Below are 68,127 nucleotides of genomic sequence, written 5' to 3'. Positions count from 1 at the left end.
TCAGGCCGGCAAGAACTGGATGTTCAGCAACGCCAAGTCTCCGCACCACTGCGAGCTGATGGCCGGGCACCTGCGCAACCGCATCACCGCCGAGGGGGCGCATTTCGAGTTGCGCCTCCACTTGATCTACCTGATCAACGACGTCCTCCACCACTGGTGAGGTCCTGCCTCGCCCCGCCGCAGGGTGGATTGGATTCAAATCAAATCCAATTTAAATCACGATTTAAATCAAGGGTGGGCAAACTGAAGCCCGGGGGCCGGGGGCCGCCCAATCGCCTTCTCAATCCGGCCCGCGGATGGTCCGGGAATCAATCGTGTTTTTACATGAGTAGAATGTGTGCTTTTATTTAAAATGCATCTCTGGATGCTTCCTCTCTCCTTCTCTCCCTTCCCAGCCAGCGCAAGCAGCAGCGGGACCTCCTGGCCGCCTTGCAGAAAGTGGTGGTCCCCATCTACTGCACCAGCTTCCTGGCCGTGGAGGAGGACAAGCAGCAGAAGATTGCCCGGGTGAGCCGCCCTGGCGTGGCCTCGGGGGTGCCCAGGGCCCTGCCTGGAGACCCAGAGCCCAATAACAGCCCCTCTCTCCCTCTTGGTTTCCCACAGCTCCTTCAGCTGTGGGAGAAGAACGGCTACTTCGACGAGGCCATCATCCAGCAGCTCCAGAGCCCGGCCCTCGGATTGGGCCAATACCAGGTGAGGGGGGGGGTTGCGATAAGAGCAAACGGCTAGGTCTTCCCCCAAAATGACTCCTTTCCTCGGGAAGAGATTTTGGAGAATACTTATTATTATTATTATTATTATTATTATTATTTTATTGAAAAGGAAGAAAAGCCTCCTTCTGGAGGACTAGAAACTTGAGACCTACAAAACATTGGGATGCTGGGTTTTTTTTTGGGGGGGGGGTTGGTAAGCCCAGCCCCACATAATCAATCACATGACTTGGCACGTTAAGGTGTCCTCTTTTTCGCTCTTCAGAATACGGCAGCCCTATTACTGCTGCTACTACTACTGGTGTTGTTGTTCAGTTAATTCTTGTTGTTATTTATACGCCGCGCATCTGACCGGTTTGCGCCAGCCGCCCTGGGCGGCTTCTGGCAAACCGAAACATCAAAACGCTGAAAACCGCCCAGTGGCCAAGTTGCTCTTTTCCATTTCCTTCCACTTCCGGTTTGCGTTCCGCCTCCCCTGCGTCGCTGCCGGCAGAACGGTGCGAATTGCAGTCCGACAACAGCCGAGTTTGAGAGAAACGCAGCGTTGACGTACCCCTGTTTCTCCTAAAATAAGACATAGCCATAAAATAAGCCATAGCAGGATTTCTATGCATTTGTGAAATATAAGCCGTTCCCCAAAAATAAACCATACCCCGAAAATAAGCCATAGTGACGTGGTACCTCCCATTAAAACAGCCTGGGGAGGCGTGGCTATGCAGCGTACCGATGCGACACAGTTAAAATAAGACATCCCCTGAAAATAAGCCATACTGTGTTTTGTTGAGCAAAAAAATATATAGTATGCCCACTAGGGGAAATAGGAAGCCCTGAACACTCGTTCTTCAGATGCCCTCTATATGAAGAAGCTCGAAGGGAGATCATGGACCCCATACTGGTGAGGTTTGCAAGCCTCCCAGAAAAGCAGTTATACAACCTGCTCTTGTTAGGTAAAGACCCAATGATTACCAGGGCGGTTGCCAGATTTTGTGTCCAAATTTGCAGATATAGACCTTCTTCTCAGCCCATCTAAGTTTCTCCTCAATGGAATCTCGAGCGAGCCGGGCTCAGCTTTCTGCAGCCACTATTTTAAATCTTTAACATTGTAATGCAATTAATAATTTTCTTTTAAATCTTGTTCAAAGAGTTTTATATATGTAACATCCCTGGAAAATGTTTCGTCCAAGGGATCCGCTGTATTTATTTTTTATTTTTACTTTACCTCCTTTTTAAGAGCTGGTCTTTGACCGTAATAAAGAATGAATTTGAATTTGAAAAAATATATAAGACGGTGTCTTATTTTAGGAGAAACACGGTATTATTGCAAACTGCTTAGTAAAACTCTGCAGCTTTCCTTCATGCTGCAAGATTTGCTTTGGAGGGCAGCACACAAATAAACTTGGGGTGTCTACTCTTGAGCAGAACTGTTCTCTGAGGGGGCCCCTCCTCTTTCCCCTGATGTTTGTGGCACCTTAAAAAGAGCCCCTCGCTTGGTTTTTTCTGAATGAATGAGACGAGGTTCCTTTGTAAGATTCCTCTCCTCTGTCCACCTCTCTCTCTCTCTCTCTCTCTCTCTCTCTGCAAATGCCACCCCCTTCCCCGTGGTCCCGGCAGGCCACCCTGATCATGGAGTTCAGCAGCGTCGTCCAGCCGGTCCAAGTGGCCTTCCAGCAACAGATCCAGACCCTCAAAACTCAGCACGAGGAGTTTGTCAGCAGCCTCAGCCAACAGCAGCAGCAGCAGCAACAACAGCAGCAGCCGCAGCAGCCGCCGCCACTGCAAATCCCACCTCCGGAAAGCGAAGTGAAGGCCGCCGCCGCCGCCCCCCCTCCTCCGGCCGCCCCCATCACCCCCACAGGTACCGTTGGGGTCCCTGTCCGTGGTGGTTGTGTACCCTGCCCTCTGAGCCACAACCCCCCCAGGAGATTAATAATAATAATAATAATTTATTATTTGTACCCCACCCATCTGGCTGGGTCTCCCCAGCCACTCTGGGCGGCTTCCACCAAATATTAAAATACATTTAAAATATCACAGTTTAAAAACTTCCCTAAACAGGGCTGCCTTCAGGTATTTTCTGAATGTCAGGTAGTTGTTTATTCCCTTGACCCCTGCTGGGAGGGCGTTCCACAGGGCGGGCACCACCACCGAGAAGGCCCTCTGCCTGGTTCCCTGTAGTTTTGCTTCTCGCAGTGAGGGAACCGACAGAAGTCCCTTGGCGCTGGATCTCAGTGCTGAACGATGGGGTGGAGACGCTCCTTCAGGTATACAGGACTCTTCAGGTTGACTCTCATTTCCACATTTGTTTCAGACGAAGGGAAGCCACAACTGCCGCTGCCGGGCTCTGCCGAGTACGAGGCCACGGGGGCCGGGGCCGCTGACCCGGCCACGGCTGCACCGCGGGGGCCCGGCCCCCACGACCACATCCCCCCCAACAAGCCGCCCTGGTTCGAGCAGCCACACCCCGTCACTCCCTGGGCACAGCAGCAGGTACTTTGGTCGTGCAGCTGGAGGGGAGGGCTTGGGTGGGGACCTTAGTAATAAAAAAATAATAATAATTTTATTATTTATACCCCGCCCATCTGGCTGGGTTTCCCCAGCCACTCTGGGTGGCTCCCAACAGAACATTAAAAAGTTCGGCAGCGATAAACACAATAAAACTTCAAACATTCCAAACTTCCCTAAACAGAGCTGCCTTCAGATGTCTTCTAAAAGTCAGGTAGTTGTTTATTTCCTTGACATCTGATGGGAGGGCGCCACCACCGAGAAGGCCCTCTGCCTGGTTCCCTGCAACCTCGCTTCTCGCAGGGAGGGAAGCGCCAGAAGGCCCTCGGGAGATGGATCCCGGTGTCCGGGGGTGGAGACGCTCCTTCAGGTCTACTGGGCCGTTTAGGGCTTTCAAGGTCAGCCCCAACCCTTTGAATTGTGCTCGGAAATGTCCTGGGAGCCAGTGTAGGTCTTTCAGGACCGGTGTTACATGGTCTCCACTCCCAGTCCTCCGTCTAGCTGCCGCAGTTTCTGGGTCACCTTCAAATGGAGCCCCGCGTAGAGCACATTGCAGTAGTCCAAGCGGGAGAGAACCAGTGCATCCACCACTCTGGCCAGACAGGGTTTTATTCCTCCCGCCCGCCCACCCACTAACCAAGTCCTTTTGTCTCCTGTAGCCGCCTGAGCAGCCCCCCTTCCCCCACCACCAGGGCCCCCCGCACTGCCCCCCCTGGAACAGCAACCACGAGGGGATGTGGAACGAGCAGAGGGAGAGTGGCTGGAGCAACCAGCGCGACGCCCCCTGGAACAGCCAGCCGGACCCCGCCTGGAACAGCCAGTTCGAGGCCCCCTGGAACAACCAGCACGAGCAGCCGCCCTGGGGAGGGGGCCAGAGGGAGCCGCCCTTCCGCATGCAGAGGCCCCCCCACTTCCGGGGGCCCTTCCCGCCCCACCAGCAGCACCCCCAGTTCAACCAGCCGCCCCACCCGCACAACTTCAACCGCTTCCCCCCGCGCTTCATGCAGGACGACTTCCCGCCGCGCCACCCTTTTGAGCGGCCCCCTTACCCGCACCGCTTCGACTACCCCCAAGGCGACTTCCCCCAGGGTGAGTGGAGGGGGCAGAAGGGTGGCTGGGAGGGGCTAAGGCGGGGGGGGGCCTCCGGGAGCAAGGGGGTCTTTTGCTAGGCCTGGGAGATAATCTGGTTCGATGATATATCAGCCGCTAAACATCACGATACAGTGGTACCTTGGTTTTCGAAGGTAAACTGTTCTGGAAGACCGAGTTCAGAAACAGAAGCGTTTGCTTCGGGAAAACTTAGTACGGAAGACTTCTGAAAAGCGTTCTATAGCCAAACCGTTCACTTCCGGGTTTACGGCGTTCGAGTTCCGGACCGTTCATCAACAGAGACGTTCGGAAACCGAGGTACCGCTGTATACCAATCTATCGCAGCGTTCGAGCTACGGACGACGTGATTCGCAATATATGAACTTCAAACCAGTTTTCAGCGATAATATTGGCCCTTGCCCAGTTGGAAGAAACTTTTTTTTCTCGGGGGACGTTAATTCCTGTGGGACTTTCTGATCCAAAACCTCCGCTGCCTTATGGGGTATGCCTTCGGGAGGAGGAAAGGCTAAGGCATGGGTAGGCAAACTAGGTGCTGCCCAATCGCCTTCTCAATCTGGCACACAGACGGTCCGGGAATCTGTGTTTTCACATGAGTAGAATGTGTCCTTTTATTTAAAATGCATCTCTGGGTTATTTGTGGGGCATTGGAATTCCTTCATATTTTCCCCCCAAAATATAGTCTGGCTCCCCACAAGGTCTGAGGGACAGTGGACCGGCCCCCTGCTGAAAAAGTTTGCTGGATGGTGCCTTGTCCACCTTCCGGCAACTCCTGCCGCCAAGCTGGTGCCAAATGCCTTGTTCTGCCTTCTTTTCGACCCCCGTCAGCGAGGCCTAGAGGGGGGGGTGTCTTGTCATCTTGGGCAGCCCAGGACCCCCACAAACACTGCCCAGGCTTGCACCCCAAGGAGGTCACTTCAACGGATCATGCAGTTACTCAGGCCCTTCTGAAGCTTCCTTCCTTCCTTCCTTTGCAGAGATCGGTCCCCCGCACCACCACCCGGGCCACCGCATGCCGCACCCGGGGATCAGCGAGCACCCTCCCTGGGGGGGCCCGCAGCACCCTGACTTCGGGCCCCCGCCCCACGGGTTCAATGGGCAGCCCCCCCACATGCGCAGGCAGGGGCCCCCCCACGTCAACCACGACGACCCCAGCCTCGTGCCCAACGTCCCCTACTTCGACCTCCCCGCCGGACTGATGGCCCCCCTGGTCAAAGTAAGTGGCCTGGGAGGGGGAGCCCCCGTCCCCACCTCCAGAAGGGCAGGAGAAGGCCTCGGCCGACCCCCGTGGCCTCTCCTTCATGGTCCCAGGGGGGGCGGGGAATTCTTTTCCAGCTGGACTGTGTGCCATGACGGCTCCTTTCCCCTCCTCTCCTAGCTGGAGGATCATGACTACAAGCCTTTGGACCCCAAAGACATCCGCCTGCCGCCCCCCATGCCCCCCAGCGAGAGGCTCCTGGCAGCCGTGGAGGCTTTCTACAGCCCCCCTTCGCACGACCGGCCAAGAAACAGGTGAGATGCGAGGCCCAGAAAGGGCTCCTTTGGCTGGCTTGTTTTTTTAAAAAATGGCCCCCGAGTTCGAGATAGCGGAAATGATGATAAAATTGTTCATGTGTGCAACAACGGCGGCAAGAATTTTTATTAACAGGTAGGTAGCAGTGTTGGTCTGCCATAGTCGCAACAAAAAAATTCCTTCCAGTAGCACCTTAGAGACCAGCTAAGTTTGTTCTTGGTAGGAGCTTTCGTGTGCAGGCACACTTCTTCAGATACCAATATATTTTATACATGAGCAGAGGTGGAAGGAAGCAGCAATTGCCACAAAAGAACACAGTAACAAACTAATGGATCGTGCCGAAATGGCAAAATTAACCGCTAGAGTTAAGATACTCGGAAGATGACTTTCTGACTTTTGGAAGACCTGTTTAGGGAAGTTTTTAATGTTTGATGTTTTATAGTGTTTTTAATGGGTGGGGTATAAGTAATGAATTATTATTTATTCTGTTTTGTTTTTAATTGTTCGATATAAAATGGGAAATTCTTTCTAGTAGCACCTTAGAGACCAACTGAGTTTGTTCCTGGTATGAGCTTTCGTGTGCATGCACACTTCTTCAGATACACTGAAACAGAAGTCACCAGATCCTTAAATATAGTGGGGGAGTGGGGAGGGGTATTACTCAGAAGGGTGGTGGGAATGGGTGATAGGCTGATAAGTGTGGAAAACCTGTTGACGACTCTAAACGGCTGCAATTAGTCTTGCAGGGAAAGGCAAGGGGTGAGATGGCTAAAGATGGCTTTGTTATGTATAACGAGATAAGAATCCAATGTCTTTGTTCAAACCAGGTTTCTCCATGGTTTTAAGTTTGGTGATTAGTTGCAATTCAGCCACTTCTCTTTCCAGTCTATTTCTGAAATTTCTTTGTATTAAGACAGCTACTTTGAGATCTTTTATAGAATGTCCTGGGAGATTGAAGTGTTCTCCTACTGGTTTCTCTGTCTTGTGATTCCTGATATCAGATTTATGTCCATTTATCCTTTGGCGTAGGGTTTGGCCTGTTTGTCCAATATAGAGAGCTGAAGGGCACTGTTGGCATTTGATTGCATACACAATGTTGGAAGATGAGCAATTAAATAGTCCTGAGATGGTGTGTTTGATGTTGTTGGGACCAGTAATGGTGTTATCCGGGTTTATGTGGCAGCAAAGTTGGCATCTGGGTTTATTGCAGGCTCTGGTACCAGTGTCCATGTTGAGTCCTGTTTTTGTATTATTGTGGGTGAGGAGCTGTGTGAGATTGGGTGGCTGTTTGTATGCGATGAAGGGTCTTCCTCCCAGAGCTTCATCGCATACAAACAGCCACCCAATCCTACAGAGGATGAGATGGTTGGACAGTGTTCTCGAAGCCGCCAACATGAGGGAGGCAGTGGAAGACAGGAGGGCCTGGTGTGCTCTGGTCCATGGGGTCACCAAGAGTTGGACACAACTAAACAACAACAACACATTATGGCAAAACCTCAGGATATTTTTCTTAAAATGCCCCCCTCTTCTTTTGCCTACAGCGAGGGCTGGGAGCAGAACGGTCTGTACGAGTTCTTCCGGGCGAAGATGAGGGCCCGGCGGCGCAAGGGGCAGGAGAAGAGGAACAGGTGGGCACGGGGCTCCGGGGAGCGTGCAGAGTGCCGCCAGCAGGGGGAGTGGGGAGGTGCAGAGGGAACCCCTCCCTGTATCGAAACCGAGGGGAAGGAGATCCTGTCCCCTGGGATGGGGCGGCTTCCTGGCTTGGCTGATATCCGGGGGCCACAGGGCCAGCTGAGGTTCCCGGGAGCTTTGGGGTGATGCCCCCGCGGCACAGCACCACTCAGGACCCTCACCCCCTTTTGTCCCCTGCCCAGCGGCCCCTCGCCATCCCGGAGCAGCAGGTCCAAGAGCCGAGGGCGCTCCTCTTCGCGCTCCAACTCGAGGTCGTCCAAGTCCTCCGGCTCCTACTCCCGCTCCCGGTCGCGATCCTGCTCCCGATCACGGTCCTACTCCCGGTCCCAGTCCAGGTGAGGAGGAAGGGCAGGGCAGGAGGTCCTGGGTCTCGCTTGCTGGCACGGCAGGGGGGTGGGTGGGATGCGGACTTTGCCTTTCTGGCCGGCCGGACGGCTTCTTTTCCAGCCCACTTGCCTTTGAAGCTTTTGCCTCTCTGGCCACTGCATCCCTTCGGCACATGCAGAAGGTTGCAGGTTCTCTACCTGGCAGCCTCTCCAGATAAGAGCTAAAAGCCTTGCCACCTTTGCTGTCCCCTGCTCATCTTGATGTGCCAAGGGAAAGGACACTGGGGCAGGGGCTGGGCGACCCGGAACGGACAATAAAAGAGGGGGGATAATCTCACTCCCCAAGTCTTTGTAAAGAGGGCAAGCCAGAAGGGCATGGGACACCGATTCGGGGCTGCCATCTCCGCAGGGACGTTATTCGTGTGGAATCTGTTGGAATCGCCCCTCAAGGGCAAGACATTCAATATTGGAAGAGTCAAGTCCAGCCGAGGGCAAGACATTCAATCTCGCGAGAGTAAAAGCGCTTCTGTATTTTGGAATTGCTAGATAGGGTGCCAGAGAGTCGAAATGGGAAGATGGAAAATAGTCACGCCATGGGCAAAATTTCCGGATTGTGGCAAAGTTGTTCCGACGCTCGAGATCTCTCTTGGGATGGGGGCGGTCTCTTCCTGAGAGAGAGGAGGGGGCTGACTTTGCTTCTTCCTCCGTTCGTCTTCCCAGGAGCAGAAGCGGCTCTCGCTCCTCTCAGAGCCGCTCTCGGTCCAGGTCCCGGTCAAAATCCTACTCCCCCGGAAGGCGGCACCGGTCCCGATCCCGCAGCCAGACGCCTCCGTAAGATTTGACTCGGCGCCGCGAAGGGGCTTGGGATGGGGGGGGAAGGATTGGGGTTGGGGGTTGAGGGATCGACACGATAATCCTCACTTCTCCTTGGTTTCTCCCGCCCCTTCTGTAGCTCCTCGGCCGGATTGGGATCCAGTTCAGGGCCCCCCATCCCCGAATCGAGACTCGGAGAGGAGAACAAGGGGCACCAGATGCTGGTGAAGATGGGTAAGGCAACCTGGTGCCCGATGGCTCTGTCCGCCAGGGGTGGGGTCAGTCTCAGGGGCCTGTTCCACTCCTCCGGCTAGGAGGACTTGGGTTCAAATTCCCACTCGGCCAGGAGTTGGGCGGCTCCCAGCCTGGTCATTGACTCCTTGCCCTCATGCCTACCTTGCAGGCTCGTTGTGAGGATCATAGGGGGAAAGGGAGAACTGTGTAGGCCACCCCAAGCTCCTGGGAGGAAGGGGGGGGAAGAGATACAAAGGTCCCAGTAATGTGAAATTAAAAGCCTTCCAGAGGAATCGCCTTCTCTCTCTGGGGCAGCTCAGTCGGTAGAGCACAGGGCTCTTAATCTCAGGGTTGGGGGTTCGAGCCCCACGTTGAGTGGAACATTCCTGCATTGCCGGGGGTTGGCCTGGATGACCCTCTGGGTCCCTCTACAATTCTGCGGGTCTGCCTGCCAACGTAGAGCGTTTGAGGGCTTGGCAGAGCACTGCAACCCACCAGCCCCAGCTCCCTCCCTCCCTCCTGCCAACCGCCTGCTTTCCCCTTTCCCCAGGGTGGAGCGGCTCCGGGGGGCTGGGGGCCAAGGAGCAGGGGATCCAAGACCCCATCAAAGGTGGCGACATCCGAGACAAGTGGGACCAGTACAAGGGCGTGGGGGTGGCCCTGGACGACCCCTACGAGAATTACCGGAGGAACAAGAGCTATTCCTTCATTGCCCGCATGAAGGCCAGAGACGAAAGTAAGTGGGTCTGCCACATGGCTGCGGGGAGGAGGAAGCCCCCCGTTCCATTTCCAGTTCGCTTTCAACCTGCATGACGCCGTTACTGCCCCCTTGCTGACGGGCTGCCAGTGCTTGGCAAACGACAGGACGGCGAGACGCTGGCTGTGCCCGTCTCCCCGAGAGGCGGGGCAAATGTGTGGGGAGCCGGCAGGCTGCTCAGCCCCAGGGCTTTCAGCCAAACCCTTCCCTTTGGCACCGGGAGCAGCGAAAGGAGGGTCTCTTGAGGTTGCCAGGCCAGTGCGAGGGAGGGCAGGAACTGGGGCAACCTCTCCCATTCAGCTGGGCGTCTTTGTGGGGGCAGCCCTGCCCAGTGGTTACTCGCCTCCCCGCTGGCTACAGGAAGGGCCTGCTCCCCCCCATCCCGCCTGACCCTTCTTTTTTCCTCCCGAAGCTTAACGCCGCTCAGAGCCAAGGGAGCCCAGCCGGTCGTCCATCAGCATCCGAGCTCCAGCCTGGCCACGTGAATTGAGGCTTTCTACTGTACCTCTTGACCGACAACCCCCCCCCCCCCCGTCCCAGACAACCCCCCCCTTCTGCCCATCGGGATGCAGAGAGCTAACCTGCTCCCAAGAGTGTCTTTCCAGGAGGTTTTGCGAGAAGAGAAATCATTTGGGCCTTTTCTATTTTTGTACATAACCTTTCGGGCAAGACTCAGGAGGAGTCGGGTAGGCCGACTCTTCCGTAGTGTTGCCCCCACCCGCCTGTTTCAAAACACGAATCGTTCCCAGAACAGTACAGTAGACCCCTTTCACAACCACCCGCCCCCTAACATGGTGATGTAGCGACTGTTGAAGATCGACTTCCGTAGCTGTGAGACTTCTCGGGTTGCTCCGAGTCAGCTACCCGCCTCGTTCTTACTGTTGCCTTCCAATAAACAAAAGTTTTTTCCCCCCTCGATACCGTTTATGAGATTTATTTCATGCCATCCATAAGTGGTTTCATCCCAGGCACAACTGAATTTTGCACGCTCAAAACACAGCAGGGTGTCCTCTTGTCTTCCTCCCTGATTCGATCTCCGCTGAGGTTTCTGTTCAGTGCTCTGGTTGACGCCGTATGGTCCTGCGGGGCTGTGCAGGAGTCTGCAAGGCTGGAGTTGGTGGGGCAATGGCCTCCCCCCCCTTTCTCTGCTGTAATTTTTAGGGCCTCTGCTTGCCTTGTTCCAGAAGAGCCCCAGCTCTTCATTCCGGTAAAATTGCTGGCCGGTTGTCGGGACCCGAGCGGTTTCTTTCTCGTTCCGGAGAGCCAGCTCCGACGCTCCTCCCGTGCGCTTTTCAAAAGGCGGCTTGCCCTCGCCGCTCCAGTTCTCGCAAAGCTTGCTCCACTGTCAGAGGCGGGGGCTTGTGGCGCTCGATGTACTGCAGAGGGAAGAAGCAGGTTGAGACCCACAGGGATGCTGCTGCAAGGCCCTTAAAAGACACACACACACTCATACTCCGGACAATGAGACTTGCTGGAAATTGCAGGGATGGTCCTCCGTATTAGGGGCCGCCGTTCATCCCAAAGTTACTTTCTGCATCATTGTACAGTGGTACCTCAGGTTACAGACGCTTCAGGTTACATACAGGTGAAACTCGAAAAATTAGAATATCGTGGAAAGGTTCGTTTCTTTCAGTAATTCAACTTAAAAGGTGAAACTAATATATGAGATAGACTCATGACATGCAAAGCGAGATGTGTGTCAAGCCTTTATTGGTTATAATTGTGATGATTATGGCGTACAGCTGATGAGAACCCCAAATTAACAATGTCAACTTTGGGGTTTTCATCAGCTGTGCGCCAAAATCTTCACATTTATAGCAAGCAAAGGCTTGACGTATCTCGCTTTGCATGTCATGAGTCTATCTCATATATTAAACTCCAGTAGCGAATGAAAACAATTGCTTACATAAATGGACTTTTCCACGATATTCTAATTTTTCAAGTTTCACCTGTATGCTTCAGGTTACAGACTCCGCTAACCGAGAAATAACGCTTCAGGTTAAAAACTTTCCTTCAGGGTGACAGAAATCGTGCTCTGGCGGCCCAGCGGCAGCGGGAGGATCCCATTAGCTAAAGTGGTGCTTCAGGTTAAGAACATTTTCAGGTTAAGAACGGACCTCCGGAACCAGAGGTACCACTGTATTTATCTATATGCTGCCTTTCTCCCCTGGCAGGAACTCAAGGTGGCTTACAGGTGAAATGGAAACAACTAAAAAAACATCGGGAGGGGCACCAAACCTTAGAATGAAACCAGACATATCTATTAAATCACAGCACCGGTACCTTTCCTTAAAAACAAGACAGTTCCCCAAAGCCTGTTGGCTTAAGGACTAGGCAGTTTTGCGAGGGGAATAAAACCCAGCTCCTGCCTGCCCACCCGGCGAGTGTTTCGGACTGCATCTCCCACCCCCCACCCCCAGACGGCACGGCCTCTGCGGTCCCAAACGCCTGCCGGGAGCATTACCTCCTTGGCTTCTTCCAGGGTGTGGTAGTGGAAGCCCCCCTCTTCCTCCAGGGACGCCACCCAGGAGGCGTGGAGCCGGCGGGCGGCGTCTGCAAACTGCCGGATGAGCAGCATGTTCTGCTTCAGCAGCTCGTTGAGGGCGAAGACGGCCGGGCTGTAGGTGGTCAGTGCTGCGGGCGGAAGAAGGGGAGGTGGGTGCGGGGAGGGAGGGAGTCAGCGCTGGGGCCTGGCAGGGAAAGAGCTTCCCCGGGCTCGGCTCTAGGGCAACCTTTGCTCAGGCCCCATAGGGAAGGGACCTCTCTTCCGGACCCCCAGCTCTGCTTCAGTTCTTTCTCTCAAGGGGGACAGAGGCAACTAAGTCAACCAGCAGCAATGGCTGTCTGGGGTTTCGGAGCCACCCCTTCCTGCGCCCTTCTGCATGCCACGCAGCTGAATGACGGGCAAAGTCTAGGGTGAGCTGTCCTGTGCCAAGCGGGCGCTTGGGGGTCCAAGGATAGCGGGAGGGGAGAGGGTACCTTCCAGCGTCTCCAAGCTCACGACGTGGCTGGCGATGGGCGGCGTCTCCAGAGGGATTCCTGCTCCCATCGCTGGGCCGAGAGCTGCAGGAGCGTCGCCTGGAGGAGGGGAAGGAGGAGACGCTCTTGGGAGACCGGCAGGCGAACCGAGGGCACCTGGGCCAGGCTTAACGGGACTTTGGAGCTTTGCACAGATTTCGCCCAGCCTCAGCCGGGAGTGGCTTACCTTGCAGCCAGCAATAGGCCAGAGAGGAGCGGCCTGTCTGCACGGCGGCATCCTTCACAACGACCCTCGCTGGCAGGTGGGTGGTCCTGGCACCCTGTGGAGGGCAGGTGAGGGAGGACGAGGCGGGATGCTCAGAAGGCGCCCAGGCACCCGAGGGGTCCCTGGAGGAGGGTCGCTCCCCGGATGCTACCGAGGACTCAAAGTCCTCCGAATACTCTGCGCTGGTGGGGCTCCCTTCCTCCTCCTCCTCCTCGTCTTCCTCCTCCTCCTCGGGATGGGAGCTCCCAGCAGAAGTGCTGTTTAGCCGCTCGGAAATCTCAGTCTCTCCTGGATCATCTTTCTCCTCCGTCTCCTCCTCCTCCTCCTCCAGGGGAGCAGCTTCTCTCCTGGGGGGACTCTGGGCTTTGAAGGGGCTTTGGGTGACGGCAGCAAAAGGGGAGGCTCCCAGCTCCTCCTTTGACCCCGTCGGCATCGCAGGTCCCTAGAAAGGACGTCTTTCTGTTGAGTATAATGTGAGACGCGGAGGGGACGAGGCTCTCTGAAGCACAGCCCCCCTCCCACCGCCAACCTTGGAATCACAACCCACCCCTCACCCCCAGTCCGGCTGCTCCACGCTCATCTCTAAGCTAGTCTCTTGCAGCTGCAACACATGAGGAGTATTGCAGGGCCAGCAAGACTTTCTCCCTGCCTGCCCTCAACTGGCCTGGCACCCTGAAAAGGAAGAGGAGCTCAGTTCCATCAGGGCTGAATTCTGCTCCCTCAGGCAAGTTTGGGGGGGGGTGAGGTGGCCCTCCCTTTGCCTTTGCATAGGATGAAAATGGGCACATTTGGCTCTTTTAGTCTTTACATTTTTCTAAGTTGCATTTTTTTTTCTTTTGTAATTTGTATGTTGTTTCTTTGAGCCCCCTTGCAGTGGATCTCTTTTGGCCAGAAGCTGGCACAGACAAAAACCCTGGCAATAATAATAATAATAATAATAATAAATAAAGACTCTTGGTTGTGGTTTCCTTGCAATGCTCACGCCACCAGAAAGGAACAGACGTGGCAAATGTCTGGCTCCTGGTGAGGATGGGGCAAAATAATAACAATATTACTTGTACTCTGCCCATCCGGCCAGGCCTCTCCAGCCACTCTGGAAGGCTCCCAAAAGAATCAAAAAACACCAGACATTGAAAAGTTCACTAAACGGGGGGTATCTTACCTCTCCCGACACTTCGCTCTGGCTGGCTGCAGCGGGGGCCAAGTCGTCCAGGCTCAACACGTTCACTCTGAAATCTGCAGCAAGGAACGAGACGGACATTCAGCAGCGGGGCACCCTGAAATCTTCGAGAGGGTCCCTCTCCACCTCCCAGGGGCTGCTCCCCTTTTTCCTGCAATCCCCACAGGAAGTGTATGACCTCGGAGGTTGCTCTTCTCACCTCCGCAGCCTCCACAGCCCAGCTGAAGGTTCATTTGCCAGCCAAGGAATGCCCAGGGCAGGTCAAGGACCAGGGTCACCCCATTCTCACCCTCGGCCAGCCCCCCTTGAGTGGATTCTGCCCACAGAGCTCCCTCCACTTGCTTCCTGCTCCCTTTCAACTTGGATCTCCCTCTGCCAGAGATACACATTCCTCTGCTGGCGCATCTCTTGCACGGGCTTCGCAGATGACTCACCGCTGCTGCTGGCGGAGTCGTCGTCGCTGGTCCCGCCATCCGCCGCTAAGAAGAGCTCGTCGAGGGACCGCACCACGCTTCGCTCGGAGAGAGACGCCTCCCTCGGGGGCACGGAGCTCGCGTCGGGGGAAGGGGAGCCCGCCGGGGTCGAGGAACGAAATGCTCCCCTGCTCAGCCGTGCCGGGGGGTGCTTGCCTGGTGGGGAAGGACTCCTGGGCGTGGGCCTCTTCAGGAAAGTTTTGCCGGGCAAAGGAGACCTCGGGTGGGAAGAAGGTGGGGTTGGCGGGGACCGGATCCATTTCTTAAGAAAGCATGGGGGAGGGAAAGGGTCATGTCACTGCGGCTCTGAGCACCCCCAAAACAATCACCACCACCACCACCTCCTCCTCCTGCAGTTGATGCTGTCCTTTGCAGAGGCCAAGCTGACCTCTGGTCTTCTTGCCGCCAGCCCCAATCTGAGCAGGAGCAGGATCTGCTCCTCAGGCAGGCTTCATCTGAGTTGGGATCTGGAGACGCCAACAGCTGAGGGGCCACTGCCTCGCGGGCCGGAGCAGAGGGCCAAGCGGCAAGTTGCTGAGCTCCCCCCACCCTGCCTTTTCTATGAACGCTATTTCAGGCAGAAGCGCAGTTGGGGAAATGTTGGGGTTCAAAGCCCAACACGCTGTGGGCTAAGCCTGGCCGGCCAATAAAACCCAGACTGTCATTGTCAGTAAAACAGGACCTTATTTTCCCCAGCAGCGCTTCCCCCAAATTACCTTCCTGCCCAGCAGGTCATCCTGCTCCCCCAATTCCTTGGGAGGGGCCGGCCTGCCTATCTCTGTGCCACCCTCGCTGCTGCTTCGGATGGGGGCCGTGGTCTCCTTCAGCCCCGTGGCTTTTCCCAGGCTCCCTCGTCCTCCCGGCTTGGGGCTGCGGCTGAAGTCGCTCAGGGAAATCTCCTCGTCCGTCGTGGGCTCCCGGCCGACGTCCTGCCTGGCCTTCCGGCTGCGGATCTTGCTCTCGATCTGCGCCAGCTTCCTAAGGACGGCGCTTGACCTCTCCCCTCTGGAAGCAGCGGCAAACCCTGTCCTTGCGGCAGGACTGGGCCTTGCCTGCTGGGTGTCTGGGGCCACCTCCTGGGGTTTCTGCTTGACAAACCGGCGGTGGGGTCCAGTCTGCGGCGGTGTTGGGGTCTCTGCCAAGCTTGCCCCCTCCAGCTCCCTCCTTCCCAGGTCAGAGAGGTCGCTCAGGTCACTGGCCATGTAGACGGCAGACAGGCCAGGGCTTCTGCTGGGCTCCAAGGCTGCCAATCTGTTTCTGGGAGCCCCGTCCAGCTCCTCCTGAGGGAGAAGGACAGAGGGTTAAGAGGTGTCATATTAGGAAGATGGTTGGGGGGACGACAAGAGGAGAGCCAGGTGGACATACTGGTTAGTGTCAAACTAGGACCTGTGGGAATAGAGTTTCAAATTCCCACTTGGCCATGATGCTCACTGGGCGACCATTGGGGCCAGACACCAACTCTCAGCCTAATCAAGCTCTTTTTTTCCTGTTTAGGCTGGGTTATAAATGCAATAAATAAAGTGAGTAACAGGGTGCACCTGGGTAGGGTTGCCACCTGTCCTGTATAATACAAGACTGCCCCATATTTCATCCTGTTTTGATATAGTTTGGCCCTGTATTTCAGGTCTTCTCTCTCTCTCTCTGCCAAGTTAGGGATCCTCTGTAAATGCATGTGTTTGAATGGGTGTATGAAACGTCATGTATTTAAGCTCTAGGTATCCAAGCACAGGCAGATTTACAAATTCATGTGTGTATGTTTACATGTGCTACAAATTCCAGAGGGGCCACCCTGCTGGGCTGCAAGAGATTGGAATGGATTGCTTTGAAGTCGCTTGAACACCAGATGAGGGGAAAAATCGCCCCGCCCCACCCTGTCCTGTATTTTGCCAGAACAAAGGTGACAACCCTAGCTGGATGTGCTTTTATCATCACTACTGATTTCTACTTCCTGAAACGACTTGCAATAAAAAACACACGCAAAAGAATTACGCATATAGAGTTTTTGAAACAACTGCATGTGCAATTCCGTGCTTTAACTACAGCCGCGCTTTCAAAGCCAAAGCAGCACCAAGCATGGCAGCGCATCTTCTCCAGGCGCCTTGGGAGAGGACAGTCTCCTGCACGTCCTTAAAAGCTGCATTTGCAAAAAAAAAAACAAAAAACGAGGTTTATGATTTAAAATGTTTGATTATGTTTTTATGTATGTTGGAAGCCGCCCAGAGTGGCTGGAGGAACCCAGTCACATGGGCGGGCTACTAATAATAATTGTTGCTGTATATTATATATTATTGTTGCTATATGTATGTATGTATATAATGTATTATTATACATGTGTGTGTGTGTGTACACACACACACACACACACACATATATATATATATTTCAAATTCAAACTTTATTTGCATAGCCGACTGGCCATAGAATCTAAAAGACAAACACCAACAAAAATACAACAAATATGGTTACCAATAAAACCTTATAACCTATTAAAACTCAAGGTAATAGCTCCTTGGAATTTAACATAAATAGTAAAATGATAATAATAATGATAATAATAAAATCCTATGCTGGGAATCCGGATGACTACACTGTTGTCGTTCAGATAGCAGCTGCTCTCCGTGCGGGGCGCAGAGTAGCGACGCCTACCGGGGGGGGGCGCTCTTCACATGCTCAGGGACACCCTCCACCCTCGGAAATCCCTTGGGATGGCGCGCGTGACGTCACGCAGCCGGCCCCTTTAAGGTCGCAGTAGCGACGTATGACGTCACCGGGCCGGCATCTTCATTTAAAAAAAAACCAAAAACCCTTTCTCCCCCCCGCTTTACCCTCCCCGTGACGCGCCTCCCCGTCAGCTGGGCCTGAGCCCGGGCGAGAGCCGCGCTCCTGCCCTCCGCTCTTCTCATCGCCATGGCCGCCGCCGCCACTGCCGCCGGATGACCCTTTCCCCGTCTCCCGCAGCCCGTCGCCTAGCAACCGCCCCGACATGGCAATATCCTACAACCGGATTGGCCGGAGTCGCCGCTCGGAGCCTCTCTCTCTCTCATTGGCGAGATGCGGCAGCCAATCAGTGAGCTCGAGAGCGGTGAGGGAAAGCACCAATCGGAGCGTAGAGGGAGTGGACGCGGACCAATGGGGCGCGAGGCGGGAAAACAGGCAGCCAATAGGGAGCGTCCGCCGGCTGGCCGGCCGTCGGCTACGGCAGCGGCTCCCTTCAGTGACAGTTGCGCCTCCGCCTCGCCATGGGCCGCTTCGCCCGGCTGCTGCTGGCTGCCCTGGCCGCGGCCCTGGCCCTGCCCGCCCGAGGCACCATCTACTTCCAGGAGCAGTTCCTGGACGGAGGTGGAGGAGGCAGGGGCGGGGCTTCCTCACTTGACACGCGTCTGGGGGTCCCATTCACACGTGCACCTGCGAGTCCAACCCCTTCCGCCCTTTTCCCCAGGCTCTGCTTGGAGGAAGGAGGGAGGGAGGAAGCCTGGCGCGGCGAGGGCGTTGTTCTCCCCCTTGACACGCCTCTGCGGCCCCGTTCACACGTGCACTCGCGAGTCCAGCCTCTTCCCCGCCTTTTCCCCAGGGACCCCCTACGGTCATCTACTCCGACCCCCCGCAATGGAAGAATCCTTTTGCCCAACGTGGGTCTCGAACCCGCAACCCTGAGCTTAAGAGTCCCACGCTCCGCCAGCTGAGCTACCAAGAAGCGTTATTACTTGTGGAAAGAGCTTTCGAAAGGGGCCTTAAAATATTGGAGATTAGAAAAGATGGGGAAGGCAATAAAAAATTGTGCTTCTTTAAAATCTACCAAAATTAGAAAAACAACAGCCACACCATTTATTTAATTAACTTGTCACTTTTATACCCCGCTCCTTTCCTCCAAGGGAGCAGAGGCTGGCCTGCCTGGTTCTCCTTGCATCCCCCCCCCCATTTTATCCTCACAACACCCCTTTGAGGTAGGCTGAGAGTCAGAGACTGGCCCCGAACATCGCCCAGTATGCTTCATGGCCGACTGGGGATTTGAGCCCTGGTTCTCCAGGTCCTTGTTGAAACCCAGAGGTTCCCACACTTTTCATGTTGGCGACACACTTCTTAGACGCGCATCGTTTCGCGACACGCGGATTCAGTAATCCGCTCTCCAAAAAGTAGTAAAAACGCAATACGGCATCACTTGAGAAACTTCCCTGAACGGTGCTGCCTTCAGATGTCTTAAAATCACATTGCTGTTCATCTGTTTGACATCCGACAGGGCGGATGCGACAACCAGAAAGGCGATCTGCCTGGCTCCCCTCATTATTATTATTATTATTATTAATTACTTATACCCTGACCATCTGGCTGGGTTTCCCCAGCCACTCTGGGCAGCTCCCAGCATAATATAAATAATAATAATAACACCAGAGTGTTGTGCGATCGATACACAAATACAGACACACAGCTACGCCATTCGTTCGAGTGCATTGTATGAGCGCCTGGGTGTGTTTCTCTTGCCGGCTTCCTGACGTGTGTCGCTGAACAATTCGCCTTTCGGGGTGGGGGGGGGGCTGCGTTTTTCCCAAGGGTTTTAAGGCTTTGCTTGCGTTTCCACCTGTCGTGACAAAGTGTCCCCCCCTCTCTGTCAACAGCAAAATGGAAAGAGAGGTGGGTGCTCTCTCAGCACAAATCCAACTACGGGAAGTTCCGGGTGACGGCCGGGAGCTTTTACGGAGATCGCGAAACGGACAAAGGTTCGGGGACGTCCTCCAGCGACGCATTAGCAACACGACATCGGCTTTGACTGTCCCTGCTGTTAAGCTTTCTTACGCCGAGGGCCACGTTAGCTTCTATGCCATTTTTCAGGGGCCACATTCCCGTGTGGGGCTGGACCAGAGGCAAACATGGGGTGGGGCTGTTACTGTTAGTTTTATTGTTTTTAAGTAGGTTTCTACATACGCCAGGCCTAGGCAAACTTGGCCCTCCAGATATTTTGGGACTACAACTCCCATGATCCCTAGCTAACAGGGCCAGTGGTCAGGGATGATGGGAATTGTAGTCCCAAAACATACAGAGGGCCAGGTTTGCCTAGGCCTGACATAGGCTGACACACTTCTCTTTATTCTGCGTCCAGGCAAAGGAGAGGCATTTTCAGAGTCCCAACGACCCATTCCCAGCCAGACAAAACTGAACACGCATGAATTTGTTTCAAGAATGCCCCTTCAAATCATAGATAACTGACGATAAGCATTGTGTTCTCCATTTTCATGATAGTCCCCACAAAATCAGAGCCGTGGTCATTATTGGGAAGAGGGAAGAAAGTACGGTGGAATCTCGGTTTTCGAACGTAATCCGTTCCGGAAAGTCCGTTCGACACCTGAAACGTTCGAAAACAAAGGATCAAAGGGCTGGCTGCAAAATCAACGGGGGTGTGTGTGAAAAATGCACCTTTGAAATCCGTTCGACTTCCAAGGCGCGTTTGAAAATGGAAGCATTCGCTTCTGGCGTTCAGCTTCCGAAACATTCGGCAGCTGAGACGTTGGAAAACCAAGGTTTCGGCTTTACTGGTAAGGCTTCGCATTTGATCGCCTGCGGGTCTGAGACGTTGCCTTGTGCCTTGCAGGTCTGCAGACGACGGAGAACGTCCGGTTTTATGCCATTTCGTCACGGTTTAAGCCCTTCAGCAACAGAGGGAAGCCTTTGGTCATTCAGTACACCGTGAAGCACGAGCAGAAGATTGACTGCGGTGGCGGATACGTGAAAATCTTCCCTTCCGACCTGGACCAAAAGAACATGAGCGGAGAATCCCTGTATTATGTCATGTTCGGTGAGATGGCTGGGGTGTTTAAAAAAACAAACGAGCCAGATAAAAATGGCACCGGGTGTCAATTTGGTCTCAAGTCTGTCCCAAATTTCTGCCCCCAAAACATATATTCAAAAAACCTCTCCAGAGCCCCTTCGCATCCTGTGATTTCATTAGGGATCCCCCTCTCCCCTCTCCCCAAAGCTCCTGTAACCTGTGTTTTGGCGTGGGTGCTAGGAACGGCTAGGATACCGTTCCTTAAAATACCCAGCGTCTTATCAGATGTGTTTCGGGACGGGAGCCAATCTCTGAAAGCTTAAAAGTAGCGCCCGAGAGGCAAAACCCGACTCTTTTCTCTTTCAGGGCCTGACATCTGCGGCTCCGACATAAAGAAGGTCCACGTCATTTTAAACCACAAGAACAAACTCTATCCCATTAAGAGGCAAATCCGCTGCAAAGTAAGTGCAGGAAACGTCTTTTAAATTCCGTTTTGTAATGTCCTTTTCGGCAGTCAGTTGGGGAGCGGCTTGTGGAGAACAAGGACATGTCCTTGGAAGGGTGCTGGGGTGCCCTGAGAGGAAGGCGGCATCGTTGGCAGCTACCTTCCGCTGCCCCTCACGTCTCCCTGCCTTTAACCTTGTTGGGTCCAGAGAGTTCATTATTAATAATAGTAATAATACAGTGGCACCTTGGTTCTCAAACTTAATCCATTCCGGAAGTCTGTTCCAAAACCGCGTCTCTCTTCCCCTATCGTTTGGGTTTAGGTGGACGGATTCACTCACCTTTACACGCTGGTTCTAAGGCCCGACCGCACGTACGAAGTGAAAATCGACAACAAGAGGGTAGCGTCCGGCGACTTGGAAGACGACTGGGATTTCTTGCCCCCGCGGAAGATAAACGACCCAACGGTGAGGAAGCCGGACAACTGGGACGACGTCGCCGAAATCGACGACCCGGAGGATGCCAAGCCGGAGGTGATTATTATCATCGCCTTGCTCCGGTGTGGGTGAGCCGTGCCCTAGGGCTGGCTATAAGGCCTCGGGGTGCAGGAAGCCCAGAAAGCCAGGGCATCGCCCCCCCCCACCCCAACAGCCAGAACAGGTGTGTCTGTACAGCCTCTGATCCCCCTTTGGGCTGAAGGTGGGCCTCTCCATCCTCCCCTTTGTCACCTGCCAGAAGGGCAGATCCTGAAGTTGAGGCTCCAGTACTTTGGGCACCTCATGAGAAGAGAAGACTCCCTGGAAAAGACCCTGATGTTGGGAAAGATGGAGGGCACAAGGAGAAGGGGACGACAGGGGATGAGATGGTGGGACAGTGTTCTCGAAGCGACTGGCATGAGTTTGGCCAAACTGCGGGAGGCAGTGGAGGATAGGCGTGCCTGGCGTGCTCTGGTCCAGGGGGTCACGAAGAGTCGGACACGACTAAACAAAAACAACAAGCATTTCAGTGACCTTAATGAACAGATGAGCCACTTGTGACTTTCCCTGAGACCTGGGCAGCGTTTGCTAAATTTGCTTACTTTCTCTCTCCGCCCCCCACCCTCTTTCTCCCTCTGCAAAAGGACTGGGACGTCCCCGAGTACATTGTAGACAACAGCGCTGAGAAACCCAAGGACTGGGATGCCGTGGCACAAGGCCCCTGGGAGCCCCCCCAGCTCAAGAATCCACTTTACCGGGTAGGGTACCTGCTCCTTTTCCAGTCACGGGGCGGGGGGGGGGGAGCCTTGGAGATGAAGCTGGGTGGCTCTTTGGATTTGTCAAACTGTTGGTTTAGCTTTTAAACTCGCTTCTTCCGTTTGTAAATTGCGATTGTTTACCGCCACGCCGCAAGTCACTTTGAGACGCCTCATAAGTGAAATAAATTGCGAGAAGAAACGGCTAGCTTGGGCCATGAGCGCTGAGGCCCTGTAATTAATTAATTAATAAACAAGCAAATAAATTATACCCTGCCCATCTGGCTGGGTTTCTCCAGCCACTCTGGGCGGCTCCCAACAGACCATTAAAAATATGTTAAAACATCAAACATTAAAATCTTCCCTAAACAGGGCTGCCTTCAGGTGTCTTCTAAAAGTCAGACAGTTGTTTATTTCCTTGACATCTGATGGGAGGGCGCCACCACCGAGAAGGCCCTCTGCCTGGTTCCCTGTAACCTCGCTTTTCGCAGGGAGGGAACCTCCAGAAGGCCCTTGGAGCTGGACCTCAATGTCCGGGCTGGACGATGGGGTTCTCTAACATCCTGTGGCTTCTTCCAGGGGGAGTGGCAGCCCCGGAAGATCCCCAACCCCAGGTTCAAAGGCATCTGGCCTCACCCGCAAATCGCTAATCCAGAGTACCTGCCGGACACCACCATTTCCATCTACGAGAACATCAGTGTCATCGGGCTGGACCTGTGGCAGGTCAGCGGGGTTCCCCGTTTTCTCTTCCCTCCAGCTTCTGCTCAGCCTTCTTTGCCCCAGAGGTCATCTGCAGTGGGCTCTGTGTCCCGGAAGGGCCGGAGAGCCAAGATGAGGGCAGGGCAGGCCGCCAGGGCGAACGGCCCACCATTCCCCAACCCCACAATCGAACGTGTTGTTGTTGTTTTTTCCCTGGTGGCCGTTGACAAGCCCCTTTCGAAACGGGGCCTGAGCGTCCCAAATAAATGGGAACCTTTGGCTGGGAGCAAGGTGTGCCCGTCTGCCCACGGAGAGGAGCCAGCAGCAGCGCCTAACAGGAGACGCTCTCTTGCAGGTGCGATCGGGAACCATTTTCGACAACTTCTTGATCACGGATGACGAAGGATACGCGGAAGAATTTGGGGACGAGACCTGGGGAGAAACAAAGGTAGCAGAGGGGGAAAGGGGGCAGCTTCCTCTCCTGGGTTTATTCATATCTATCTCTCTGAGACGGGGGTCGCTGGTCCTGAGGTGGCCGCCATTTGCCCCAGCCTCTCTAGTCTCTGATTGGGGGCTTCTCTGCCTCCTGAAATGAGGCTGTTTCCAGCTCAATGAAGGCTAGAGGGCCGTGTTTGGAGGGCTTGGGCCAGCCGGTTCCCCCAGGTGCCCAATTTCCTCCAGGTGAGGTGGGCCCAGTAGAGGAGAGGAGAGGATTCTCCCTCGGGTTTTATTTTTATAATCCCTTGCGGGAACAACGAAATTACTCGGTTGCTCTATCCACTCAGATAAGGCACCCCACATAAATTTAAAATAACTACAAAACACTAATCAAAACAGTACAATACAATACAATACGACAAGTAAAATAAGATGACTTCAAAGTCCAGGCTTTCCATTTAAGGCCGAAGTTGCTCTAGACAATTCCGCAATCCCCTTTTCAGGACCCCGAGCAGAGAATGAATAAGCAGCAGATCGAGGAAGAGAAGCAGCGGGAGCGAAGGGAAGCCGAGGAGGAGGCCAGAAAGAAGGAGAAGAAAAAGAAGAAGAAGAAGAAGAAGAAGAAGAGGAAGGAGAAAAAGAAGAGGAAAACCACCCCAGAGTCGAGGATTGTGGCACAGAAGGAGGAGCTCTGAATCTCCTTCTCACACCTGGACTGGGAAATTTGGGGCTGGGGGGGGGAGGGAGGGAAGGGGCAAGGAAGGGTGGCATTTATTTTTACGCTGTTCAAATGTTCCTGGAAAAGCCTTGTTGCTGCCGCGTCAGGGTGAGCGAAGAGAGGGGTGCAGAGGGAGAGAAAGGGAGGCCATTTCAGTGAACTTAGCTCTGGAAAAGTCCAATAAAGAAGGCAAAGTTCCCCTGCCCCGTTCAAATGTTCTTTGGTTTCTTGGGCGAAAAGGGTGTGTATTTGGGGAGGGGGGGCGCACTAACACAAACCAGGGAGCTTCTCCCGTCTCCCTTCCAGCGGCCCCCTCCTCTCTCCCACTCCCCACCCGACTCCCGCCTGCCATGTGGCCCAAGGAAACTAGCTTTCTTTTGAGGGGGTGGAATACCACTCCTGCCTTCACCTTTCTAGGGGAAAGGTGTCCTTTATCTTTACATCAACCTGGGCTGATGGCAGCTGCGCCCCAAAACACTTGGGGGGGGTGGAATTCCTGCTCAGCAGAGGTCAGCAACCTTTTTCAGCCGTGGGCCAGTCCACCGTCCCACAGACCATGTGACGGACCGGACTATATTTGGGGGGGGGGGGGAAATAATGAACGAATTCATATGCCCCACAAATAACCCAGAGATGCGTTTGAAATAAAAGCACACATTCTACTCATGTAAAAACACGCTGATTCCCGGGCCAGATTGAGAAGGCGAATGGGCCTTAGGTTGCCTACCCATGCCTTACAGCTTGCTAGTAGAATTGCAGAATCCTAGATTTGGAAGTGGGACCCCAAGGGTCATCCAGCCCAACCCGCTACAAGGCAGGAATCTTATTGCCCAACGTGGGGCTCGAACCCATGACATGGTTTTTTGGTGGTTTTTTTTTTGGTAGGCAGGCTTTTTTGGGGGAGGCAGAACCTCAGATTTGTATTGATTTTGATTGAGATGGGGGGGGGGGACAACCCTTGGCCACGCCTATGACCGACGACCCCGAGATTGAGAGTCTCTACCAACTGAGCTATCCCAGACCCTCTGAGTATCCCTGTTTTCCGATCCCGGATATAGAGAAGCCGTCATGGTTTCTGTCCCTATTTCCATGGGAGAAACGTTGGAGGGCATGCCGCCCCCTACCTCTGAGCACGTGCAAAGAGCCGCCCTCCTGTCGCGGCTGCGGCGTCCCCGCTTCCCATCCTGGCCGGCAGGTGTCGCTGCTCCGCCTCTCCCCGGCCCCGCCCCCTCTTGACTCCGCCCCCTCCCGGCCCCGCCCTCGGAGGAGGAGGAGGAGGAAGATGGCGGCGCTCGGTCCCCTCGGCGGAGGAAGCGGCAGCGGCGGAGCGCAGGTACCCGGCGGAGAGGGGGGGGGCGGCGAGGAGGAGGAGCCCTTGGTTTTTTTTGGGGGGGGCGATGGCATGGAGACCCCTCTGCAGCGGAGGGGAAGGGGGCAGCAGCTGGGGGGGGGCGCGCCCCTCCCCACCCCACCCCAAATTGCGGGGAGTGGGGGGGGCTGAGCCAGGCAGGGAGACCCCCACCCCACCCCCAAAACCTAGATCGCCTCATTTCCTCTCCCCCCCCACAATGATATGCATTGGAGGGTTTCCTGGGAGGGAGGAGGGGCGCCCCTCCCCCACCTCTCCCCCCCACCAGAGGGGCTGAAAGGGCTGAGACCCCCCCAACCTCTAAATGGGTCCCCCTCCCACATCCCAAGTGCCTGGGGAGCAGGGGGGGGGCTTCAAAGCTTTCCCCCTTCCTCCCACCCCCCCACCCCACCAGAGGGGCTGAAAGGGCTGAGCCCCCCCTCACCCCCCCTACCCCACTGGCCCCTTCCCACCATGTCTTGGGGTTGGGTGGGGGGTTCTGGAAGGCCCCCAGGGCCAAGCAGGCAGGTCCAAGGCCCCCCCTCCCCAACCCCATCTTGCACACACACCCCTCCCTCAAGCACGCCGGGGGGGGGGTTGACTCAGGCCGGCCTACCTCGCAGGGCTGTCCCCAGGGAAGGAGAGCAAGGGGGGGTGGGCTGCCAGCCCTTTGGTGGGGGGGGGTCACCCTCAGCCGGCCCGGATTTGCCTGCCCGTCCATCTGGCGGCATGGGGGGGTTGTGGTGGTGGGGGGTCACCTGCCAGATGGGCTCCTTCTGCCGCAGGGTGTGGGGTGTGGGGTGGGGTGGGTGTATTGGAAGGGTGTCCCCCCCCCCTGCTGAAGCCCTCCGCCCACCAAGAAGCTCCTGGGCCTGGAACCGGCTGTTTACCTGTGTGAGAGAGAGAGATGGTTTGTCAGGTCGGAGCCGAAGGATGGAGACAGGACCCCCCCCCCAAGAGGGTCTGGTCCAGGAGAGGCCCCCAGGCAGGGCATTTCTGAGGAACACGTCTAATAATAATAATAATAATAATAATAATAATAAATTAATTGGACCCCCCCAAAATTATAATTGGACCCTCTCGTGAGAAAAAGGGCTGGAAAGGAGTCAGACCATTGGCTGGGGGGAGACCTCAGGCCATGCACCTGGCCCTGTGCCCCCCCAAGCCAATAATAATAATAATAATAATATCCCACTCATCCGACTGATTTGCCCCACAGCATTTGAACCAGCCAGAAGAGGGTGGGCACATGCACAGACCCCAAAGCCCCTCCTCCTGAACCCTAGGAATTGTAGTTGTGGGAATTGTAGCTCTGCGAGGGGGGGGGAACTGTAGCTCCCAGTATTCTCTGAGGGCGGGGTATTTTAAAAGCTGAGAGTGCTGCGTTGTGGGGGGGGGTCGGGGTCCCGGTTCCACGGCACGACCACGCGCGACGCGAGGCCCGCTGGCGCAGGGAACCAGAGCGCCTCTGAGCGGGTGCAGAGGCCCATCTCTCCCTGGGCGACAGTTTTGGCTTGAGTCTCCCATACCCCTGTGCGGAAGGGGGTCCTGTTCTCCGGGTAGCCGCAGGGACACTAGGGGGCTCTGAGAAGGCGCCAAGGAGCCCCCGGAGGGTGTCGGGCGAGCTCAGTGCCGCCCGCACAGGCCAGCAGCAACTCTCAGGGGCCTTTTGCCTGGAGATGCTGTTGAGGACTGAGCCAGGAGCCTTTAAAAATAAACCAGGGTTCTAGTCCTCAAGATTCAGCAGGCAGCCTTATTTCCCAGCACGACCCGGCGACGCCGTTGCAGGATTGAACCCGGAGCCTTCTGCAGGGCAATGCAGCCTGCCGGATGCGTTGTGTCACCAGTGGGGTGGGGTGGGGGTTTCGAAATCTCTCGTGTCGCAGCTCCCCAAAGGGCCGGGTGCCGGATTCACGAAGGCTAGAGGAACTTCCTTGTTCTCTCTCCGCTGAACCCAGAACCCGCTTGCTGGTCTCAGGGCTGTGGGTTCGAGCCCCGCGTCGGGAAGAAGGTCCCTGCGTCGTAGGAGGTTAGACTAGATGACTCTTGGGGTCCCTCGCGGTGCTGTGGTTCTGTGACTCCCGTGGGGTGTGACTCGAAGGGATCCGTCTCCCCTGCAATCTGTAGGGGGGAAAGGGAGCGGATCCCTGTTGGCCGAGCGTCGGAATGGGCGCAGGGATCTCCCTCGAGGGATTTTGGACCTGAGTGCGAGACCACACACCCACCCTTGGGGGTCTCCTTGCCTGGCTCAGCCCCCCCCCTCCCCGCAATTTGGGGTGGGGTGGGGCTTCTAGGGAAGTTCTTAATTTTTGACGTTCGGTACATTTTACATTGCTGCACCGCCCAGCCAGATGGGCAGGGAACAATTATTATTATTATTATTATTATTATTATTATTATTATTATTATTATTCCAGCGTTCTGGAGTGTAGCAGGTCTGTTTGGCTAGAGAGCAAACGCTTCGGGCTTTTGTGTGTGGCCTAAGTTCAGGGAGGAGAGAAACCGGCAGCTTCCTTCGCGACAATTGCACGTGTTTCCTTTGCCCAGCCTACTGGCCATGTTGCATGCTTGCATTTCCGTTATTTTGACGTCCCGAATTCTCGCCGGAAGCCGGGGGGAAAGTAGCATAGGATTGAATCCGTCCGTCGGGCAGCGATGGCATTTTATAAAATCACATATGGTGGGTAGAGAGAGAGAGAGAGAAGGTTTTGTCGGGACAGGTGGAAAAAAGTGGCGCCAGGCGGGCCCGTGGAACTCCTTCCCACCGGAGGCAGGAATGACCAACGAACTAGATGACTTTAAAAGGAGATTAGTGGTGTTTGGGGTGTCAGGGGAGGTTTGCCCACCTTTGGACACAGCACTCAGCTCTCACTTGCGGCTCCTCGAAGCTGCCGGCAGGCGACGGCGGCCCCGATCCCAGGAACGGCAGGCCGGCTGAAGCAGGCGAGGGGAGCCAAGGGCTCTCTAACCCCTGGTGAGTTAGGGGCTTCCCCTGCAAGCGGAGACGGGCTCCGGAGCGGACCCAGAGGGGGTCCGGCGGGCAAGGAGGCGGATTCTGCCCGTGCCGGAGAGGGAAGTGGGGGGCAGCGGGGCTCGTACATCCACCTGGGAAGGGAGCCCATCGGGGAGAAGCGAAACCTTGTGGAATAATTCGGGGGGGGGGGGAATAGGCTCAGGAGGAAACCCCACACAAATCTGAAGGCGGCTGGGTGGCAGCCTCATTCCGGCAACTCCTGCAGCAGCCAGGCAGGTGCCCGGCGTCTCGTTCTGCTTTCTTTTGGCACCCGTCGACGAGGCCGGGGTGTGTGTGTGTGTGTCTCGCCGTCTGGCCAGCCCAGGACCCCCAGACCCACTGCCCTAGGCTTGCAACCTGAGAAGCTGCTGCAAACTGAGCGGTCAGGCTTCACCCCCGAAGGGCACTCCCGTGATGCCCGCGAGATGCCAATTCATGCAGGACGAGAGGGCTGCCGGTCGCGATAATAATATTATTTATTATTTGTACCCTGTCCATCTGGCTGGGTCTCCCTGGCCACTCTGGGCGGCTTCCAATAAATATTAAAATATCGCAGATATTCCTAAACAGGGAAGTTGTTCGGCTTTCCCTTTTTGCGGGCATCTTTTGGGCCGCTGCACCAAACCGGCGAACCCAGGGGCCTGACTCTGCAGAAAGAAGGCAAGCTCTTTTGCCGCCTCCCTTCCGGGCTGGCCGGCGGTCCAGGCCGGCCAGACGCCGACATCCGCTTCCCAGGCCTCTCCCTCCTTGGACGCGGAACCAAGTCTCGAGAGCCCCCCCCCCCGTCTGCCCGGCATGGAGGGGGGGCCGCGCTGATTTGTATTCCTGCAGAGCAGCAGGCCGGCTGTCGAGCCGAGAGAAAAGGCCTGCTCCGACTCCGGGTGCCCAGATGGTGCCCAGGAGCACATGGTCTTAAGACGAGGGATGTTGGGATGGTGCGGGGAAGGGGTGGGGGTGAGGCAAGGGGGACGCGGCACACGGCTTGCGTGTGGGGAGGGGGGGTCTGTGCCTTACGCCTCCCCCCTTCGTGCTCCCAAACTCCTGGCGCCGCCGAGCGACAAGTGGGCAGACAAGACCTGCCGCACTTGTTTCCCACGAAAATACAGCAAAGGGACGTTTGCTCCTCTTTCCCATTTTAAGCAGTGTTAGAAACTCCGATATTGGGACGCGGGTGGCGCCGTGGGTTAAACCACAGAGCCGAGGGCTTGCCGATCGGAAGGTCGGCGGTTCGAATCCCCGCAATGACGGGGTGAGCTCCCGTCACTCGGTCCCTGCTCCTGCCAACCTAGCAGTTCGAAAGCACGTCAAAGTGCAAGGAGATAAATAGGTGGGAAGGTAAACGGCGTTTCCGTGCGCTGCTCTGGTTCGCCAGAAGCGGCTTAGTCATGCTGGCCACACGACCCGGAAGCTGGACGCCGGCTCCCTTGGCCAGTAAAGCGAGATGAGCGCCGCAACCCCAGAGTCGTCCGCGGCTGGACCGAACGGTCAGGGGTCCCTTTAGAAACTCCGGTATTTACGCCAGCGGCCAAACAGCTCCTTAAACCAAGGTTGGCGTCGCCAAAGCCGAACGTCTAGTTGCCGTTTGGGGGGCAAGACGGTTTGGAAGTCTTGTTTTTCAAAAACGGCAGACCGTGATGGATTCTTGGTTAGACGTCTGGCTGGTTCATAGGACAACCTTGAGCTCAGTTAAGGACTTTGAGAAGTCACTTGATCCGGGGACGATCCACATGTATCTTGGCTTATCCTGGCCTTATTTTCTTCACGGGGGCACAGAGCAGTCGTAATATGGGAATATTCTTCGCAACCGGGAGCAGGGGGAAGCGACGATTCGCTGTGCCCAGAAAAAAAGGCCTGCTCCGAATCCGGGTGCCCAGATGGTGCCCAGGAGCACATGGCCTTAAGACGAGGGGTGTTGGGATGATGCGGGGAAGGGGTGGGGTGTTTTGGTTCCGGTTGTCCAGGAATTCGTTTGCAATTCCGCCCTTCACCTTCCCTCCATAGCCCTCTCCTCCTCCACGAATTCTCCTTTTAATCCCCTTTCAAACCCATCCAGGTCTGCGACCGCCCCTGTCTCCTGTGGCAGGGAGTTCCGAACTTTAACACTCTCCTGTGTGTCCTTCCCACCCCTCCACCCCCTCGATCCCGAATCTCCCAGCTCCCGGCTTGCTTCAGAGCCATCTTGGAATTCCAGCTATGATGAGCAAAAGGGAGGAAAACCTCTCTCCACCCAGCTAGGTCACCTCGGGCCAAACCCTCGCCTCCTCGCTTTTCTCGACGGGCAGGAGATTCGGCCACGCAGCTCTGGAACTCGACGTGACGAAATCGCGGGGTTGTGGAGGGAGGAGGAGGAGGGATCAACCCGGCTTAAGTTTGCTGTGGTTCAGTGGAACCTCCAGCTTCTGAAGCAGGCTATCTGCAGGTTCTGGGAGTGGGAAGGGAAACCACACGGCATTCGAAATCAGCCAAGCGCCGGGTGCCCTTTTTTTTGCGATGGGCGCAGGCAACTGTGCGGAGATCTCTGTGTTTAGGGAAGTTTTTAACGTTTGAATTTTTTTATCGTGTTTTTAATATTCTGTTGGGAGCTGCCCAGAGTGGCTGGGGAAGCCCGGCCAGATGGGCAGGGTATAAGTAATATATTATTATTATTATTATTATTATTATTATTATTATTATTATTATTTTGATTCTGATTATTATTAAGTATAGAGGGATCTGAAATATTTTCCTCAAAGCTTGGCTTTGTTCTGGGTTGTTCTGTTTGATGTTTTTGTGTGTTGCCAGCCGCTTTGAGAGCAGTTCTTTAAAATACAATAGCAGTATACAAATGGAAATAATCAGTGCTTTTTTCCGGGGACGACGACGCAGGGGTACGGATACCCCTAAACATTTTGTGAATCTCAGGTTTGGCCACATTGAAGAGCAGTATTTCAATATGAGTAGGAAAATGAGAGCACCCCTAAACATTTTTTTTAGGAAAAAAACACGCAAAATAATAATGTTAATATTAATAATAATGCTGTCCCATTCGGGTGGGGGATTGGGGACTGTTCTATTATTGCGGTGACCGCAGCACAGGTTTCAGGTGCCATTTGGCAATACAGATTCTATATCTGAGTTTCTAGGGACGCGGGCTTGCCGATCGGAAGGTCGGCGGTTCGAATCCCCGCAGTGACGGGGCGAGCTCCCGTTGCTCGGTCCCTGCTCCTACCCACCTAGCAGTTCGAAAGCACGTCAAAAGTGCAAGTAGATAAATAGGTACCGCTCCAGCGGGAAGGTAAACGGCGTTTCTGTGTGCTGCTCTGGTTCGCCAGAAGCGGCTTAGTCCTGCTGGCCACATGACCCGGAAGCTGGACGCCGGCTCCCTTGGCCAGTAAAGCGAGATGAGCGCCGCAACCCCAGAGTCGTCCGCGACTGGACCGAACGGTCAGGGGTCCCTTTACCTTTATCTGAGTTTCTAATACGGCCTCCTGTTTGGGGCACCCAGAGGTATCTATCTGGCTTGTTGTTTGTTTCAAAGTCAGGTGAGGGCCTTCTCGTTTCTGAGCTCCCATCTCCCTCCCCAACCAGGGACCAGTCTTGGGCGAATGCGGACAGAGGCTGCCTTTCCTAACCCCCCCCCCCCCGCCAAGAAAACCAGGACCGACTCCCACTTCCCCTGCCCCATATACGCCAGAAGAGAGAGAGGGCGGCCTTTGCGACTCTCCCGGACCAGGTGCGATTCCTGCCTTGGCCCGGGGTTGGGCTGGATGACCCGTGGGTCCCTCCTGATGCCGCAGAGAGGCAGCCGCTTGGGTCTATAGAGGAATCCTACTCGTCCGTCTTGTTTTGTAACCTGGCTGGGCGGGGAACCGGACGAGAACGGCGACCTGCCCAGTCTCGTGCCGCCCCCAGATTTTTAGAGGGATTGCTCTAACAGGAGGGCAGGAATCCAACTGGAGGTGGGCTGCTTGGAATGCAGAACGTCCCTGCCGGCAGCATCTCTTGAGAGAGCCAGGAGCTGGGGTGCAATTGCTGCCCGTCTGTGTAAGCTGGCTGGGCCTCACAAGGATGCGGGGAGCTGGGAGCCCCACATTTTTTTTGGGGGGGCAACTGCCAGGCAGATGCCGCTTCCCGCGAGGGAGACGCGCAACTCAAACGCTCTCCCCGACCACCACGAAATTGCAAAGGATCCGGGTTGTGCAATTCGGCTGCGGGGAGAGGGAGCCCAGTCCTGGAGGGGAAGGAAGGAAGTTCCTGGTGGGGTTTGCCCAACTTCTCCAGCCAGTCAGATGCATCCTCTCCCCCCCCCCCGGCCTCCTGCCGTTTCATAAAACCGTAGATTCGGAAGTGGGCCCCTCCGAAGGTCATCCAGTCCAACCCCCCGCGGGCGAGGCAGGAATCTCGGCCACAGCTGCTCTTCAGAAGCGTCCCTGCTTTTTCTTTGAAATATAAAGCAGCATAGAAATGAAATAATACAAATAATGATTAAACTCACTCGGGTGTGGGGGGGGAGAAGGGAGAATGACTCCTGGTCGTTCCGTCGTGGCGATCGCAACCCAGATTTCAGAGTTGGACCCCTCCGCACCCCTTGCAATGCTGGAGTATGCAGCTGTCGGGGACCGGACCTGCATACCTGTTTTACCGTACTTTTAATACTGTATTGGGAGCCAGCCAGAGCGGCTGGGGAAACCCAGTCAGATGGGCGGCATGCAAATAATATTAATAATAATAGTTGTTGTTGTTTGTTGTTATCACCGTACTCTATTGGCAATTACAGTATTTTCCCCTGTATAAGGCTAGGTTTTTTTTAACCAAAAAGTTAGGTTTAAAATTGGGGCTCGTCTTACACACGGGTAGTGCTGAGGGGTGTTTTAATTTGTAGCCCCCCAAAATAGGGGGCGTCTTATACACTGGAAAATACGGGTAGCTTATCTATCCGAATTTCTGTTCACATCAGATACTCCCTTTTGCTTCCGATGTGCTCCAGTTTCCTTCCTCGTTTGAAAGTCGGACGTTTCCAACATGAAATCCTTCTGCTTCCCGGGGTCTCTTATTTTGGGATGGCCGAGTTACCTCCTTTTTTGGGAGTTTCTGTCCCCCCCTTCCCTTTGGAAGCCAAGCTTTGCCCGGGGACCGATCCGCCTCGGTTCTGCAGGCGGATATTGTATTCCGAAATGGAGCGTGCGGCCTTTGGGTTAGGGCCAGCCTGACCTTGATCCGCCTGTCCTTGAGGCCGAGGAACCGAGGAACAGGCTCCTTCTGTTGACAATGGAGGGTGGCGGGAAGGCAGACCTCCTGCCGGCCTCCCCGAGACAGGGAGAAGAGCTCGGCAGTTTTAAACAGCAAAAACGCAGCAAAATGAATGAAAACCAATAAACCCGGCATTGCGGAGGCCACGTCCGAAGGAGGGGGGGCGGGTGGAGGAGGAGGGAGAACAATCCTCACCATTTCGTCATTTGCACCCCCGCCCGTCCGGTTTTGGGATGCCGCAATCCCTGCTTCCGCCTCCAGTGGCAGGGAGTTCCACAGGCACGCCCAAGCTCCTCCGTCCCTGGGGAAATGGCAGGCGGGACCTCGGGAAGCGTGGGGGGTGGCTTTCCTGTCCCCGATCCGGAGAGATCCGCAACCCTGCGCCGGCTGGAGCCGTTGGGGGTTTTAATCCCAAATTATATCGGGGGGGGGGGGAGAGAGAACGGCCTTTCTCTTGCCCCTATTCCCCCCCCTCCATAATCCCATCCCTCCGCTTTCAGACGAGCGTCGAGGGATGGGTCCTTTCTTGGGGGGTCTCAATAGGGACTGGATCCGCTGAAGGGGGGTGCTCTCTGTTTTTGAATTCGTGTTTCACCCTCTTTTCCCCTCTCCTGTCTAGCTCTCCGCCGGGACCCCCCTCTACGAGACGTATTACAAGCAGGCAAGTGCCGGGGTCTCCCTTTCGCTTCCTTCCCCTGGAAAACTCCCCAGGAAGGAAGCAAGAATCGGGGTCGGTATTGCCAACACTGGCTGGCAGCAGCACTCCCGTGTCTCAGGCAGGCAGCCTCTCCCAGCCCTGCCTGGGGATACCGCCAGCGGGATTTGAACCGGGGACTTCCGGCTAAAAAATAAAGGAAGCCCAGCCTCGTGGTTCTGGGTAAAGCGCTGATTCAAAGAAGGAGCGGACGAGGAACATTGGCTAGCCTAGCTCAGTGTTGCCCGCACTGACCGGCAGCCACTTTTGTAGGGCTTTTGGCCACGAGTGTTGGAATTGAACCGGAGATCTTCCGCACGCAGGGCAGCTGCTTTGCCACCGACCGGCTGCCCCAGCCCCCCGACTTTCCGTATTTTCCTCTCCCCCCTCCCCACGGTTGGGTGGGGAGAACCTCGCCAAGTAGGCAGGTGGGGCCCCAGGAAACTTGGGGCCCCCGATCCGGCCCCGTCAGAAAGACCCGGGGCTGGAAGTCGAGCAAAGGAGCTTGCGTGGCACCCCAGCGGACCCCCCCCCCAAAAAAACCCTGGGGGTCGCAGTTGGCTTGCGGAGGGTACTGTCCCTGTTTAGGGGTGGTTTCAACATTCGATGTTTTATCGTTCCTTTAATACTGTATATTCCGGCGTATGAGACTACTTTTTTATATATATAAATCTTTATTGAGAATTATAACATTCATACATTAAAAACAATACGCAACAAAGCAAAACATCTCACACACACAAAACCATAATACACCAAAAAAAGAAATAATAATTTTTTTTAACAAAACAAATCATACATATTCATTCATTCTATCTATTAATAAGATATCAATATTCGCTACTTAAATAAATCATAACCAATCAAATTGAGTCGTAAATCATAATACCTGATTGTAAACTTTACTTAAAGGCTACTTTTTAATCCAGGAAAACCTTCTCAAAAGTCGGGGGGTCGTCTTAAATGCCGGGTGGAGAATCTGCAGTCGAGTATATCTCAAACTCTGTATTTTAACGGGAAAAGTTGGGGGGGGGGTGTCGCCTTATACGCCGGAAAATATGGTATTCTGTTGGGCGGGGTGTAAATAAATTATTATTATTATTATTATTATTAATAATAATAATAATAACTCAGCTCAGGTATGGCTGTATGCTCTCCGCAGGTGGACCCAGCCTGCACGGGCCGGATCGGGGCCGGCGAGGCCGCCCTCTTCCTCAAGAAGTCTGGGCTGGCCGATGTCATTCTGGGGAAGGTAAGTTCGGCTCGGCCCGGGATCTCGGAGGGAAGGGGCTGGGGGGCCGTCCTCGGGGGGGGGGGTGTTGGGTGCGGAAACCCCCGGCCTCTGCCCTCCCCCCCTCCTTTCAGTCGCGGGGGCCGCAAAGCCATTCCCCGCTCCGGAAACGCCGTGACCCCGTTTCGCAAAAAGGGTAGAATTCTTGGAAGGGGACCCTGGGGGTCATCCAGCCCAACCCCAACCGGCAGTTTTGGCGAGTCCCTGGAATCTCAATGTTTGGGAATGCAGTAGGGCCGGATCAGTGGTTTTTATTCCCCCTCTCTTTGTGTGTGTGTGTTTGTTTGTTTTTAGATCTGGGATCTGGCAGATCCGGAGGGCAAAGGCTTCCTGGACAAACAGGTATGTGCCAAAGCCCAACCCCAGGAGTTTAAAGATTCCTACAGCTGTTTAGGCTCGGAAAGGGACTCATCTAGACTCATCTAGTGCATTCACCTGCAATGCAGGGACCCTGACACTTATGCTATAAGGCCGTTGTTTTAGTTAAATAAACTATTTATTTAGTTAAATAAAATCGGATTTTTTAAAAAAATTCAAATTGGATCCTTTTGATTTTTTAAAAAATCATCTCTATTATTTTTCCAATAAAAACAGCCAATTAACATATAATCCAATCACAATCCAATTAAGAACAATAAACTAAAATTAAAAAAAAACAAATTACAGTCCTAATTATTAATTTTTCCTGGGCTCCCCACAGTCTGGACCTCCGAAGTATATCTCCAATTTTTGTTCCTGCTTTCTTCTATTATTCTCGTATTTTCCACATTCCGGTCTTAAGACTGGATTCTTTTGATTTAAATTGGGTTGGTTTTTTAAATTTAAATCGGATTCTTAAAATAAAATGCGTTAGGAGGAAAAACCTTTCTAAAGATTTTCTATTTAAGTTACATTATAGTCCAAAGGCTAATTCATCAGGAAATAAAGGGTTTGTTTTAAGTTTTTCATGTGTGCTAAAACTCAGGCTAAGTGTTGTTTTATTTTAAAAAAGTTTAACAACATCACTTAACAAACATGGATACATATGCTATAGTGTCATTGTTTTAGTTAAATAAATTGTTATAAAGGAAATGATCATTTTTCTCCTTCCAATAAAGTACAGCAGAAAAGTTGCCCCAATATAAACAGTTAACTTGTTAAACCTCGCAGTAATTTCATAATTATCTGTCTTAGGTATTCCTAATAGTAGAAGCAAACCAGTAGTTTTTGATGTAACTGCAAACGAAAGCTTCATCTGGTTGTAAATACTAAGATTATACCAGCAATAATTTAAAAAAAAAATATTACCCAGCCAGATGGGTAGGGTATAAATGAATTATTATTATTATTATTATTATTATTATTATTATTATTATTACAGGTAGGTAGCCGTGTTGGTTTGCCATAGTCGAAACAAAATAAAAAATAAAAAAAAAATCCTTCCAGTAGCACCTTAGAGACCAACTAAGTTTGGAATAAATTTTATTTTTTTATTTTGTTTTGACTATGGCAGACCAACACGGCTACCTACCTGTAACCAGCAACAATGAGTCTTTCTGTGAAAAAGTGATTTAAATCAAACCTTACCGGCTAGCGGTTTGAATCGTGATTTGATTTAAATCAAACCCACCCTTGCTGGGATTATTCATTTCGGAGATAAATCGGTTGCATTTAAACCAGGGCTTCTTCGTGGCGCTGCGGCTGGTGGCCTGCGCCCAGAACGGGCACGACGTCGCCCTCGCCAACCTGACCCTGCCGCTGCCTCCGCCCAAATTCGTAAGTGCGCCGGGCGTTTTATCCGCTCGCTTTCCGAGACCTCCGGGGGGGGGGAAGGCCCCCGAAACGGCGACCCCTTTTCCGCCGTGCCTCCGAATATTTGGAGATTTGGGAGGGCAAGGCAGGGCGGCGGAGACGTTTCGGAGAGAGGGTCTTGACGGCGCACCGTTACTCCTTCGTTCCAGCCCGACAGCACAAGCCCCCTGCTGATCTCCTCCTCCTCGGACGCTCACTGGGCCGTCAGGGTGAGTCTCCCATTGGGGGGGTCTCCCCCTCGGGCGAAAGGGGGTCCTCTTCCTCCTCCTCCTCCTCCCGGGGTGGCATGGCGAAAAGTAAAGGCGAAGGGACCCCTGACCGTTCGGTCCAGTCACGGACGACTCTGGGGTTGCGGCGCTCATCTCGCTTTACTGGCCGAGGGAGCCGGCGTCCAGCTTCCGGGTCACGTGGCCGGCATGACTAAGCCGCTTCTGGCGAACCAGAGCAGTGCATGGAAACGCCGTTTACCTTCCCGCCGGAGCGGTACCTATTTATCTACTTGCGCTGGTGTGCTTTCGAACTGCTAGGTGGGCAGGAGCAGGGACCGAAGAACAGGAGCTCACCCCGTCATGGCGGGGATTCGAACCGCCAACCTTCTGATCGGCAAGCCCTAGGATCTGCGGTTTGACCCACAGCGCCCCCCGCGAAAAAGGGGCTCGCCTTTCCCCTGGACCCACACCTCCCTTTCTACTTCCAGATGGAGGAGAAGGCCAAATTTGACGGCATCTTCGAGAGCCTCCTGCCCGTCAACGGCTTGCTCTCGGGGGACAAAGTGAAGCCGGTCCTCATGAACTCCAAGCTGCCTCTCGATATCCTGGGAAGGGTGAGCGGACATCTCCCCCCCCCCCCCCGTATCCTCCCCAGTTTTTAGCCTGATCCGCTGTTCCCTTTTCCCTTTCCTCTTCTGTTCTGTGTGACATTTAAATGTATTTTTATTTTTGTTGGAAGCCGCCCAGAGTGGCTGGGGAGACCCAAGCCGGATGGGTGGGGTACAAATAATCTATTATTATTATTATTATTATTATTATTATTATTATTATTATTATTATTTTCTACAAAGAAACCCTTTTTGGGACCCCACATTTAAATTATTCTTCCCCAGTCTCCTTGCTGGCCCTAGTAGCACCAACTTGTGCAGTTAGCCCTTGTGACCATTTGATGTCTACTGACTTTTCTCCTCCCACCCCAAATGACCCCTGAATTTTTGAATTTTTGGATTTTATTGATACTGATGCTGCATCTTATGTCGTTTTATGCTATTTTTAAGTTGCATTTTTAATCAATGTCTTATAGTTGCTGTTAGCCGCCCTGAGCCTGGTTCTTAAACTGGGAAGGGCAGGGTATAAATAAAATTTATCTATTATTATTATTATTATTATTATTATTATTATTATTATTATTAATTTGCCCACTTGGTTGCTCACCAGTGCCAGATTTACATATCAGCTAAACGAGATATAGCTTAGGGCCAGGGGTCAGCGAACTTTTTCACTATTATTATTATTATTATTATTATATTAAAAACAACAATATGGGGTAGGTTTTTTAGGTGTCCTGATATCTTTCTGTGCTCTCTCTCTCTCTCTCTCCTTCCCTCTATCTCCCGACGGCTGCGAAGGTCTGGGATCTCAGCGACATCGATAAGGACGGCCACCTCGACCGAGACGAGTTTGCCGTGGTACGTTTTATCCAGTGCTTGGTTGCCGGTTCCGTCCTGGGCCGGATGAGCCCCCTCTGAACAGAGGCGGCTGCTCCTGGTTCCTAAGCGGAGCCTCCATGGACAGGGCCTGTCTACCTTAGAACACCGGAGAAGAAGAAGAAGAAGAAGAAGAAGAAGAAGAAGAAGAGGAGGGTCCCGCCACCTTGGGTGAATCGGGTTGGCCGCTGCGAGGAGGGCAGGAGACCAGGCTGGTTGGGGCCTGACCCAGCTGCTTTTGCAGGCCTTATAAACGCTTAGATTGGGCATCCAAAACCTGCCGCTCGCCAGATGTTTTGGGACTACAACTCCCATGATCCCTTGCTAACATGACCAGCGGCCAGGAATGATGGGAATTGTAGTCCCCAAAACATCTGGAGGGCCGAAGGTTTGGGGGTGCCTGGCTTATTCACGGCGGGGAACGAGTCTATCGGCGGCTGCCGGCCTGAGCTGGCCGCGTCTTAGCTCTCCCGTTGGGGCGTCTGCTTGGCCACTGCAGGGGGACTGCGGAACCCCTTCCTGCAGCAGGCGGCGGTGGTCACCGCCCTAGACGGGCTCGGAAAGCGGATTAGAAAAAAAATCCCCGGGAGAAGGGGAGAGGGCTGGGAGGTCCTGCTTGGGGGGCTTCTTCCCTTTGGGGCGTCCGGGGGTGGCCAGCTCTCTCCGATGGAACCTCCAGCTGCAGAGGCAGTCTACCTCGATTGCTGGGTTCTCATTTGCCCAAGGTTGAGGGGAAGGTGCCAGACTTTCCCAGGGCGCCTCCCCGTCTTGGCACAGCCTCTCTGCCCTCCCCCTTGTCGCCCCCCCTGCAGACATCTTTTCCCCTCTCTGGTCCCTTTCAGGCGATGCACTTGGTCTACCGGGCGCTGGAGAAGGAGCCCGTGCCGCCCGCCTTGCCCCCGCCCCTGGTGCCGCCCTCCAAGCGGAAGAAAGCGGCCTCCCTCCCCGGGGCCGTGTCCGTCCTGCCGGCCAGCCCCCCGCCCAAGGACAGCCTGCGCTCCACCCCTTCCCACGGCAGCGTCACGAGCCTCAACAGCACCGGAAGCCTCTCGCCCAAGCACAGCCTCAAGCACTCGCAGCAGGTAGGAATCGGGGCCTCCCAAGCGCCCCAGGGTGGGCGAATCTGGTTCTCGAAGCTGGGGGGGGGCATAATGCAAACTTTGGCACGGTTGGCCTACAGAACTCACTTCCACTTGAGGCAGCGGCAGCAGCCTCCCCGCTTAATCATTTTGTGAGATTTATGCGCTGCTAGATTGCAAAAAGTGCCCCAACTCGGAATAAGAGATCAAGAAGGACATAGGTTTCTTTCGGCTTGCCAGAGCGTGAATGTTTTCACACCCCTTTGAGCGGTTTACGAAAGATTAAAAAAGAGGAGGGGGGGAACCCAAAACCCTGCTTTGAAACGTGCAGAAGTTAAAACGCCGAAACAGATTTAAAATCATTCTCTGCTTCCTCGGCGTCCGAAGAGGGGAAGGGTAATCTGGCTGAGGTATCAAGTGGCAGGGAGTTCCACGGTGCACGTGCCTCCGCACCAGAGAGAACATGGGCGGCCTTTTAAAAAGATCGGGCAAATTCATGGAGGAGGGGGAAACTCTCAACGGGCTCCACTTTTCGGAGGCAGCGATGCTTCTGAATTCCCAGTTGCTGGAAACCAGCCAAAGGGGAGGGTTTGCTCTGGCGTTTGGATCTCGTGGGGGGGGGGCACTCCTGTATTTAAGTCTTTACAGTAGCCTGGGCTTCTATGGGGCCCCCAAATTTGGCCTTACCCAAACGCTGCTTCGGGGGTTCTGGCAATTCCCCCGACGGAGCCTCCACGGGCAGGGCCAGTCTACCTTAGAACGGCGGGCAACCACAGCCAATTTCTCAGTGGTTGGGGGAGAATCTTGTTGCCTCTAGCTGGACGCAGATGAGCCTCCCCCCCTCCCACACAGCGGTTTTTTAGGGCACCCGGCGTTCCCAACCCACACCAAAGGCCGGTTTTCTCGTTCTAGCCGCCCGCGTCCTGGGTGGTCCCCCTGACCGACAAACTCCGCTACGACGAGATCTTCCTGAAGACGGACTTGGACGTGGACGGCTTCGTCAGCGGCCTGGAGGTCAAGGACATCTTCATGCATTCGGGGCTGTCGCAGAACATCCTGGCGCACATCTGGTAATAATAATAATAATAATAATAATAATAATAATAATAATTTATTATTTCTACCCCACCCATCTGGCTGTGTTTCCCCAGCCACTCTTGAGCGGCTCCCAACAGAATATTTAAAAAGTCAAACGTTAAAAACTTCCTTAAACAGGGCTGCCTTCAGGTGTCTTCTAAAAGTCAGATAGCTGTTTCTTTCCTTGACATCTGACGGGAGGGCGCCACCACCGAGAAGGCCCTCCGCCTGGTTCCCATCTGATGGGGGAGGCGTAAGGATCCTTCCCCCTCTTCCTCCTGGGTCGCCAAGGCTTTGACCTGGGGTCCCCGGCTCAGCCCCCAGCAGCACCTTCTGCACCCATGAGGACCAGAGACTTGCGTTACCGAGCTCGGCGGCTTTGTGGGCGGAAATCCCCTGCCTGCGGGCTGGATCCCTGGCTAGGTGAGCCTCAGGGTCCCCTCGAGGCCTGGAATTCTGCGGTTCGGCGGAAATATCCCTGTAGTCTGAAATCGTACTGAGCTGGGTTGATGGAGGCAGCTTCTTATGGGGCTCCTTGGAGGGGCGCAAAAAGGTGTGGGTGTCCGCCTCTTCGTGACCCCATGGACCAGAGCACGCCATGCCCTCCTGTCTTCCACTGCCTCTCGCAGTTTGGCCAAACTCATGCCAGTCGCTTTGAGAACACTGTCCCATCATCTCGTCCTCTGTCGTCTCCTTCTCCTTGTGCCCTCCATCTTTCCCAACATCAGGGTCTTTTCCAGGGAGTCTTCTCTTCTCATGAGGTGGCCAAAGTACTGGAGCCTCAGCTTCAGGATCTGTCCTTCTAGTGAGCACTCAGGGCTGATTTCTTTGAGAATGGATAGGTTTGATCTTCTTGCAGTCCATGGGACTCTCAAGAGTCTCCTCCAGCACCAGAATTCAAAAGCATCAATTCTTTGGTGATCAGTCTTCTTTATGGTCCAGCTCTCACTTCCGTACATCACTACTGGGAAAACCATAGCTTTAACTATACGGACCTTTGTCGGCAAGGTGATGTCTTTGCTTTTGAAGATGCTGTCTAGGTTTGTCATTGCTTTTCTCCCAAGAAGCAGGCGTCTTCTAATTTCGTGGCTGCTGTCACCACCTGCAGTGATCATGGAGCCCAATAAATATAAATATATAACGATGAAGGATAATTGAGGGCTCCTCCCTTGCAGGGCCTTGGCGGACACGAGGCAGATGGGGAAACTGAACAAGGACCAGTTCGCCCTGGCCATGCACCTCATCCAGCAGAAAGTGAGCAAGGGCATCGATCCTCCGCAGGTGCTGCTTCCGGACATGATTCCCCCGTCGGAGAGGACCGCACCTGCCCAGGTGAGCTCCGGGGCGGCCGCTCCCCAGATATAAACCAAACCGCAGTCCCCTCCCTCTTTCTCCCCGGCAACTCCCCGAATCCGCTTGACTCGCGAGGGGACCCTGCGTTCCTTGCCCCAGCCGGGGGGGTCCGACAGAGAAGGACGGGGTCCCCCTGGAACCCGGGGCTCCTTTCCTAACCCCCTTCTCTCCGTCCCGACACCCCCACCCTGCCCGCCGAGAGGTCTTCTTGCCCGGTCCTCCCCACCCCGGCGCTGACTCTTCCCCCCCCCTCCGCCTCCCCCCCCCTTTACCGCCCTCTCCAGACCGTCCCCGGCTACTTGGCTTCCGTGGGAACCGAGGTCTCGGCGCTGGCGGAAATGCGTCGTGTGAGTAGGACCGCCGGGATCCCCGGAACGTGGCACTGCCCCCCCATTCCCATCTTCCTTTTTCGCCTGCTCCAAGAAGCATGAAGGACCCCTCTGGACGTGGGGCAAGGAACACCTCTAAATCTCTATATTTCTCTGTGTCTGTCTATCTATCTATCTTTATATCTATCTATATCTATCTATTTATCTATCTATCTATCTATATATCTATCTATATCACCTATCTATCTATATCTATCTATATCTATCATCTATCTATATCTTTCATCTATCTATCTATCTATTTATCTATCTATATATCTATATATCTATCTATATCTATCATCTATCTATCTATATATCATATCTATCTATATCATCTATCTATCTATCTATCTATCTATATCTATATATCTATCTATCTATATCATCTATCTATATAGCTATATATCTATCTATATATCTATCTATATCTATCTATCTATCTATCTATCTATATCTATCTATATATCTATATATCTATCTATCATCTATAGCAGGCACCCCCAAACTCAGCCCTCCAGATGTTTTGGGACTACAACTCCCATGATCCCTACCTAGCAGGACCAGTGGTCAGGGATGATGGGCGTTGTAGGCCAAAAACATCTGGAGGGCCGAGGTTGAGGAAGCCTGCCTTAAGCCGACGGAATATGTGCAGCTTGCAGACTTAACGTATAGACCAGGCTTCCTCAACCTCGGCCCTCCAGATGATTTGAGACTGCATTTCCCATCATCCCTGACCGCTGGTCCTGCTAGCTAGGGATCATGGGAATTGTAGTTCCAAACATCTGGAGCAGGCTTCCAGCTAGCAGGACAAGCGGTCAGGGATGATGGGAATTGTAGTCCCCAAAACATCTGGAGGGCCGAGGTTGAGGCAGCCTGGCTTAAGTTGCCCCCCTCCCCTCTCCTGCCGCCATCTCGGTTGCGCCCCGGGCGGTTTGCACGCTGCTCCCCCCCCTTTCCTGGCCGTATTTATTTTTTGGGGGGGGTCTACGCGTTCCCCAATTTTCCCAGCCGGCCCGGGTGTAGCCTCACTTGTTTGGGCTCCTCAACAGGACAGCTCCAGTTCTGTCGGCTCCGGGGGCGAATTCACCGGCATGAAGGAGCTGGACGACATCGGCCAGGAGATCGCCCAGCTGCAGAGGTTGGTGGCGTACGGGGCGGTGGGGGGGGGGTGTCTTGGGAGGGGTGCGGCCGGCATGAGAACACCTCCCCCCCAAAAAAAACGGTTTCGGTTTTGGAATAATAAATTTCCAGAGTAGTTTTTACAGCTGTATCAATAATTACCGATTTGGTTGTACTATCAGAAATAGATAGACCGATAGTGATGAAATTAATGGTGAGGTTTCATAACTTAACTGTTTATATTTGGGGAACTTTTTCTGCTGTGCTTTATCGGAAGGAGAGAAATAATCGTTTCCTGAACAACAATTTATTTAACTACAACAATAACACTGTGGCATATTTCTCCACGTTTGTTAACTGATGTGGTTAAGTAATAATAATAATAATACCGGCAATAATAAACTAAAACTGAGTTTCAGCACACGTGAGAAACTGAAAACAAATCCTTATTTTCCTCCAAAAGCATTTTATTTTAAAAATCCGATTTAAATTTTAAAAAATCCGATTTCAATAAAAAGAATCCAGGTTTTTTTGGGGTATTTTAATTTTAGAAATCATTGTTTTTTATCCACCCTGTTGTGGACTCAGGCCAACATCCCAACCTCTCCAGCGCTCGGCATCCTGTTCTCAAATTCTAAGTCCAACCCCTAAAGATGGAGGATAATTTGAGATTGATTTTACTCACGCAACCTTTCCCCCTTATTTTTGCAGAGAGAAGTATTCCCTCGAGCAAGAGATACGAGAGAGGGAAGGAGCGATTCGGCAGAAGACCAACGAAGTACAGGTAAATGGGTTTGTTTGGTTTCCCCCCCCACCCACCCAGCGATATTGTGCTCTCAGAGTAGTCCCGACGTGGGACTCGAACCCGCAACCCCGAGATCAAAGAGTCTCAGGCTCCACCTATCGAGCTTATCCCAGCAGTAAACAGCTCGTCGCGCACGGTTTTTAAAACAAAAAAGGGGGGAGAGAAGGGTTCCCCAAACAGAACGAAACCAGGGGAGCAGGGAGTTTGAGACACGCCTGATGAGGAACGGTTGAAGGAGCTGGGTGTGTTTAGCCTGGCAGGGAAAAGGAGACCGGGAGGAGATAGGAGAGTCATCCTCCGATATCGCACGGAGGAGGGGGGAAGCTTGTTTTCTCCTGCCCCGGAGGGCAGGACTGGAACCCGCGGCTTCGAGTAGCAAGAAAGGGAGATTTCCCTTCCAACTCTGCGATCGTGTGAAACAGATAACAAACAGCAACATTTTAGTTTGAACAAACCAGGGTGGATAAAAACCAATGATTTAAAAAAAAGAAAACTTAAAAAAACCCGGATTTTTAAAAATTTACATTGGATTTTAAAAATGCTTTTGTATTTATACGTAAATCTGGCACTGGCATAGATAGATAGATAGATAGATAGATAGATAGATAATATTTTGGAAATGTACACCCAGTGTTTTTTTCCCTTTAATTTTTTTTGAGGGGCCCCAAGAGAGTGGGGCCCTAAACTATAGCCTGTTTAGCTTATATGTAAATCCAGCACTGGCATAGATAGATAGATAGATAGATAGATAGATAGATAGATAGATAGATAGATAATATTTTGGAAATGTACATCCAAGTTTTTTTCCTTTAATTTTTTGGGGCCCTAAGTGAGAGCTTGTTTATCTTAAATCTGGCACTGGCATAAATAAATAGCTAGATAATATTTTGGAAATGTACACCCAGTATTTTTTCCCCCTTTAAAATTTTTTGGGCCCCCAAGAGAGTAGGGCCCTAAGCTGTAGCCTGTTTAGCCTATATGTAAATCCGGCACTGGCATAGATAGATGGATAGATAGATAGATAGATAGATCGACAGACAGACAGACAGATAGAGATAGATAGATAGAGTGAGAGAGAGATAGACAGACAGATATAGATAGATAGATAGATAGATAGATAGATAGATAGATAGATAGATCGACAGAGATAGAGAGAGAAATAGACCGATATAGATAGATAGATGATAGATAGATAGATAGATAGATAGATGATACATACATACATACATAGATCGACAGACAGACAGATAGAGATAGATAGATAGATAGAGATGATAGATAGATAGATAGATACATACATACATACATACATACATACATCGACAGACAGACAGATAGAGAGAGAGAGATAGACAGATAGAGATAGATAGATAGATAGATAGATAGATAGATAGATAGATGATACATACATACATACATAGATCGACAGACAGACAGATATAGATAGATAGATGATAGATAGATAGATAGATAGATAGATAGATAGATAGATAGATAGATAGATAGATAATATTCTGGAAATGCACATCCAGTGGTTTTTTCCCCTTTAATTTTTTGGGGGGCCCCAAGAGAGTGTGGCCCGCTCCTGCGTGAATCCGGCCCTGCCCCCCCCACCTGTAAGCCGCCTTCTCCTTCCTCCTCCCCCCGCCTCCGCAGGAGCTGCAGAACGACCTGGACCGGGAGACCAGCAGCCTGCAGGAGCTGGAGGCGCAGAAGCAGGAGGCTCAAGGCCGCCTGGACGAGATGGAGCAGCAGAAAGCCAAGCTCAAGGACATGCTGAGCGACGTCCGGCAGAAGTGCCAGGAGGAGACCCACGTGGTGAGTGGGGGGGTGGGTGGGCGGGAGGGAATTGCCCGTGCTCTTTGTGCCGCCACGCAACACGAAAACGACAGGGGGGAAACCAGCGGAACTCCCTGCCACAGGATTCCCCCCCCTTTCCCTTCTGTTTCTGAGAGCTGGGTTCCCCCCCCCCCCGGTTTTGTTTTCCCAACTCCGTTTCTATTTTTGTTTTATTTATTGAAGTTGTATACTTCACCTTGTTTATGACTTATCAGTTCAGTCGATAAAGCAGGTAAATTGTAAACAGATAAATTATAAATTCAATAAATGAAGTAGATTAATTATAAACAGATAAATTATAAATTCAGTAAATAAAGTAGATTAATTATAAACAGATAAATTATAAATTCAATAAATGAAGTAGATTAATTATAAACAGATAAATTATAAATTCAGTAAATAAAGTAGATTAATTATAAACAGATAGTTTATTTACTTATTCATACATACATACATACGATGCTCTGTTCAGAGATTTTACCGGTCAGCGTGCGTGCATTTCCCTTGCGGAATGGCTACCTATCTGTAATTTTGGGTATCTGAAGAAGTGTGCATGCACACGGAAGCTCATACCAAGAACAAACTTAGTTGGTCTCTAAGGTGCTACTGGAAGGAATTTTTAAATTTTGTTTCGATTATGGCAGACCAACACCTGTAACTACCTACCTGTAACTGTAATTTTGTAATTTAACTGTAATTTAATGTTTACTAAATTACCTGTTTTACATTTTGGAATGTTCATTCGCACAACCATAAAATGCCAACGAACGGCTTCCCCTCTTCTCTTGTTCGTTTTCCAAAACGCAAATCCCTGCGTATTTTATGTAAGTTTAATAATAATAATAATAATAATAATAATAATAATAATTTATTTATTTCTACCCTGCCCATCTGGCTGGGTTTCCCCAGCCACTCTGGGCTGCTTCCAACAACAGATTTTAAAAAATACATTAAAACATCAGTCACTAAAAGCTTCCCTAAACAGGGCTGCCTTGCAGATGTCTCCTAAAAGCCGGAGAGTCGCTTCTTTCCTTGACATCTGACGGGAGGGCGCCGCCACCGAGAAGGCCCTGCAACGCGTGTGAATCCTCCTCCCTCCTCCTCCCGCGAACCGGGTGGCCTCCCTCGAGATTGCCTTTGTTTTCCCTTCCCAGATCTCGTCGCTGAAGATGCAGATCCAGTCGCAGGAATCGGATCTCAGGTCCCAGGAGGACGACATCAGCCGGGCAAAGTCAGAGCTCGGCCGGCTGCAGCAGGAGGAGTCCCAGCTGGAGCAGAGCATCCAGGCCGGGAAAGTCCAGCTGGAAACCATCATCAAATCTCTGAAGTCCACTCAGGAGGAAATCAACCAGGTGGGGAGGCAGGGGGGAAGAACCCCAAGCAGGGGTGGCCTTCGGGGGACACCCCTTTCCTCCCCAGGGCCAAGACCTCGCTCCCGAATTTCCGCCTGGCTGGAAACACGGACACCAGCCAGGAATACCTGAGCGAAACAGCAGCCAGTGGGCTTGGTCTTGATTGAAGACTGTCGAGGCAGGATTCCCACCCGCCACCAGGTGGAACAAGATGGAAGGCCCCGAATAGGAAGAGACCCCAACTTTTATTAGCTAGTAATCCCCCAAGGGGACGTGGGTGGTGCTGTGGGTTAAACCGCAGAGCCTAGGGCTTGCCGATCAGAAGGTCGGCGGTTCGAATCCCCGCAATGACGGGGTGAGCTCCCGTTGCTCGGTCCCTGCTCCTGCCAACCTAGCAGTTCGAAAGCACGTCAAAAGTGCAAGCAGATAAATAGGTGGGAAGGTAAACGGCGTATCCGTGCGCTGCTCTGGTTCGCCAGAAGCGGCTCAGTCCTGCTGGCTACATGACCCGGAAGCTGGACGCCGGCTCCCTCAGCCAGTAAAGTGAGATGAGCGCTGCAACCCCAGAGTCGTCCGCGACTGGACCTAACGGTCAGGGGTCCCTTGACCTTTTTAATCCCCCAAGTTACACCCCCAAACTACATCATTACTACATCACAGATACATCACGGATTGGGAGGGTCAGAGGAGGTAACCTGAGTATTCTGACACCTCCTTGAACCAGTCCCAGGCACACATTTCTGCAAAAAAAAAGAGTGTTCAAGACTTCCTGCCCTGGCCGGGTAGGGCTAATGGCCGCCCTTTGTCTTAGATCTGGCCAAATCCATTTTCAAGTGGTGGGTCCTTTTTGAGGGAAATGTCATGTCCCATAGCCTGGCAGCTTTGGGTGGGTACACCCCCCTGGCAGGGCTGTGGGTGGTTCGGGGAAATTCCTGTAGCACCTGGGATGGGGGGCAGAGATGTGGGTCTCTGTGCAAATGGGTCTTTCCCATGTTTTATATATAGAGAGAGACAGAGAGAGAGATGCCCATATTCCCTTATGGGGTGTTCCGGAGCCCGGCTAGAGTCCATAAATGGGTATGGGGTATCCCGGAACCCATATAAAGTCCTTAAGTGGGTTCCCCATCAGTAGGAGGAAACGACAAGAGACCAAGCAGACAGCACGAAAGGAAAGAGGGATGAGGAGGGAAGAGGAAACCAAGCGAGCTCAGGCTCCGACTTGTAGTTTCTGCAACCTCCAGATGTAATATCTAGTTATGCAATGTGAGAAACGTGAGGCTGGACCAGGCAGATTTTTCCTACGCGTTATTTAGGAAACAGAGGACATCTTTGCATGCTCTTGTTACAAGAGGGAAAAAAACTGCTCCCTTTCCCTTATGGGGTATCCAAGAGCGCGTCTAGAGTCCTTAACCGGGTTCCCTATCGGTAGGAGGAAATAACAGAGGCCAAGCAGACAGCACGAAAGGAAAGAGGGATGAGGAGGGAAGAGAAAACCAAGCGAGCTCAGGCTCTGACTTGTAGTTTCTGCAACCTCCAGATGTAATATCTGGTTATGCAGCGTGAGAAACACGAGGCTGGACCAGGCAGGTCTTTCCTACGCGTTATTTAGGAAACAGAGGACATCTTTGCATGCTCCTGTTATAAGGAAAAAACCTTATGGCAGGCGCAGGCAAATTCGGCCCTCCAGCTGTTTTGCGACTACAACTCCCATCATGCCCAGCTAACTGGTCAGGGATGATGGGAATTGTAGTCTCAAAACACCTGGAGGGCCGAGTTTGCCTACGCCTGCCTTGTGGGGCATCCAAGAGCCTGTACAGAGTCCTTAAGTGGGTTCCCTATCAGTTGGAGGAAACAACAGAGGCCATGCAGAGAACACAAGGGAATTCAAACCGCTTTATACATTGCACATTTCAGACTACTGTATTTTTCCGTGCATAAGACTATATTCCCCCCCCCCCCCGGTTTTTTTCAAGTTTGTTGTTGTTGTTCAGTCGTTCAGTCGTGTCCGACTCTTCGTGACCCCATGGACCAGAGCACGCCAGGCACGCCTATCCTTCACTGCCTCCCGCAGTTTGGCCAAACTCATGTTAGTAGCTTCGAGAACACTGTCCCACCATCTCATCCTCCGTTGTCCCCTTCTCCTTGTGCCCTCCATCTTTCCCAACATCAGGGTCTTTTCCAGGGAGTCTTCTCTTCTCATGAGGTGGCCAAAGTACTGGAGCCTCAACTTCAGGATCTGTCCTTCTAGTGAGCACTCAGGGCTGATTTCTTTGAGAATGGAGAGGTTTGATCTTCTTGCAGTCCATGGGACTCTCAAGAGTCTCCTCCAGCACCATAATTCAAAAGCATCAATTCTTTGGCGATCGGCCTTCTTTATGGTCCAGCTCTCACTTCCGTACATTACTACTGGGAAAACCATAGCTTTAAATATATGGACCTTTGTCGGCAAGGTGATGTCTCTGCTTTTTAAGATGCTGTCTAGGTTTGTCATTGCTTTTCTCCCAAGAAGCAGGCGTCTTCTAATTTCGTGACTGCTGTCACCATCTGCAGTGATCATGGAACCCATTAAGTTTATCATTGATTTTTTTTTTTAATCCACCCTGTCCCGTCCCCCCCCCTCGACCCCCCGCAGGCAAGGAGCAAACTGTCCCGCTTGCAAGAGAGCCACCAGGAAGCCCACCGGGGCATCGAGCAGTACAACGAAGCCCTGAACGGGGTGCTTGGCGGCAGCATGACCAACCTGGCAGACCTGAACGAGGGGAACCCCCAGAAGGAGCGGGGCGGCAGGTTCGGGACCCTGGTGAGGCGCCGGGCCGATTCCCCGCGGGCTTTGCTCAGTAGCGGCAATCACTTTATCATTATTTAAAAACTTCTCTGTACGAGGCTGCCTTCGGGTGTCTTCTTAAAAGTCGCGTTTTTTAAAAAATCTCCTTGACATCTTGTGGGAAGGAGTTCCGCAGGGCAGGGGCCACCGGCGAGAAGGCCCTCTGCCTGGCTCCCTGCCGCTTCGCTTCCCGCCCCGAGGGAACCGCCAGAAGGCCCTCGGGAGACGGGCTGGACGATGGGGGGGGCGGTGGCGCTCCTTTGGGGGGGTAGGGGGCTGTTTGGGGCTTTCGAAATTGGCACCGACGCTTTGAACCGCGCTCAGAAACGTAGACTGGGGAGCCAAGGTAGGCCTTGTTAGGGAAGTTTTTAATGTTTGGCATTTTTAATATTCTGTTGGGAGCCGCCCAGAGCGGCCAGGGAAACGCAGCCAGGTGGGCGGGGTATAAATAAAAAATCATTTTAGGACTGCTGCTTCCACCCTGAAGCAGGGAGGGCGTCCCTGGAACCTAGAATATTATTATAATCATCATCATCATTATTAAGCCCTCTCTCCGGCCCTTCACCACGACGTCCGTGGCAGGTCGGGGCGATTTAGAAACACGAAGCCAGTTAAGCAAATTAGCTGCCGTTGCTGCTTTGCCGGGGTTGGGCTAGAGGACCTCAGGAGGTCCCTTCCGGCTCTGCACGCCTCCCATTCCATGATTCTTTTGGGGGTTTCTCAGATCCTTTAGCCGGGGGTCCCATCCAAGCTCTTACGACCCAGACGTGAACCTGGCGGGGTCTGTCTTGTGTCTGATTCCCTTCTCTCCCCCTGTGACACCCCTCGGCAGGACGACCCGTTCAAGAACAAGGCCCTCCTCTTCAGCGGCCACGCGCAGGAGCTCCCCGCCGACCCTTTCCAGGCGGAAGACCCCTTCAGGACGGACCCTTTCAAGGGCGCGGACCCCTTCAGAGGCAGTGAGTGGCGATGGGGGGCGGCGGGCCCTGAACCGTCTCGCGGCACGAGCCTGGCCTGGTTCCTCCTCTTAACCGCGCCCCTCTCTCTCTCTTCCTCCCTCGCCCAGCTGACCCCTTTCAGAACGACCCCTTTGCGGAGCAGGCCCCCGTGGTGGTGGCGGCGCCGGTGGCAGGTGAGATCATCATCAAATTTATTATTTCTACCCGTTCATCTGGTTGGGTTTCCCCAGCCGCTCCGGGCGGCTTCCAGCAAAATATCAAAATATAACAATTCACCAAATATTAAAAACTTCCCTGAACTTCAGGTGTCTTCTAAAAGTCAGATAGTTGTTTGTCTCATCTGAAGGGAGGGCGCCACCACCGAGAAGGCCCTCTGCCTGGTTCCCTGTAACTTCGCTTCTCGCAGGGAGGGAACCGCCAGAAGGCCCTCGGGAGATGGACCCCGGCGTCCGGGGTGGAGACGCTCCTTCAGGTCTACTGGGCCGTTTGGGGCTTTCAAGGTCAGCAGCAACACTTTGAATTGTGCTCGGAAATGTCCCGGGAGCCAATGTAGGCCTTTCAGGACCGGTGTCCTATGGTCTCGGTGGCCGCTCCCAGTCCCCAGTCTAGCTGCCGAATTCTGGATTAGTTGAGAGACCCTCTGGCGCACCCCTTCCTTCCAGAAACGGCCCCCTTTCTCCAGTTGCAGTGAGAGCATCCTGACTGACTGCTCGATCCAGGCCGGTCCAGTCCAGCTCTCCTGCTCATTTGGCAGCGGCCAAATGCCCCTGTGGAACTAGGAATCTATGATAGACTGCCCCTGGAAATGGAGGTTCCATCAGAGCATCAGAAGAGCCCTCCTGGACCAGCCCTTCTGATCCAGTGTCCTGTCCTCCCCGTGGCCAAGTAGATGCCTCGGGAGGAAACCCAGAAGCACAGGATCCGAACCCAAGTGCCCCTCTCCCTTCCTCCAGTTTTCAGCAACTTTCGTTCAGAAGCGCTGCTTCCTCAGGCTGCAGAAGCAGAGTGCGACTGTTGTGGCTCGTAGCCATCATTGGCCCTCTCCTTCTCGACGAATGTGCCTTATCCTCTCTTGAAAGTCATTTTGGCTTGCGGCCATGACTGCCTCTTGTGGCAGTGGGTTCCGCAGATTAACGAATCACCCTTCGGGGGTGATTTAACGGAAGCTGCCCTTCAACACGGCCTGATACGGCTCCCGGTCTTTAGGCAGTGTGTTGTGTGCCGTAATTATCAAACATAAAACCTGCACGCCTCCCTTCTAATTTAACCCCCTTAGCAAATATCAATGCTGATTCGTGCCGGTCCTCGAATCGTTGCTCTGGCGTCTCCTTAGCTTCCCCAAATGTAGTGTTTCCCACCGGAACCCCAAAAGGCCTCTGCAGCGGTGTGGGGACAGATGTCAGTGTCTTGCCTGCCGGAGAGGCCTGCTCCCTCCCTCGCTCGCTCTACAGCTTCCCGGCACCCGTCAATCTCCTGCAAACGATCCGCTCTCTCCCTCCAGATCCCTTCGGGGGAGATCCGTTTAAGGAAAGCGATCCCTTCCGCGCTGTGGTGGCGCCCGAGGATTTCTTCAAGAAGCCCGAGAAGAGCGATCCGTTCACCGCCGACCCCTTCTCCAAAAACCCCACGCTGCCCTCCAAGGTGAGGGCATTTTGGGGTTGGGGGAGAGGGGCTTTTCTCTTGACAGCTTTGTATCGTTCGGGGGGTCCCTCGGTTCCATTTGGGGCCACAGCATCCTGAGCCCAGCTGCTTGGGGGGGGGCCCTGCCGTGACCCTCATTCTCCTACCCCTTTAGGCGAACTTATTTGAAAACAGCGACCCCTTCCAGTCTCCGAGTGTCGTCGCCACCGCTTTGAAAGGGCCAGGTAAGTCCATGGGGGGGTGGGGGGGCACCCCACGGCATCTGGTGTCCGTCCACCCCTCCAAGAATTCAAACTCGGGTCCGATGGTTCGGTTAAGCTGCCCAGCGTTTATTTCTTGCAGAAGAAATGCCAGTGGAGTTTGAGTTCTGGAAGGGGGGAGCCCTGTGCAGGAGGGCAGTTGTTTGGTTCAGGGGTTGGGGGGCAGCTTGCAAGATACTGGGGGGTGGGAGAACAAGGGCACCCTACCCCAGGGTCCCAACAGGGACTCCGCCCCCCATCCAGCCTGCGTTTTTAGAACCAGCAAAAGTCTAAGAACGGGAATCCACTGACCCCACCCCTCCTTTTTTTTTATTTCAGATCCTTTCGGGACGCTAGATCCCTTTGGGAGCAGCAGTTTCAACAGCGGCGGGGGCAGCAGCGAAGGCTTCGCCGATTTCAGCCGGATGTCGAAGGTAAACCCTCCTCCCTCCCCAAATTCCCTCCTCTTGAGTTCCCTCCGCACAGGCAGAATCCCACCCCCCACCCCACCCCCAGCAAATCTTGCCCAGACTGCGATCCGCTTCCTGCCGGGTCCCGTAACCCTGGGGGTTTTTTTTTAGAGGGTGGGGCGAGAATAAAACACTACAAAAACTACTCACGGAAGAAAGAAAAAAGGAGGAGACGGACGCCGACGTGTTTTCCCCTCCCGTCTCAGGTTCTGCAAACACAGCCGTGCCTCGGAACCCGTTCCGGAAGTCCGTTCGGCTTCCTAAAACGTTCGGGAACCGAAGCGCGGCGTCCGATTGGCCGCAGCAAACGGAAGCTGCGCCGGACGTTCGGTTTCCAAAGAACGTTCGCAAACCGGAACACTCGCATCTGGGTTTGCGGCGTTCAGGAGCCGAAACGTCCGAGTACCAAGGTGTTCGGGATCCAAGGTGCAATTGGACTAGAAACTTGATTTATTTGTTGTTGTTTTTAAGCTGGGGGGGTAGGGTTCATTGGGATGGGGGGGCGCAGCTCCCCCCTGGCAGCTGCAGCCTTGCATTCCTAGATGGCAAAGGCTCCTTCTTTTGACCTTGGCCGCTTCCTCAATTCCATCCAGGAATTATCAGCGCCCTCTCCTCTCCCTTGGCCCAGCCCCTACCTCGCAGGGGTGTCGTGTGTGTGTGTGAGAAAGAGGAGGGGAGCCCCTAGCAGAAGGGATCCTCCAGTCTTCGCGTCTGAACTGCTTTTCTGCCACTGGGTGGCGGGAGAGATCCTTCCCGCAGCCCTCTTCCCTTTAAATTCAAAGCGTTAAACCCCTGCTTTCCGTTCGGAAATCCAGGCTGAGAATAAACATGCAGCGGCACCTCGGTTCTCAAACCTTAATCCGTTCCGGAAGTCCGTCCCCACAACCAGAGCGTTCCAAAACCGAGGTGCGCTTCTTTCCCATAGAAAGTCACGCAAAACGGAATTAATCCATTCCAGACCTTTAAAAACAACCCCTAAAACAGCAGCTTAACATGAATTTCACTATCTTACGAGACCATTGTTCCGTAAAATGAAAGCAATAATCAGTGTAAAGGTAAAGGTAAATTATTATTAATTGCCATCATTACGGAAGAAGACGCACTGAAACGAATGGGCCCAAGATCTGTTCTTCGTTTGCTTTTCATAAAATCCGTGCACACCTCCTCGTTGCAAAAAACAACGGGGGAAAAAACAGCTTAAGGTAGTTTGCGAAAGGACGAGGCGATTAAAAAGCAAGGAATATTTTGCAGCGTCACTTTAGAAATGTACAAAATTCAAAACGACGAGATGGATTGGAATTGCGCCAGCCTTCTTAACGGCATTGGAGGGGTTTTTAGTGACAATTTGATAGATGACGCAGTAGAAAAGAGCGGCGGTGGGAAGTCAGTACAGGAAACGGCACAGCTATTCAATTTGTGAAAAAATTGGAAATCGGGTAAAAATTACATTGGGGGTGGGGGGAACCGTACAAAAGCTGAAATATTAAAACAGATTAAAGTTGCGCCAACTTCCTTAGTGTCCTGGGAGGCTTGTCTGGACGAGAACGCCTTTAAGCGGGCGCCGGAAAGTGTCGGCTCCCCGCTTGGTGTCATGAGGCAGGGAGTTCCAAAGGGCTCGTGCTGGTGCAGTCCTTAAAAAAAACGGGACGGGACGTTGTTGTTGTTGTAGTTTTGTAAAAAAATGGAAATCCAGTAAGCAATTTACCGAATTTAAACCCGTTTCAGCGGGTCTACTCGTGAGCGGGTGCCGAGTTCGGGGGCGGCCCGTGGAAACGGACGAGGTTTTGTTGATGTCTGCTGGGTGTCCTCTGGCCGGGACCGGCCCGTTTCGGAGTCAGCTTCCCCCCTCCCCAATGCCTGGTGATTGACAGGCGGGAGGAATCCTGCTGTCGGGGGGGGTTCCCCGTTTCCTCGTGGTTTTGTTCCGTTTAGGGGGACCTGCAGCACGTCCCCGGCTGTTGCGAAGCTTGGCTCCCCCCTCCCTCGGTTCCTTGCTCTCTGCTTGCAAACCAGCGCCTCTCTGGGTCTGCCTCTGCGCCCCCCCCACTCCAGAGCCCCCCACTTCCTCCTCCCTCTCTCTGCAAACCCCCCCCCCTCTTTCCGCTTCTGCCTCTGTCCGTCTCTCTTTGCAGCCTCCGGCTTCCGACCCGTTCTCGGCCTCCTCTTTCGGGGGCTTCCCGGACGACCCCTTTAAGAGCAAACTAGACACCCCCGCCCTCCCTCCGAAGAAAGGAATGCCTCCGAGGCCCAAACCGCCCAGTGGTGAGTCTTCTCTGCGGTCCTCCCCCCCACCTTCGTGCCAGACTCTCGACGGGGAAGGGGTGGCCGGCCGTCACGGAGGGCGGGGTGGGGTGGGGGGCTGGAGGCTGCCTTCCTCTTGCATGTTCCGTGGTGGTGGGGGTTGCCATCTCCCCCTCTCTCTTTCTCTGTCTCTCAGACATGCACTTGCCCCCCCATTGCACTCTTTCCCCCCCCCCTTGCTTTTTACTAGAATGCTTGCCGGTCCGCAGCCAAACTCTGGGGCAGCGTGTTGGGAGGGGGGGATCTCGCGGCAGGGTGGATTTGGTTTAAATCAAATCGATTTAAATCACGATTCACCGTATTTTTACGTGTATAAGACATTTGGGGGGGGGCTCCAAAGAAGAAAACACCCCCTTAGTACTTAACCTGTGTATGAGACGAGCCCCAATTTTGGTTAAAAAAAACCCTAGTCTTATACACGGAGAAATAAGGTAAATCACTCGTTGGTAAGACTGGATTTAAATCACTAGTCGCTAGTCATTTTTCTACAGAAAGACTCATTCTTGCTGATGTGTATTCTTAATATTTACAAGCAGATGAAGGTGTGTGTGGTTTTTTTTTTGGAATAATAAATTTTTACAGTTATATCCGAAATTACCAATTTGGTTGTAGTGTTAGAAATACAAAGAGAGCCGAATATGAATCTAGATTCAGGTAGGTAGCCGTGTGGGTCTGATGGAGTCAAAACAAAGAAATAAAATGTCCAGTGGCACCTTAAAGGCAAAGGGACCCCTGACCGTTAGGTCCCGTCGCGGACGACTCTGGGGTTGTGGCGCTCATCTCGCTTTACTGGCCGAGGGAGCCGGCGTCCAGCTTCCGGGTCCTGTGTCCGGCATGACAAAGCCGCTTCTGGTGAACCAGAGCAGCGCACGGAAACGCCGTTTACCTTCCCGCCAGAGCGAGACCTATTTATCTACTTGCACTTTTGACATGCTTTCGAACTGCTAGGTGGGCAGGAGCTGGGACTGAACAACGGGAGCTCACCCCGTCACTGCGGGGATTCGAACCGCCGACCTTCTGATCGGCAAGCCCTAGGCTCTGTGGTTTAACCCACAGCGTCCCCCACGTCCTTAGAGACCAACTAAGTTTGTTCTGGGTACAAGCTTTCAGTGTCCGGGGTGGAGATGCTCCTTCGGGTCTACTGGGCGAAGGCCGTTGAGGGCAGGCATACCGGTAGGCAAACTCAGCTGGGGTTTCTCACCTCCAGGGGGACCTTGGTCTGCTCCCCACGGATGACGCTGTAGGGCAGGGAGAAGTCCACAAAGAAGGGCTTGAAGGTCCTCAGCTGGGCTTGGGGCGCCAGGCCAAGGCCCTTCTCCTCCGAGATGCCCACGGCCTCCGCCAGCCACGTGGTGATGGAGCTGGGCACCTCCACCCACAGGTGGGCTTCCCCGGAGACGTCGCTGCGTCGAGAGGGAGAGAGAGAAGAGGGCCGGGGGGGGGGGGGAGGAAGGAGTTGTTGGGACAAGGATAATAATAATCTTATTATTAGTACGCCATCTGGCTGGGTTGCCCCAGCCACTCTGAGAATATTAAAAACACAATGGAACCTCAAATGTCTTCTAAAAGTCAGATAGTTGTTTATTTCCTTGACATCTGATGGGAGGGCGTTTCATAGGGCTGGTGCCACCACCGAGAAGACCCTCTGCCTGGTTCCCTGTAAATTCGCAGGAATAATAATAATAATAATAATAATAATTATTATTATTATTATTATTATTATATTGGCGGCTCCCAATAAAATATTAAAAACACGATAAAACATCAAACATGAGCGCTGAGGCCCTGTAATTAATTAATTAACTAACTAACAAATAAATTATACCCTGCCCATCTGGCTGGGTTTCTCCAGCCACTCTGGGCGGCTCTCAACAGACCATTAAAAACACGATAAAACATCAAACATTAAAATCTTCCCTAAACAGGGCTGCCTTCAGATGTCACCTAAAAGTCAGACAGTTGTTTATTTCCTTGACATCTGATGGGAAGGCGCCACTACCGAGAAGGCCCTCTGCCTGGTTCCCTGCAACCTCGCTTCTCGCAGGGAGGGAACCGCCGGAAGGCCCTCGGGAGATGGACCCCGGTGTCCGGGGTGGAGACGCTCCTTCAGGTCTACTGGGCCTTTGAGGCCGTTTAGGGCTTTCAAGGTCAGCACCAACCCTTGGAATTGTGCTCGGAAATCCCTCAAGCGAAGCCCCCAGGCAGGATCCGAGCGTCATAACAGGTATTCCCCCCACACCCGTGGTTCCTGTTTTTCAGAAGCATCACAGCTTCCCGGGCCAGTAGCCATCGGTGGCTTTCTCCTCCGTGAATTTGCCGGGTCCTCGTTTAAAATTTGCGGCCGCTAGGGTTGTAACTTAACTTACTTTTTCCCCAAAACAACTTCCCTGCATCCTAAAGTGACAAACCTTCGCTCAGAAAAAACAAAGGGGGAAGGGGAAGAATTCTTCTCCCTTGCGGGGAGGGGAAAAGTCACCCCGAAAGTTGGAATCGCGTGACGTAACGTCCCGACTCGTGTTAGCAGTTTTAAAAAACTTTGTGGAACTTTCACAGCTGTCTGGGAACTTCCTAAAACGGCCGAGAACTTACCTAGAAGAATCCAAAACATTGGTCTATAGAAAATAACGCGCAACCCATGGGATTATTATTATTATTATTATTATTATTATTATTATTATTATTTGCGCTTGCGGCAGAAGCAAAGGCAAGCTGCAACCTGGGATTATTCTAAGTGCAATTCACAAAACGCTGCACAAGTATTCGAAAACTTGCGAGCTCGAAGTTTTTCCTGTATCGTGCAACACACGCTCTGCATGTGACATTATACAGTTCCATAGACAAAAATCGATTTGTTTCGGGGTGACCTCCCTGCCCCCAGCAGATTTGGGAAATGGCAGTTCACGTCTTTGCTTTTAGGCAGAAGTTCACCTGGCTAAGCTATAGGAACGGGAAGGGTAAAAAAAATAGTGGGGCACAGAATGCACCAGTCCTGCCTCCCTCCCCTGTCGGAGGCAGGAAACCCCAGCTGCTGAAAACAGCAAGAGGAGGGCAGTTGGTGCTGCACTTGGGGGGCACCTGGCCGGCCATGGGGCGGAGCGGGGCCCCAGGGGCCCGACCCAGTTGCTGCAGCCCTGGCGAGGAAGTTGCTCCGGAGCTGCACCCTGCCCCGGCCGAGCCGAGAGAGTTCAAAAGCGGTTTATTAGGAGTTGCCTCCTCCTCCGTCCTTTCGTTCCTGTCTTTCTTTCCCTTTCATCTGCTTTTTTTTTCACCGGTTGCTGATAAGAGATCTCCCTCGCCGCTAACAACCTGTTTCTAGGTAAAAGTTGTTGAGCGTCAAAAAGAGAGAAACAGATTTTATTTTTTTCCCTCTCCTCTCTCTCTCTCTCTCTGGTGAGTGTGTGTATTATTCTTGTTCTTTAAAAGGGCAGGAAGTCTCTGTGTGGGTGTCAGTGATTGCGATGCCTCCCCGGGGCTGCTGCTGCCGCCACCATCGCGGGACCATCTGCAGCGGCCCCACCCTGAGCCACTTCCTCTCTCTGCGGTCGGCGCTCACCAGCAATATCGGGGCCCGGGCCTGCGCCGCCAACCAGGCATAGCCGCTCCATTGCCAGGGGGGGGGTGGCGGCCTCCTGCGGCCCGGACGGGGCAGGGGTGCCCATCTTGCAAAGCACCCCCTGCCCCGAAAAAGGAGACGGTCGGATTTGGGGGAAAAGGGAACAGGGCGACTGCTCCACGGGAAAAGGCGTTCGGGGTTTCTTAGTTTCGGGGAGAGAGGAGGCAGGATAGCGATTTGTAGAATTACGCATGGCCTTTTCGCTCCTGGCGCTAGAACTCCCGCAGAGCTGGGTGTTGGGGGTTTCAGGGCGGATAAAGCGCCGAGTTGTCGCATCTTGAGGATTTGTGTGTGTGTGTGAGAGAGAGAGTGATACAAAACAAAACAAACAGGGAAAGGCACATACGGCGTCTCCGTTTTTGCTTCGTCCTTTTCACAGTTTGCATTCGGTACGAGACACTCCTGCAAAGAAGTCCTAGGGTTGGACTGTGGGACTCCCTGCCACAGGAGGCGGGGGGCCGGCTGCCAACCTGGGATAGACTGATTCGAGGAGGAGAATGGCTCGGCTCGGCCTTCACAGTCGAAACGCCAATCGCCGGAAACCTCAGGAGGGGAGAGGGCTGCGGTTCAAGAAGCCCACCCCGGGCGCTGGGGTGTAGCGCACAGCATTTGTGCGTGGGATCGGGGCCTTGCTGCAGCCCTGAATGTGCTCTGCGGCCCAGCCCCGCTCTCCGTTTGAGGGGCCCCCTTCCTCCCGTGAGCCAGAGAACCGTCCGTGAACTGCCAAGCTCAAAAGCGTGATCGCGGCAGGCAAATTTGCTCCCGGCTGGCGGGTCGCTTGGCCCAGCCGCCTTGGAAAAGGGGGGTCTCAGGAGGTGCTGCTGGTTGCGGGAGACTTTGACGGGTAGTCCTGTAAGCTGCTTGCTTGCTTGCGGGGGTCTTTTGCCCGGCGGGTTTTCTGAAGCCGGCCTCCGGAGTTGGCGAGTTTGTTGCGGCCAGCGTTCGAAATCCGCCAGGCTCCATTTGCGCCCGTTGGGGTCACCGAGCGAAGGTGCCCAGGTGCCGGGACGGTGCCGGACGTCCCCGCCATCTGGGATCTGGACCGTCTCCATACACTTAAGACCCCACCCTGCAGGATTCCATCTGTGATATTTTATCTGCGCAACCGGAATGAATTCCGGGGACCAAAATCCTTTTTCCGGCGTTATAGCGAATTGTTGTCGCTTGCTTTTGCTTCCCCCTGCTCACCGTTGGGAAGAATATTCCTACGTTATGAATGGTCTGTGTCACCATTAAAAAAAAGGCAGGAATGGGCCAATATATACAGGTGAAAGTCGAAAAATTAGAATATCGTGGAAAAGTCCATTTATGTAAGCAATTGTTTTCATTAGCTACTGGAGTTTAATATATGAGATAGACTCATGACACGCAGAGCGAGATACGTCAAGCCTTTGCTTGTTATAATTGTGATGATTATGGCGCACAGCTGATGAAAACCCCAAAGTTGAGATTGTGAATTTGGGGTTCTCATCAGCTGTACGCCATAACCATCACAATTATAACAAATAAAGGCTTGACATATCTTGCTTTGCGTGTCATGAGTCTATCACATATATTAGTTTCACCTTTTAAGCTGAATTACTGAAGGAAATGAACCTTTCCACGATATTCTAATTTTTCGAGTTTCACCAGTATGCAGATTGTCCCTGGATAAAGTGGCTTTTCTTCTTTTAATTTCTCAAAGCTCTCAACCCTGCTCAAGGTTGTCCTCTGAACTATCCAGGTGCTTAACTGAGAATCCATCCTTTGGAAATAAGACTTTGGAGCAACCAGATGTTCCGTTTTGGTGACGGCAACCCTCTTTTAAGGATCTAACGCTGTGATCTGGGGCAGAACCCACGGAGGTCACCCTGTTCTGTGCGGTCAGGCTGAGTCCAGTTTTGGGTGTGCCGCATTTAAAACGGGGTGGGCCAGGACGGCAAGCGGGGGGCTGGAGGCCAAGCCTGCGTATGCCCCTTTCATTTAAAGTACACCCCTTCCAAGGGGGGTGGGGCGGAATAGAATCCTGGAAACTGTAGTTTGGTAAGGGCGCTGGGAATTGTAGCTCTGCGAGGGGCGAACTACAGTTCTCTGAGGAGGGGGGTGAAAGAGGGAGAGGGAGATATAATTTGCAGCAGGGAAGGTTTAAATGGCCCAGGGAGCAACGAAGGTGGTCTGCCAAGGATTCTGCCGTTGCAAGATCAGCACAAATCGGAGGGTTGGGCTGGATGGCCTCTGGAGTGCCCCCGTGCGTGGACAAGCGGCTTCCAGGCCCTCCCTTTTCCGTCTGCCGTTGGAGGCTTGAGGCCGGCCGACGTCCCGTTTCACGCCGGCCTCTGCAGCGCAAGGGTGTCCCGTGCGACACGACGCTCGGTGAATGAATGAGTGGATTTTTATTTGCGTCTGCCGTCGGCCACAGCAATAAAACAACAATGCGATATGCAAAGAATAGAAGCGAAAAGTCGATTATATAAAATACATTTTGGGGTTTTGAATCAAAGATCAAATAGTGGATTTTATCCCGATTGCCCCACCTAAAAACCTTGCCACCTTTGCTTTCACCTGCACATCTTGATCTGCCAAGGGAAAGGACACTGGGGCAGTGGCTGGGCGACCCGGAATGGACAATAAAAGAGGGGGGATAATCTCACTCCCCAAGTCTTATCAAGAGGGCAAGCCAGAAGGGCACGCGCCGCCGATTCGGGACAGCCATCTCCGCAGGGACGTTATTCGTGTGGGATCTGTTGGAACCGTCCCTCAAGTCCAGCCGAGGGCAAGACATTCAATCTCGCGAGAGTCAAAGCTTGGTGGTTTTCCGCCAGAGGTCAAAGCAAGAGGTGTGTCTTGCGTTCGAGTTTCCGCGGGCCGCAAGGAGGCTCAGCGGCCGAAATCAGACGTCTGATTTCTCGTGTGTGTGTGTGTGCACACGGGGCAGCTGCCAACCTCGAGGCTTCTTCTCCTGGGATGCATTGCTGAAAGGGCACCCTTTTGCAAACTTGGCATATCGTGTGCTTCTCGGTGGTTAACACCTCTTCGGCGGAGGACCGGGGTACCTGGTTCCACGCCTGCTGGCGAAGCTGGTTCTCAGGGGCTGAAATATTACAAGAGCAGGCAGACGAAGTTTGTTCTGGGCAGGTGGGAAACAGAACTGTTGTGTTGTTTTTTGCCGTGTAGCCGTGCCAGCTTTTGAGTTCCCTTGCACCCTCCGTGCCTGTTTTTTTATTTTTAAAATCCATGTGTTTCTGGGAGGAAAGCCTTGTCTGCAATCCATTTGATGAACTCGGCCGGCTTGCTCCGTCCTTCCCTCTTTTGCCGGGAACCGCAAGTTGGGCAGAGTTGTTCCGGTCCTGTTTGTTGGGGAGCTGGCTTTCCTTTGGGGGCGTCCGACGGGGGGGACATGAGGCTGGACTAGATGGGCCCCCTTTGGCCCGATGTCCGACAGTGCCCTTTTTTACGACTCCCAAGCGGAACCTCCATGGACAGAGCCAGTCTATCTTAGAACAAGCAGCTTTCCCTCTGGGCGGATCTGGTTTGGCCGCTGCCTGGGGACAGGACTTAAGAGCGGAACAGGCCGGGGGGGCTCCCAGTCGCTTAAGACCCTCCCCGAAACCAGCCAGCTGCGTTTTGCAATCAGTGCTTTTTTTTTCCTTTAAAAAAAATATTTGGGAGTGTTCTCATTTTGAATCAAGGAAATCACCGTTTTGCAGTTCAAATCGGGACAGATAAATACAGCAAATGGGCCAAAGTACAATGATTCACAAAACGTTTAGGGGTATGCGTACCCCCAGGAAAAAAAGCACTGTTCACGAGTCCCCTGGGCGCCGGGTCGGAGGCTGGCTGGGGGAAGCGAAATTCCCCTTGGATAAAAGGACCTGGAATATTTTCCCGCGGAGCTTGAATTCGTTTTGTTCCAGTGGTTTTACCTGATGTTTCGATGTGCTCGCAAACCGCTTTTGAGATCTGTTCTTTACGGTATAGAAACGGAAAATAATAATAATAATAATAATAATAATAATAATATAATAGTCCCGTCGTGGGGAGGGAACAGTTCCTAGACATTGCATTGTGCCCAGGTTTAAGGCGATGAGATTATATACCTGGGACTCTTCCCTGGTCTGAATTAATCGGCTGGTTTTGGGGGTGGGGGGCCCGCCATCGCCGCGGGTGTTTTGGCAGGGGCAGAGGGGGGAGCCCCTTTTCCTGCAGCCGAAAGAGGGTGAAGGGAAAACGGCCCGACGGATGGAGGAAAGGGGAACCAGAGCGGCTGCTTTTTTTTTTGCCCAGAAGATCGCGAAACCTCGGCCTCTGCCGGTTCCTCTCTTGCCAGCCTGGCGCCAGTCTCGCTTTGAGAAAGGGAAGTGGGGAAGAAGGACTCCTCGCCTGGCACAGTTCCCAGAGAGAAAAAACCAGGGACCGGCTGCAGGCGGGACCCTCCCTCCGAGGGGGTTGGTCTGGATGACCCTTAGGGGACCCTTCCGACTCTGCGATTCTAGGGTGCCACCCTCGTGCCTGAGCCCCTAAGTCGCCAGTCCTCAACCAGAACTCTTGCAGGGCCCTCTGGGCTTTTCGGGGCGCGTGGGGGGCAACAAGGATCCCATCTCCCCCTCCCCAAAATACCCCAAACCTGTCAAACACCAAAATATGCCTTTAGCCCGCACTTTCCCTTTGCTTCTTTTTGCTGGGGGGGGGGGGGTGAGTCCGAGGCACGTCTGTGGGGGTCCGGGGGGACTTGACACCCCCCCAGCCGAATGAGGGGAGGCGGGGGGCGGGAGACACATTTGGGCCTCACTTTCAGGATTTTTTTGGGACAGGAAAGGGGGGCGTTGTTACGGATTTGGCTGTGCGAAGCAGAATTCTAGGCAAAAGCTGCGTGGGGTGGGGTCCTGAGCTGCCAATTTAGGGTTAGGTGGGCTTCCCTAAACACCCCCCCTCCAACCACTGCCCCCCCTGCCCCTCATGGTAAGTAACCTCTCCCTTTCTTCCTCTTGTTTTCTCCCTTCCCAACCCCTTCCTCTCCTCCTCTTCCTCGCTTCCCCCCTTCTTTTTTCTCTCTTTCTCTCGTTCCCCACCCCCCCTATCTCTCTACCTTTTCCAGGTAAATCTCTCCTGTCATCCATGTCGGCTCTTCCGATTTTGACAAGCCCCCCGACCCGTTTCGGCCGTTTGGGGGCCGACACCAGCGACCCGTTTCACAGTAGAAAGGGGTTTGGGGATCTTTTTAAGGGGAGAGACCGCTTTTCTCCCCCCTCGGCAGCCAAAGCTCCCAAGGACCCTTCCTCCACGGGATTTGCTGACTTCACCTCTGTAAGTTGACGTTCCTTCTATCTGGATGGAGAAGAAAAAAAACAGCAACGGGGCGGGGGGCTTTTTGGGGGGGTCCTTTTCCCCTCTTCTTCCTCCCCCTCATCCTCTCCCTTTCCCTCTCCCTCCTCTATCTCTTAGTCCCCCCCCCAAATCCCTCTCTCCCCTCATAGAATCATAGAACTGTAGTTAGACGGGACCCCAAAGTCATCTAGACTGACCCACTCCCTCCATAGTTCTGCATTAGCCCCTCTGCATGTCCCCGGGGTTTTAATTCGCTGGACACCACCCAGAGTGGCTAGGGCAACCTAGTCATATTATTATTATTATTATTATTATTATTATTATTATTATTATTATTATTATTGTTATATACAGTAGTGCCTTGGTTCTCAAACGCCCTTGGTTCCCAAACGCCGAAAACCTGGAAGGAAACGTTCCGGTTTTCGACGTTTCCCGGAAGCCGGACGTCCGACGCGGCTGTCGGCTGTTGGCCTGCGCCAATCAGAAGCCGCGCCTCGGTTTCCCAACATTTCCGAAGTCAAACGGACTTCTGGAACGGGTTAAATTTGGCGCTTTTTGTTTTTGCGTTTTTGGGCTTTTTCGGTTCATTGTTTTTGCGACTGTGGCGGAACCCAGTTCAGCTACTGATTGATTGATTGATTGATTGATTGATTGTGTGGCTGCGGAAATGGATAAAAGTCCCCATCCAAACAATGCAGGTAATTTTTAATTTTTATCATCTACCATAACGTCTTATTTATGTACATTGATGGATCAATGGTGTCGTTAGATAGTCGAATTCATGTTAAACGGCTGTTTCAGGGGTTGTTTTATAAGTCTGGGACGGATTAATCCGTTTTGCATGACTTTCTACGGGAAAGAAGCGTACCTTGGTTTCGGAACAGATTAAGTTTGAGAACCCAAGGTACCGCTGTATTAAACTTCTGAGTCTGACACTGTTTGCTTTGGGACGTTGGTCGAGGAGAGCGCTCCCCCTTTCTCCCCAGACCTGAGTTGGGGATTTTTTTGGGGGGTGGGGATCCCCTTCCCGGAAATGTTTGGGGCATAGGAAAACCGCCTTACAACGTCGCTCCGTAAACTTAGACTCTAGGCCTCAAGGTTTGCAATGAAGGGCTGTTTTCAGTAGAGACACGGGGTGCGAATCTCCTCCTTGGAGCGAGAGATGCCTGGCTAGCGCCTTAATTATTTCATTCAGCTATTAGCGTTGGAGGGGTGGTGTGTGTGTGTATGTGTGTGTGTGTGTGTTAGCAAAAGGATCTCAAAGCCACATTGTGGATCTTTATTCTAACAGCAAGTTTGGCGTTGAGCGTTGACACACAGAGAGAGAGAGAGAGATAGAAGCTTCGGCTGATAAACAGGAAACCTGCATTTAAAAAAAAAAAAATCTTTTTTCTTTCTTTCATTTTTTAATTTCCGAGGCACCTTCAAACTTTCTCACCTTCCTGGCTTGAGTTGTGTTTTTTTTTTTGCTGAGCCGTCCGATCCGTTTCCCCAGCGAAAAGCTAGACTTTGCAAAAGGACAGGCCAGGAAATCGGCGCTGCAGTTTTCAGTTTATTACGGTCGCGGCCGTCATTTTTTAAAATAGCTAAATGCAATGGTGAAAGCGAGATGCAATAATTTATTTTACTTTATTTAAAAAAAACAACAACACCGAGCTCAGAATAAGTTCAGGGAGACGAGAGTCGCTGAGCAGGAGGTTAAAACAACTAAAAGAATCGCAAGATATCGTAAGCGGGATAGCCTTATGTGCTGCTGTATAAAAGGCTTTGTCCTTTAGGGAAGTTTTAAATGTTTTATGCATTATATTATTATTATTATTATTATTATTATTATTATTATTATGTTGGGAACCACGCAGAGTGGCTGGGGTACAAATAAAATTATTATTATTATTATTATTGTTATTACTATTATTATTATTATTATTACTATTGCTACCATGCATCAGAATTTCCCAGACGTAGCCGGGATTCACCCGTCAAAAATAAGCATCCGGGCAGAATTTGTAAAATGGGTTAAATGTCCATTGTCGATGGCGAGTTACTTTTTTTTGTCGAATTTTCTATTATTTTTTTTAATGGTCAAAAACTTTATTTGGAGGTTTTGCAAAGAAAGCTCCAACGATCTTTTTCTCCGGACTTTCACCTTGAAATAGGGGAAACCCTCCTCACGCCCTTGGTTTTTGTGTGGGTCTCTGTGGGTCCTCCCCTTTTTCTCGGGGGGAACTGCCGGCTGCCTTCCCTCTAGGAACAGGGGGCAGTCTACCCCGGAATTATTCTTGCCCCCCCCCCAATCCCTTCCATGATGGTCCGGGAGGCAGGAAAGACGGCGGCCCCTAGAAGAGAGGGTTTAGATTTGGGGAAGGGGCCCTCCGGTGGTCATCCATCCCAACCCCCGGCGGCTAAAGCACCTCCTTCTCTCCCCAGCTTGGCAATGAGGAGCAGCAACTCGCCTGGGCGAAGCGCGAGAGCGAGAAGGCGGAGGAGGAGCGCTTGGCGAGGCTGAGGCGGCAGGAGCAGGAGGACCTCGAGCTGGCGATCGCCCTCAGCAAAGCGGACATGCCCGCCTCCTAGGGGGGCTCCTGGGGGGGGGAATGCGGACTCTCCTCCCCTTGGCCGCTCCCGAGACCACCACCACCACCACTCCGCACCGACCCCGGTCTACGTTCTTTGAAGGGAACCGCCTCCTCGCCGGGACCGCGTTCGGCTCGGGGAAACCCCCACCCCCCTGCGGAAAAGGACACAGAACTCGCACGAGGTTGCCGTCTCCTTGCGCGGACGGACGGACGGGGAGGGGCCGCGTCCCCCCAATCCCAGCTCTGCCGCCGGCAGAGAAGAAGCTGCTCCCCCACCCCCAGGTGAACCCAGCCTGCCGTT

At 53.2% G+C, this 68,127-nt stretch overlaps 4 protein-coding genes across 4 annotated transcripts in view; 3 read left to right on the top strand and 1 right to left on the bottom strand.

Annotated features, from left to right (window-relative positions):
* CHERP (calcium homeostasis endoplasmic reticulum protein) overlaps positions 1–10,146 on the top strand; it is a 13,097-nt gene extending 2,951 nt beyond the window's left edge. Inside the window, exons 5-18 of the mRNA XM_033136639.1 lie at positions 5–156; positions 396–507; positions 604–693; positions 2,322–2,565; positions 3,019–3,197; positions 3,872–4,301; positions 5,297–5,535; positions 5,698–5,831; positions 7,374–7,460; positions 7,707–7,859; positions 8,571–8,681; positions 8,803–8,897; positions 9,448–9,633; positions 10,067–10,146. Of these exons, the coding sequence (XP_032992530.1) occupies positions 5–156; positions 396–507; positions 604–693; positions 2,322–2,565; positions 3,019–3,197; positions 3,872–4,301; positions 5,297–5,535; positions 5,698–5,831; positions 7,374–7,460; positions 7,707–7,859; positions 8,571–8,681; positions 8,803–8,897; positions 9,448–9,633; positions 10,067–10,071 (2,217 nt within the window). The 3' untranslated portion in view covers positions 10,072–10,146. The remainder of the gene's footprint in view (positions 1–4; positions 157–395; positions 508–603; positions 694–2,321; positions 2,566–3,018; positions 3,198–3,871; positions 4,302–5,296; positions 5,536–5,697; positions 5,832–7,373; positions 7,461–7,706; positions 7,860–8,570; positions 8,682–8,802; positions 8,898–9,447; positions 9,634–10,066) is intronic.
* A 673-nt stretch (positions 10,147–10,819) lies between these two features.
* Positions 10,820–16,225, bottom strand: C18H19orf44 (chromosome 18 C19orf44 homolog). The gene is made up of 8 exons (XM_033136935.1): positions 16,090–16,225; positions 15,268–15,831; positions 14,513–14,813; positions 14,028–14,134; positions 12,860–13,340; positions 12,634–12,732; positions 12,119–12,288; positions 10,820–11,030 (listed from the first exon to the last, which is right to left on the bottom strand). The coding sequence occupies exons 2-8, from the start codon at positions 15,751–15,753 to the stop codon at positions 10,947–10,949; spliced, it is 1,728 nt and encodes a 575-aa protein (XP_032992826.1). The 5' UTR covers positions 15,754–15,831; positions 16,090–16,225; the 3' UTR covers positions 10,820–10,946.
* Positions 16,226–17,777: 1,552 nt separating this feature from the next.
* On the top strand, positions 17,778–23,850 carry CALR3 (calreticulin 3). The gene is made up of 9 exons (XM_033136844.1): positions 17,778–17,890; positions 19,165–19,266; positions 20,136–20,339; positions 20,679–20,773; positions 21,080–21,289; positions 21,877–21,990; positions 22,567–22,710; positions 23,042–23,134; positions 23,628–23,850. Exons 1-9 carry the CDS (start codon positions 17,791–17,793, stop codon positions 23,817–23,819), a joined length of 1,254 nt encoding a protein of 417 aa, XP_032992735.1. The 5' UTR covers positions 17,778–17,790; the 3' UTR covers positions 23,820–23,850.
* Positions 23,851–37,360: 13,510 nt separating this feature from the next.
* On the top strand, positions 37,361–67,837 carry EPS15L1 (epidermal growth factor receptor pathway substrate 15 like 1). Its single transcript, XM_033136698.1, has 19 exons — positions 37,361–37,417; positions 37,906–38,031; positions 38,827–38,886; positions 39,747–39,986; positions 40,896–41,053; positions 42,236–42,392; positions 43,834–43,922; positions 44,615–44,687; positions 46,365–46,526; positions 47,702–47,899; positions 50,532–50,699; positions 51,556–51,682; positions 51,790–51,855; positions 53,184–53,323; positions 53,478–53,547; positions 53,902–53,996; positions 56,165–56,294; positions 65,021–65,229; positions 67,678–67,837. The coding sequence occupies exons 2-19, from the start codon at positions 37,906–37,908 to the stop codon at positions 67,822–67,824; spliced, it is 2,415 nt and encodes an 804-aa protein (XP_032992589.1). The 5' UTR covers positions 37,361–37,417; the 3' UTR covers positions 67,825–67,837.
* Positions 67,838–68,127: the final 290 nt, after the last annotated feature.

The sequence above is a fragment of the Lacerta agilis genome, chromosome 18 (genome assembly GCF_009819535.1).
Source record: "Lacerta agilis isolate rLacAgi1 chromosome 18, rLacAgi1.pri, whole genome shotgun sequence".
NCBI classification, from domain to species: domain Eukaryota; kingdom Metazoa; phylum Chordata; class Lepidosauria; order Squamata; family Lacertidae; genus Lacerta; species Lacerta agilis.
Note: the sequence above shows the minus strand (reverse complement) of the source record. Positions and strands in the feature narration are given on the sequence as shown.

Coding starts and splice junctions, on each gene's coding strand:
- C18H19orf44 (XM_033136935.1), bottom strand. CDS start 15,753: ATGGCCAGTGACCTGAGCGACCTCTCTGACCTGGGAAGGAGGGAGCTG. Junction 14,135..14,512: donor CGACTCCGCCAGCAGCAGCG/GTGAGTCATCTG, acceptor TCCTTGCTGCAG/ATTTCAGAGTGAACGTGTTG. Junction 12,289..12,633: donor GAGCTTGGAGACGCTGGAAG/GTACCCTCTCCC, acceptor TTCCGCCCGCAG/CACTGACCACCTACAGCCCG.
- CALR3 (XM_033136844.1), top strand. CDS start 17,791: ATGGGCCGCTTCGCCCGGCTGCTGCTGGCTGCCCTGGCCGCGGCCCTG. Junction 17,891..19,164: donor GGAGCAGTTCCTGGACGGAG/GTGGAGGAGGCA, acceptor CTCTGTCAACAG/CAAAATGGAAAGAGAGGTGG. Junction 21,290..21,876: donor CGGAGGATGCCAAGCCGGAG/GTGATTATTATC, acceptor CCTCTGCAAAAG/GACTGGGACGTCCCCGAGTA.
- EPS15L1 (XM_033136698.1), top strand. CDS start 37,906: ATGGAGGAGAAGGCCAAATTTGACGGCATCTTCGAGAGCCTCCTGCCC. Junction 41,054..42,235: donor AACATCCTGGCGCACATCTG/GTAATAATAATA, acceptor CCTCCCTTGCAG/GGCCTTGGCGGACACGAGGC. Junction 53,324..53,477: donor ACCCCACGCTGCCCTCCAAG/GTGAGGGCATTT, acceptor CTACCCCTTTAG/GCGAACTTATTTGAAAACAG.